At 32.1% G+C, this 72,089-nt stretch overlaps 2 protein-coding genes across 2 annotated transcripts; both read left to right on the forward strand.

Annotated features, from left to right (window-relative positions):
- Nucleotides 1-1,923: 1,923 nt before the first annotated feature.
- On the forward strand, nucleotides 1,924-35,049 carry LOC145306775 (uncharacterized). The gene is made up of 54 exons (XM_080149074.1): nucleotides 1,924-2,002; nucleotides 2,850-2,922; nucleotides 3,627-3,746; nucleotides 4,151-4,250; nucleotides 4,801-4,926; nucleotides 5,291-5,439; nucleotides 5,786-5,885; nucleotides 6,684-6,820; nucleotides 7,622-7,719; nucleotides 7,941-8,024; nucleotides 8,375-8,429; nucleotides 8,769-8,839; nucleotides 11,609-11,656; nucleotides 12,336-12,456; nucleotides 13,410-13,489; nucleotides 14,169-14,300; nucleotides 15,172-16,235; nucleotides 16,503-17,060; nucleotides 17,404-19,185; nucleotides 19,528-19,720; nucleotides 20,057-20,209; nucleotides 20,504-20,754; nucleotides 21,198-21,239; nucleotides 21,453-21,577; nucleotides 21,905-21,993; nucleotides 22,321-22,405; nucleotides 22,685-22,720; nucleotides 23,074-23,132; nucleotides 23,402-23,498; nucleotides 23,653-23,723; nucleotides 23,923-24,060; nucleotides 24,487-24,610; nucleotides 25,098-25,264; nucleotides 25,880-25,957; nucleotides 26,410-26,508; nucleotides 27,389-27,477; nucleotides 27,774-27,852; nucleotides 28,049-28,118; nucleotides 28,394-28,477; nucleotides 28,968-29,032; nucleotides 29,353-29,444; nucleotides 29,555-29,708; nucleotides 30,160-30,257; nucleotides 30,443-30,590; nucleotides 30,794-30,973; nucleotides 31,155-31,240; nucleotides 31,317-31,442; nucleotides 31,733-31,824; nucleotides 32,189-32,233; nucleotides 32,428-32,523; nucleotides 33,172-33,306; nucleotides 33,741-33,837; nucleotides 34,343-34,466; nucleotides 34,830-35,049. Exons 2-54 carry the CDS (start codon nucleotides 2,889-2,891, stop codon nucleotides 34,875-34,877), a joined length of 8,574 nt encoding a protein of 2,857 aa, XP_080005200.1. The 5' UTR covers nucleotides 1,924-2,002; nucleotides 2,850-2,888; the 3' UTR covers nucleotides 34,878-35,049.
- A 3,500-nt stretch (nucleotides 35,050-38,549) lies between these two features.
- On the forward strand, nucleotides 38,550-50,076 carry LOC145306731 (uncharacterized). The gene is made up of 13 exons (XM_080149013.1): nucleotides 38,550-39,200; nucleotides 41,096-41,167; nucleotides 41,619-41,653; nucleotides 42,235-42,263; nucleotides 42,822-42,863; nucleotides 44,935-45,023; nucleotides 46,277-46,368; nucleotides 46,970-47,001; nucleotides 47,317-47,361; nucleotides 47,596-47,673; nucleotides 47,948-48,001; nucleotides 48,714-49,328; nucleotides 50,025-50,076. The coding sequence occupies exons 1-12, from the start codon at nucleotides 39,121-39,123 to the stop codon at nucleotides 48,885-48,887; spliced, it is 822 nt and encodes a 273-aa protein (XP_080005139.1). The 5' UTR covers nucleotides 38,550-39,120; the 3' UTR covers nucleotides 48,888-49,328; nucleotides 50,025-50,076.
- Nucleotides 50,077-72,089: the final 22,013 nt, after the last annotated feature.

Genomic DNA, 72,089 nt, shown 5'->3' on the forward strand with positions numbered 1-72,089 from the left:
AGGAACTAGAGTTGGCTCGATATAATTATCTCCCTATTGGCTAGTTTTCTATATGCATATCTATTTCTCAATAAATCTATTTTCCTCACCCGGCATTACTATCTAAAAGAAAGTAAATATTTAATAATTTAAATGATTTTTAAAAGATTTTTTTAAAATTATATTTTTTCTTTACATTACCATCACCAAAGGGTTAATGATGATGATTACAATTTTAGTTTAATATTTGAACACACAAAATGTCGTCACAATCGAATTCTTTTAAAACATAGTTTTCTTAAATTTATCATATTATTAATTTAAATTTTCTTTTTTATGATTAGAAATTAAATACATCAATATAAGGTAAATAGCAACATGAAATGAAAAAAATGAATTTATTTTTAATAAAGTAAAATAATGGGTCTTATCGTTCTGGGCAATGAGAGTTTATTATGGATTATTGGAGCACTATGAGTTTTAATCATATATTCCTTGGAAAACTTGAGCTCGTTTATAGACATTTATTTCCTATATAGATCTGACATGGATCTTGAAGCAATTAAGCAGGCCGTTTTGTACATGTTAAAAATTGGAAGATTTCATTAAATAAAAGTAATAGCAAATATACTTAGTAAATAACCAGCAGTTATGAAAAAACATACTACATTATAGGATAGGACTAATAGGAAGAAAACATCAGAATTTTTATTTATTTTAATACAACTTTTTTGGTTAAAACGTTTGGACACTCAACTTAGTGAACTAACAAATTAAAAATAAATAAGTCAAAGTCTGACAGATAAACATCATTCTATCCTTATAATATAGTAACAGGGTGTCTGTTTGTATGTGTGTATGTACCGAAGGATCTCGCTAACCGCTGAACCGATCGGGTTCTCCTTAAAAGGGTATCACCAACCTCCCAAAAGAAATCACAAAATAATCGAGAAAAAAAATTTCGAATAGAGACTTAAACGCAACATAGAAATTATTTCTCAAGTTATATATTTGAAATAAAAAACAAACATTTAAACTGGAGGCCTCTAGGGGCGTAACCGCGATTCTTATATTTTACGAGAGGCTACGCCCATAGAGGCCTCTAGGAGCACTGGAGAAAAAGGGAGTTGAATTCTATTACCCATTTTTTTATTTAATAGAAAAAGTAAAAAAAACTATGTGGGGTATTTTTAGTTATAGTTTAATTTTTTTTTTTTTGGGGGGGGGTTATATTTTTTCAAGGGGTGAATTCTCTTGAAAGGATGGTGTTACCCTTCCCCCCTAAAATAGTCAGAAACCTTCCCAGGACCTTTGAGAAGCTATCTTGTAGAGGAGAATCATATCTGTTCATCGGTTAGCGATATCCTTCGGTACAGACACACAGACATCCTGTTATTATATTATAAGGATAGAATGATGTTTGTTTGTCAGACTTTGGAGACTTTCATTTAATTTTGATTTGTTAGTTCTCTAATAGTATTTTGATTAATCTAATTTATCTATGATAGTGTACTTACTGCTCGGTCAACTGAATTTGAGTTTCCGATTGTGTACATAGCACCCTCATCCTATCTCAATATTTACTACTACCTAAAAAATCTTCAAACTTCCAAAAAAAATCTAAATTTAAAGTTTGAAGCTTTTTTAGCTTGTAGTAAATAATGAGATAGGATGAGGGTGCAATGTACATAATCGGAAACTCAAATTCAGTTCACATACTGCGCAGTACAAGGGTGGATTCTTAAAAAATAGAAAATCTAAATCTCAGTTTCTGTATTTTTAAAAAAATTCTTACTCCATCATTTCCCAGTTGCCGAGTAAAAGTTATCCCCCATGTGTCAAAATCTGTCATCATCAATTTCAAAGATAGCAATGAAGAGAAATAATTGTGTTAGCTTGTTGTCTAGTTTATATTTTTAAGAACTGAACTCATCATAAGTGTACGTATAATTCTATTTTCAAGTTAAATTCAGTTGACCATCGTGTTCCATCTGAGAAGTATCCCATCTTAGAGTTTTTTAAGGTAAGGTTATAATTCCACATGGTGTGATTGTACTTTGTTAATGAGGCGAGAGTTTTGGTTTTTGTAGCCTCTTCAAAATTGAAAATCTGTCTAGTAGTCCAGCTACTCTATTAACATGTCAATATGTTCGTAGACCGTTCGTCTATTGCTGAAATTACCGTGATGGTTTTCGCATATAAATACTGATTTCCAATCTGTTTGTTTATCGGCTGTGCTCTATAATGCATCACATTTAGTATATAGGAAACAAGTCTTTTTAAAGTTTCACTTCTCAATTAAATTGTGTGAAGATTCATACGACTATTAAGCATGCTAGACTTATTATGTTTGTTTGTCTTGTCTAATGTTCTTTTCTTTTCAAATTTCTTTGCTTCGCTTTAGTTTTTTATTTCAAAATACTAGCGGCTTTGCCGTAACATCGAGGAGCACTGTTTATAAATTGATAAAATCAGAAAAAATAGCCTAGAATCATCATAAGACCTATTTAAAGCCTATCTAAAATTCAGAATTTGGGAATAGTCTTTTTCGTGGCAACGCCACTTAAGGGGAAATTCGTCGTATTTTTAAAATGGCTTTTGATAGGTTAGGTTATATTGGGATAGGTGACTGCCCCATAGGGTTAGGCAAGTGGCCCCGCTGGGTTAGAGCCCCCCGCATAGGCTAAAAACTTGAGAAAAGCTAATGTGAAATAAACGACGCATCGCCCCTTAAGGAGCGTTGTCACGAAATTGACTATACCCCAGAATTTAATCAGATTAATAGTGTTCGAAATCTTAAGTAACCGACAGAAAAGAAAATTTTTTACATAATAGGAAAGTATATTTTGAATTTATGTCTTATATTTTAGATTAATTTAATGGAATTTATGGTGTAACCTACATTAAAGATGATTTTATTTTTGGTGTGCCTTATTGGCGCCGGTAAGTTTTATTATTTAAAAAAAAATAATACTATTACAAATTCACCAAATCCCCTTCGTTGTTATATGCGTAATGAATGTCTCGTCCTTACGGTTTTAGAATTTGTATTTAGAAAACTAATTTTTTTTGTGAGCAACTAGCATATTTAGCCTTTACTTTTAGTTAACATTTTGTTGATTTTTTAAAGGGGTAGATTAACGAAATGCATTTGAACTTAATTTGGTGAACCGCATACTTTTTGCTAGTTAGTGGGTTAAACTATATTTATATTATATTTGAAAGAATTTCAATTTTCTACCTCGTAGTTTTGAAAATATCAAGACTTGAAAATCGTCTTTTTGTGATATATGCATATTAAAAAGACGATTTTCAAGTCCTTATATTTTAAAAACTACTTCGAAGAAAATATAATTTTTTTCTAATATATGCAATATAAATGTAGTTTAACCAATTAACCAGGAAAAATATGCAGTTCACTAAATTAAGTTCAAATACATTTCGTGAAACTACCCCTTTTATAATGTAATTTCTGTTGAAGGTGGACGTATATCTTTAAATTTTAAAATTTTCTTGGGGGCAAAAAATAAGCTGTTAATGAGACCATAGCGGTTCAGTGGATAGCGAGTTCCTTTGTTTTAGACTGTCAGACCGACACACAGACAAACAACCTGTTACTTTATTGTATTTGATCTGTTTTTGTTCAGGTATAAACCTAAGTGTGGGACAGGATACCCCAACCACAACGTGTAAAATTGCAACAGATGTCAAGTCTGCCCTCTATATTCTGGAAGTTGGGTTTGATCCATTTGAATTAGACGATGCCGGTAAGATTTCGTTAAATTTTGCCACGGTACTTTTGAAAGTACTCTAGCTAGATTTAATTTATTAAGTTATTTTTTAGAACTTTACTTAAAATTTTCATGTGTGTTATTATTATAAATTTGGATCTTATGATTCATAAGACGTTAAGGCACCATGCAATATTCTAGTTACATAAGAAAATACGGCGGATCCACCGCTCTCGCCGATTTTTTTTCTTTTCTCACCATATAAGAAAATTAAAAAAAAACTAGTTTGTCTCAATGATTCAAAATTTTCTAGCTTAAAAAAAAATCTGCAAGAAACTGCGGTATTCTGCGAGAGCGCCGCAGTTTCGTTACATATCAACATTTTCTTATCTAAGCTTCTGACATGCTAATTGTCAGAGCTGTAACTCCTTTCCTTTTAGTACTGCTAGCGAGTCTGAGATCTCATTTGCTGGGAATATTTACTAACTCTCAAAGTGAAATAAACGGTGCCGATGAAAGAAAATTGGTTACTTGGGCCAGGTATATTCTTAATCCTTCTTACTGCTTTAACTTCTACTAGCGGCTACGCCCCTAGAGGCTTCTAGGGGCACTTGAGGGGAGAGTATAATCCTAAATTCCAATCCTATTAAGTTTTTTTTTCTGGGGGGCGATTACTCTTGAGAGAGTGGTACTCTTCCCAAAAATAGTTATAAACCTTCCCGGAACCTATTAGAAGCTACCCTGTTTAGGAGAACCTGATCGGTTAAGTGGTTAGCTTGATCCTTACAGACATACAGAAAAAACAAACTAGCATCCTTTTAATTTATTATAAAAATAGAAAGATATCTGGACCACTGTAAAGTGTTAATGATTCTATTATTCCCAATTATTTAATAACCTAAACGGCTGCTTTATCAAACTGTTAACCTTATATTATCTGTTACTTTTCTAACTTTTTGGTCGATTTAGGGAAAATAGATTTAACAAGGATTACACATGCCAAGTTTCATAACTAAATTGTTATTATTAAGTGTCATTTGAGCCATGATTACTAGATGGTTGTTATTCTCTTATAATTAAATTTATTTAGCATGTTGGGTATGATTGATGCTGGAAAGCTGGGCTGGGCTGCGCTGCATGCAGTATCTGATAAAAATGGCGCTAAATCCGAAGCCTTCTGGACCACAGAAAATCCAAACTACATGGATGAATTGAGGTAGGATTAACTTAGTTTTATGCATCATAAGTTCATTTCCTCCAAGAAATGTACATTTTAGGGGTCCAACTTTGAGATAATAGGGAATTAGCTTTCGCAGAATTCCGTAAAGGTTTGAGTTGTAAGACTAATAGAAGAACTCTATAATTTGGCATGGCAGTTGCCGCCGTCTCTTCAGTTTAAATTGTACCTTATTAGAGCAACTGCCCTATAAAATTTTAGAGTTCTACTCCTATTTTAAAGTATTAAAACTCTCACTTTTACGGAATTCTGCGAAAGCTACCTCCCCATTTTATTAAGCTTCGGCTTCAATGTAATGATAAGAACTTAATTCTGAAAAAAATTTAACATCTTACTATTTTAGGATTGCTTTTGAAGAAGTTGCTCTGTCCGTTATGGGAGATGACAGTAAAGCTTATTTATCCACATTTTTTGCTGATTATTCTGATGAAGAAGTCTTAACTTTTGTTTGTAACAGAGGCTCCTGGTCAACTGATGGTAGGAAAGCTCCAGGTAAAATGAATGTTAAACTAGCTGCTACTTAAAATTCTTTGAAATCTATTTTTATATCTGCAGTTTACCAAGATATATAATTTTTTGCCGCTAGTTAGCTTTTTTGCGACTTCTCTTGTGAGGGTAGTTCTCCTAAAATAGCTATAAACCTTTCCAGGACCCAAGAGAATCTACCTTGTAAAGAACTACATCGGTTGAGCGGTTAGCTAGAGATCCTGTGTTACAAAAAACTTGCTACTTTATATTGTAGGATATTTCTGAACCTCTAGACGTTTATTGGTTTTTATATCTGTATATGATAACCATATTTTTTTTTCTTTAAATTTTCTTATTTTTTTAAATTTAGTGTTCGATGATGGATGCTATGACAGTGATGCTGCAAGTGACCTTGTCAAATTTTCCACAACTGTGACTGGAGGAAGATGGCAATGTATGGATCATTGCAGGTAATATTTTCCTTTCTAGCAGATTTTGTAAAATGTTAAAAAACCTTTTATTTTCATAAAAAGTATGATTTTATAAAAAATCTAACTTAAACCTTTTATATTTATACTATAGAAACCTTTAGATATTCGAGTATGTTTTGTACATATTTGTAGTAAGCTCCCAGTGGGCAAAATTTCTTTCAGATTTATTGAATGAAAAATTTAGCTGAAATAAAGGGGGGGATTTAATGCAACCATCTCGTAATCAATGTATAAATGGCACTTAGAATTCGAATTTCGATCTAAAATTTGAGTAATTTGTATGAGTAATCCTTGGTAAATCTATTTTCCCTAAATCGAACAAAAAGTTGAAAAAGTAACGGCTCAGCCGTTTAGCCGTTTTTTGGCTATTTTTAATGCAAATCTGTCAAATTACGTAGGAATCAACTTTTTAAAATATATTTTTGTTTAAATCGTGTGAAATGATACAAAAAAAACAACTATCGGCTAGAACCGTTTGAAAACGTTTTGGAGCAGCAAGGAGTATTATGTGGAGATAGGTTTCGTGATGATTTGCCTTGAAAATTACCTAAAAATGGCCAAACAGCTGAGCCGCCAGCCGTTAGCCGTTTTTTCCAACTTTTTGTTCGATTTAGGGAAAACAGAACTACCAAGGATTACTTATGCAAAATTTCAGATCGAAATTTGAATTTATACATTGATTACGAGATGGTTGCATTAAAAAATCCCCCCTTTCGTTGATTTTCAGATTTTATGTAAAGAAATTTGTTTGTCCTTTATAGATCTCTTTTATTCTAGGACCCAAAAGACTTTGTATATCATCTATAATGTTAATACTGATCTTTGTGAATGTGTGGATCGTTTAACCGCTGGTACTCCAAACACAAACACCGTAGTAACCTGTACAACTAAGTTGGTTTACAGAACTGGAAATGGTAAAGCAAATAGTTATTTTTCGCATTTATTATAAACAGCTTTCCGCGGATACAAAAATGTACAATAAAAAGATTCAAAACAGTCATTTTTTAGCCCCGAGATGTAGAAGGCACGGGCTAAAAAAATTTTAATCTTATAATTGTACATTTATTTATTCGTAGAAAATTGGATATAATCGATGCTAGATAGTTTTTTCGTATGGATGTGAAATGGATATTAATCTGTTTCGAATGAATACGAGAAACTGGATTAACGTATAAATACCGTAAAGCAAAGTACCTGGTATATTTAGAAATACACTTAAACTTCTAGAAATGCATAGATACCTTTAACAAAAGCATGTTAGAAGCTTAATTAAATCCTTAGTAAAGGAAACTGTTGAAACTGATGCACATGACATTTATATTTCTTGGTTTTATAAGTACCAGTTACTTTGATTACGGCTTATCTACATTAATCCTTCTTATTTTATTAATTACTAGCGGCAACGCCCCTAGAGGCCTCTAGGGACACTTAAGGTAATGGGTTTTGATAGTCGACCATTCAATTTGAATTTTAGTTTTTAAAGAAGTTACCCTCCCCCAAAATAGTTATAAAAACTTCCTATAAAAAGGGTTAAACAGTTTCTTGTTCTATTGTCAAGTCTTTGTTTGTATTATGGATTAAATCCCATATGTGAATAACTTAATCAGGAATTTAAAGTCTAACGAATAAGTGTATAATTAATCTTCTAATAAAATTAGGTGGTCTAAACCAAAAATATTAAATGCAACAATAAATAGTAACAAAATTTTTTTCAGGTGCTCCAATTATGAACTTTGAGGACGCTCTCAAATTTGCTCCTGAGAGTTTAGGGTTTGAACCCATTGCTGATAATGATGTTGTTGACGTTAAAAAGGTGAAATGGCAGATTTTTTTATATTCAAATGGTAAAATTACCGTTTAAAATATTTTAAATTAGTTGAACAAACCTTTAAACTCTCCTTTGCCAAGCAGTATGAAAAATGCCCATTGTGTAAAAAAATAATTTGAAAATTATCTGTAATTTCTATTTGTCATTACTAGGTAATAGCATAGTATTTCATAAGTTTACAATTATTAGCTATTTACTTTGTTAAGGTTAATGTGTTGGACGTGGATGGCAGTGGCGAATCTGCTCTTCACTTTGTGGCTCTTATGAAGTATGCCATTGCTCTCTTTAAGGTAATTTAGAAATACTTATAATAAAGTAAGAGGATTTCTGTTTGTCTATCTATTTGTACCAAAGGATCTCGCTAACTGCTTTCCTGATATGGCTAAAACTAGCTAAATGGCTGTTAGTTTTTCGTTGGTTTATACCTATTACTCTAGGTTCGTTTATAGTACGGGTAGCCCCGCAGGGTTAGGGTACCGCATGTATTGGGTCGATTAGGGTAAGTTTAGATAACTCCCCCTCCCCCCCCCCCCATTTGTTTACAAATATTGAGGGTTGGGGTTATTAAAATAATAAAACTGATTATATTTTTTTATTTTCATATCTGTAGACTATTCTATAATACAATGTTAATTTATAGGTTGTTGAAGATAGTTCCACAAAAGCTTTGTCACATTCACTTGTCGACTGGAGAAGTAAGTTATATTTGTACTAGCGGCTACACTCCTAGTGGCATCTAGAGACGCATTAATTTTTTTTTTCAATCTAATTAAAAATAAGCTATTTACCAAAAATATTTTTTTCGCCGATAGATGGTGTTAATGTTTATAGCTAATTGCAAAAATATCCGAAGTGTGCTTTTTTTATTTCATTTTTGTCTACTTCTCTTGGGAGGGTGGTGGTACGCTTCCACAAAATAGGTATAAACTTTCCCGGTGACCTATGAGAAGCTACCCTGGTAAGGAGAACCCGATCGGTTGAGTGGTTACCGAGATTGTTAGTGACTGCTGCGCTACTAATTTTCTGTTTCAAAGGATGGGATGCAGCAGCATGTGGTAATACTGCACCCTTAAATGAACATTGTATGAAACAAGTCTTTCCTGAGGTAAGGATTTTTAGTAAGTGTTAGAGGGGGGGGGGGAAGGGGTTAAAGTAGTTATAACTCTTCTCAAATCAACTGTCTATAAATCTTTTTAAACTTGTGAGACTTAATTAAGCTACATTTATAGGGCATATATTTGAAAGAATTAAATTTTTTACCACGTAGTTTTTAGAATATCATGACTTGAAATCGTTTTCTTGTTATACAGTGTTTTTTATGAGAACTTTTTTGAAAGCAATTTTACCCCACTTATAGTTATCAGAATTTAATGATTAATGGCTTATTTTCTTCGTTTTTTAAGGCAATTAATAGAACCAAAAATATTTTAGTTTTCATTTAAAAAGTACAGTAAAATCTAAATTTCTAAACTTAGGTGTCAACATATAAAAATGGTTTTAGCGCATTTTTCTTTAAAAAAAGGATTTTCTGTAGTCTACTTTGGGGGGCCAGTACTCCCTCCCTGTTTGAGATATGACCTTCAAACTTTGATATGTTCTAGTACATGTCCCTAATAGTATCTGTATACTCTATATAGCTCTATATCACAACTTTGAAGTGTTTAGCAGCCATTCTTGCAAAATGTTGATTATTTGAGCATAAGAAAAATGCGCTAAAACCATATTTGGATGTTGACACCTAAGTTTTGAATTTTAGATTTTACTGTACTTTTTAAATAAAAACTGAAATATTTTTTTGTTCTATTAATTGCCTTTAAAAAAGAAGAAAATAAGCCATTAATCATTAAATTCTGATAACTATAAGTGGGGTAATGTGGTAACCGCCTCGGTTTAATGGCCGTTACCCAAGTTCAAATGACTACGGCAGTGCGGACAGACGTGGACACGTATAATTAAAGAGAAGCTGGGCTTCTCTAGCTATCACCAAATAACAAACAGAATCTATTTCAGATGTTACTTTATTCAGAGTCTAAAGGTTACTGATTTATAATACAACAAATAATAAAAACACATATTGGAATAATTAATACTAAATCAAAGTCAATATAACTATACATACATTAATCAAAATAGACAACAATTATCCCCCATCCCTGGAAAGGGGTGGGGAACCAAACAATGCAGATTAGCCATAATGCGGCTGTCAAATCTATAATCAATTTTAAAGCATGGGGAGGGATCAGGTGGACCCATTCCCCCGTTACTCGGGGGAGGGCCCTCGGCCCTCCTCCGAACCGAGGTCAGGGTTGCCATACAGCATGGCTTAGGGTCGCCGAATACCACAGTAAAATTGCTTTCAAAAAAGTTCTCCTAAAAAAAAACACACTGTATATGAAATTTAGCTGGCTTATTTTAAAAAAAAATAGTATGACTAGGGTAAAGCGGGGCGAACTCTGTGTTTTATTCGGTTTTTTGAACCTGCAAATCGTAAAAATTATTTTTTTTAAATGGGACCAAGACCAATAGAAAGATCTCGGAAAAGTCGATCAGGTCCTAAAAGGACGTAAACCTAGGACTTTGGGAAGTTTGTCAAAATTGATCTCTAAAACGGCACCGACTTCGCCCCGCCTTGAGGCGAAGTCGGTAGGGCATTTTCAAGCTTCGAAAAATCGATGACGTATTGATTTTATTACAGCATGCCCAAAAGGTAAAAGTTGCTAAATGTAATAAAGAGTATGCTCAAAAAATTTTATTAAGATAGGTCAATTTTTTCTACCAAAAAAATAATTTTTCCGAAGTACGCGAAATTTGACTTTTTTTTCGAAATTTTTTTTGATAAAAAACATAAAAATACTACTAGAAAAAAATAACTTTTTATGACTTTAAAGGCCTGATCCTTAAAATTCAGGCAATTTTGAATAGATTTGGCCAAAAAAAAATTAGTTCTATTAGCAAAATTTCCTAAAAAAATCAAGTTGAAAAAAAGAGAAAAGTTTGGCAAAATCTGTGGTCGATTTTCCAGCTTCAAAAAACCTATGACACATTGATTTAATTACAGCATGCCCTAAAGGTTAAAGTTGCTAAATGTAATAAAGAGCATTCACAAAAAAAATTATGAAGATCGGACAATTTTTTCTACAAAAAAAAAAAAATTTTTCTAAGTACGAGAAATTTGACTTTTTTTCTCGAATATTTCACTTTTTTATATAAAATTGAAAAAGTTAGTATAAAAAGTGAAAAAACCGAATTCGCCCCGCTTCACTTTTAGTCGATTTTAGATAAAACTATACAAGCTTTTTTAAAGTTTTAAACGGAAATGGATAGCCTGTTAGATTCTTAATAAGTCCCCTGAAGACGTCTAAGCTCTAGCTCTTACCAGTTTTTGTCCAACTTACCGTTTTTCCGACCGAAGCAAAAAAATCGAGAAAAAAAATTTTTTGTCGTCCGACTTTAAGACCCAATAAGTACCCTAAAAATTCATCTCACAAAAATTTCATTTCATACTTTTTTGTAGGCAATTTAATAAGGAACAAATTTGATTTTATGTTTTTTTATGTTAGTCGATTAGAACATGGAGAAAAATGTCATTTAATGAAGGTAGTCAAAAAAATACCGACTTCACCTCAAAACCGAGATCGCCCCGCTTTACCCTACCAATTTATTTAGTCTAATTGTTTGTTATTTATTGTAAACTTGTGCTTGAAATGATTTTTCTGAAATGCACTCTCATGTAACTATCAGTTTTACATGGTGGTAAAACTTTAATCTTAGGGGTTTACGTCTTTGCTTTTTCACTTTCTGATTAAATTCCATGTTTACGTGTTTTTAGAAATATCTAGGTACAAATTTTATTTGTCAACCATCTATTTTTTAGGACTCCAGGAGGAAACTTTTTCCTGGTCTGGGAAATCTGAAGTATAAGGTAAATTCTGTTTTATATACCTTAATTTATTTATAGTAAAGATAACCTAGAGATATACTGTCTAGATTAGCCAAAAGGAGAATACTAAAGGTACATTTAAAATATTTATTTTTTGTACATATTTTTGTATGCAAGGACATATTTTTTTCCATTTTGTTTGCTTTTTAGTCTGTTTGAGTAGCTTTTCTAGGGTAAATTGTTTCCTTCCCTCGTATTATGTGAATCGAATGACAAAACCTATAATGATTTAGCTATGAATAGTTCATATTTGTAGAATAAAGTTAGCTTTCTAAAAATTATACCGTCGAAAAATTTCGTCGCAAATATTGCGTTAGTCTGTATAAATCCCTTAAGTTTGGACAAAAAATGGGTTCAGATGAATCCTCTATTTTTATGTCTATTTTAGTAAAATAAAAGCTGCTATAAATTTTCATAATTGGAGATTTTTGTCAGAATTTTTTTGAGGGAATGAACTCTTATTTTAACATCCTTATCAAATGATCATCGTTATAAATTACTTGGTCCATTAGTCTGTAATCACGTTGTCTTTCTGTTTATTTTCCCACTAAATATCTGCTAATTATCTTCGTGCATTAGCTTAATGTTTATTAGTTGTTCGTTAGTCTGTATGTTATGCTGAGCTGTGTGTATTTATGCAAGTTTTCCTCTTGGTTTTCAGGAAGCTTTGGCATTTGAGATATTTCCCATGTTTGTTGAATACAGTGCAGCTATGCAGTTGAACACCACTCTTCCTGAAGAAGAATTTATTGATTTCCAATCTGAACCCTACATTAAGACTGGTAAGAAAACTGTTTATAGTATTATGATAATTATGAAAGTGTCTTGTCATTATGTTCTCAAAAACCCATTAAGCCTTTTTCCTTAAATACTTCAAATTTGCATGTTAAAGGTTTTTTAAAAAATATATATAAAGATGGTTAAAAAAATTTTATTTTCTTTCTATATTTATTTACCTTTAGGGGCACTGTATTGGTAGAAGAAAAAGTCAACCTCATCCTATTTTAAGATTTAGTTTCAAAAGAGATCTAAAATTTTTTTGGGGGGCGAGGGAGGGGGTGAAGACACCCTCTCGAAAAATAGTTTAAAACCTTCCCAGGCTCAATAAGAAGCTTCACTGTAAAGGAGAACAATATCGGTTCAGCTGTTAGCGAGATCCTTCGGGACAGACAAAAAAAGCTTAATACTTTATATAATACTAGCGGCTACGCCCTAGAAGCCTCTAGTGGTACTTAAGGTTGGAGGGAGAAAAGTCGACATCATCCCATTTTAAATTTGAGTTTCAAAAAAATAAAAAAATAAATTTTGGGAGGGAGGGGGGTGAAAACACCCTCCCCTAAAATAGTTTAAAACCTTCCCAGGACTTGTAAGAAGCTTCACTGTAAAGGAGAATAATATCGGTACAGCGGTTAGCGAGTTTCTTCGGGACAGACAAAAAACGCTTACTACTTTATATAATAGGATGTATAGTATTAATAATTTAATAATTAAAAAAATACAGAGAGGGGGGGGGCTTCATTTAGTTGAGTTTTCAAACCTTTCAAACACTAATTTTTATCTTCACATGTTCATCTGCATTAAAAATGAAAATAAATTTATAGTCAGTTTTCTAATCCTTTGATATAAATAAAGTTGTGACCATGCAATGGGCGCATAGGGAGACAATTCGTTATATTTTGCAATTGGTTATTTATTACACAAAGGGATGGTTTAAATAAAACTAAATGTGTTTTAGGTAATCCTATGGTATACCCTGGCGGAAAATGGTTTGACCACATTCTTGTCACCCACAAAGATGTGGTAGAAGTTGATATGGTAAGCAGCTATTTGGCTTTTATGTCTTTGCTCTTTCTACAAATTTTAAATTATTAATACTAAAACAATATGTACCAGGGGCTGCTATTCAGCCAATTTCATCCAATTTGAAATTGTCGAAAATTTAATATTTTGTTGCTGTAGAGCTGGCGTAAAACTTTTTTTGTAATGTACCTGAAGGTAAGTGGTTAAGAAGGGGGGAGGAGAAATAAGGGAAGAAGGTTGTGGGGAAATTTTCACTTAGTTATTTGTCTGAATCATATTTCCTAATTCCTGGTACGTAATTATGGGACTTCTTAAAAACGGTGGTGGCGCGGCAGATCCAATGTTTAAAAAAAAAATTGGCTTTAAAAAATTGTGATTTCTTGTTGTTGTGGCTGTCCCACCCTCCAAGAAAATAGCCTAAATCCACCACAGGACCAGTAGATATATTCCATGAAGAGTAGAATACAATCTGTTCAGTGGTTGGAGATTTTAATCGACGGACGGACAGAAATCAAGCTACTTTGTATTCTAGATTGTAACCTTCCCTTATAACTAGGGGTCTTGAACCTTCTATTTTTTCAATGTATAGAAAGTAAAGAATCAAATTGATTTCACACGATTTCCGTTCGCTATGTAGGATTGGAATTTACTAAACTATTTTTGTACTTTTAAAAACAATTTATTATTTGTTTAGAGCTCGATGATCAGAATTGAAAATGGCAGATTTATTCAGCTGTACACAGCTGTGGGTTCAACTTTCTTTGGTAACTACCTCTCTGCGAAGATTAACTCTTTTCCAATTGCTTTGGATCATCGCACTGCTGGAAGGAAAGGATTAAATTTTGTCAAATTATTTTAGTTTTTTTTTGCGTCTCCCTTTTTTAAAGCTGGTTATTAAACTTAATTTTTATGGGAATTTATTAATTGAGATACCTAACTGAAACTAGGTTTTCTCAAATAGGAGTAAGCACGAACGAGAGCAACTCCATCCAGCAGTGATACTAAAGTTTTTTTTGTGTGAATATATTAGGGTTATGGTTAAAACATTCAAAAAAAGATTTACCATGGTTTTATATGAATAAAAAACCTCTAAATATTAAGCATTTTTTTATGAAATATCCTCAAATGTTTTGAGTTTAAAGATTCAATTAAAATAACAGGCTAACACATTCAAATGCTGCAAATTACGAACGTACACTAATAAACTTGTTTCTAAGGTTAGGTAAGAAAAGCCCTGCGAAAATGGGGCTTTTAGGCCTTTTTTTGGTCTATTTTGATGTATAAACTTGCCTCTTTTTCTTAAGTTTAGATCCCCCCCCCTCCCCCTTTTAGTTTTGGTAACTACATATTGTATTTGGTAAATCATGGATAATCTTTTTGTTTTCAAGTGTTTTGTGCTTTATACTTACGGTCTTTAGATATATCTACTCTTAAAAGCATTTAATATTTAATTTTATTTTTTGCAGTTTGTCTTTCATAAAAATAGTCAAATAGTTTGTTATCTTTGGTAATAATTGTCTATTTTTCATAAATTAAGGTACAACTGATTTTTTTGTGCTTTACCTCCTTCCTGTATAGAAACACCGTTAATATCACTGCTGTAAGGTGGTTAAAATTGCTTGCTATTGTTCGTATACAGTATCCTTTCTAGTTTTAATTAAGCATTACTGAATATTTGTCAAAGTTTAATCTTTTATAGGGAAACTTATTTGTTCATTGCCACCCACAGAGAAACTGTTGATTCAGTAACTCAAAAAGTAACTTTGAAGGAAAGTTCTGTAACTCTTTATTCTGCTGTTGAAAATGAAATTGAAATTACAGATTTTGCAGTGTATGGTCGTATCAGTACTGCTGCTGAGTTTAAAGTGGCTGGATTCTTTGTTACTGATGTCCTGTATGTAAAAACTGTCTGGCCTCTTTTGGTTATATTGGATAGTACTAACCAGAACTTAGATGCCAATGGAAGACCTACCAACACTCAAATTAAAGTGTATAGAATCCAATCCTTTGTTCAGCTTGTTCTTGTTGATGCTGTCATAATTGACAATTTCAAATATACAAAGGTTTCTCATGTCAAACATGATGGTAAACATAAACTAATTTTAGAGGGTAATATTAATGGAGAATATATTGCTAAATATTTAGAAATGTCTGTCAAAGGTAAACTAAGTACCCAAGTGTCTGATTTAACTCTGCCTGATGATGTCAAGACGCCAGCCACTGGTGGCATTCTGTCTTTCTTTAGTTATGGAAGACTGAAGAATAATCTGGTTGTTCCTGTCCTTAGTGATACTAATATCCATATCCTTTCTTATGATGGAACTGATCTTCAAACTACTGCTCTGACAGACAGAGATTCACAAGCCATCAAATGTTTTGAGCATAAAGAAATGGAGGTTTGTGTACTTGGAAGAAAGGAAAAATCTGATTCTGTCATTAATTTTGAATTGACAAGGATCACTCCTCACTCCAAAATGAATGTTCTTGACAACGATGTTGTTTACACCGCATTGGATGCATTAAAATCAAGAATTGAAAACATGTATAGTGTCATTACTGCTAGTTATACTGAATTCTCAAACAAGCAGAGTAATTATCTCATGCATACTGGAAGTGTTGTACCAACTGGCAGTAGTTGGAATCTTGCAACCCTAACAGCTTCTCAGCTGACTGTTCCTGCTAATAGTCTAGATGATTCTACTTCTGTCACAATGAAGATTGTAAACACTCAGGGTGTTGAAACTGTTCATACAAATATGAAGTAAGTATAAAATCTCATTTTTGTTAATTTTTTTAAAATTGTTAAGTAATTCATAAAAGAAACTCTAGCATTTTAATATATATTACTTTAAATTTCTATTTTTAGTGTAATTTGTCTTAATTCTTTATTTTACGGAATCTTAGAATAGTGCCCTTGACCCTACCCCCCCCCCCCTTCCCTTTGCATAAAAAATTCTAATTTCCATTGACATATCTATCTCTTTTATTTCTTTATTTCCTACTAATGAAATGCTTATTTACTATTTAGATCAAAGTTGAATATACTAATGGATACAGTGGAGACTCAAGCTTATTTGGTTGGTAACAAGACAACAGAGTTTCAAACTAAGTATGATAGTGATGCCTTGTCTCTCTCTGAAACCACCCTTCAAACTATCAGCAACACAAATATTGACAAGGTTACAGCACATAGGATCAGGTCTACAGAAACTTCTCTTGTTGTTGATCAACTTAAAGCATCAGATGGTACTGTGATGACATTGAAAGATCTTTCTGACAAAACCTTTATGCAAAACAATCCTCAGCCTTTGTTAGGAAACAAGACTTTTAACAAAGGTCTTAAAGTTAATAATTTGATTACTGCTACTTTGTCAGATGCTGAAGATACTGTTGCCCCCGGCACATGTTTAGTCAAGAATTTGGATGTTACAATTGATGTGGGTCAGACGTTTAATAGCGGGTTTACTGCAACTTCATTGCTTGTTGAAGGTACTGCCAGCATCATAGATAGCCAAGGAAGTACTATTGTCAAGGAGGATTTGGAGCCCCATATTGATAGAACTGTTGGCCTTCCAGGATTTTTCAGGTAAAGTTTCTTAAAGATTTAAATATTTAAACTATTACATAAATAAATTTTAATAAGAACTGTTTTTAGAATTTTGGCTAGGTAGTCTGTTAAAATAAATATTTCTGATTGTTTAAGGCTTTTAGGATTCATCTAAGCTTTAAGTAAGCAAACCTATCTAGGTAATAGCAACTCAAAATTTTCTTGGTCACTTTAAATAGTTTAATTTTAAGCTTTTTTTCATCAATTGTATGAAATTTATTATCTTATTTATTTTTAAATGGAAATATTTTGGAAAGTGAGGCAGTATGCAATTTCTCTCTTAGCATATTGCATATTACATGGCTAATGTATAATGTTTTAGCTTTGCGAATGATGTTTCTGCTGTGGGCTTGGATGCAACAGTCAATGATTTCCCACTTGATTCAGCTCAAGTACCAAATATTGCTTTGAAAGCTCAAGCTAATACCATTGCTGGAGATTTAACTGTTAATCTTGGATCTTCTGCTGCTACTGGATCAAGTCTTCTCCTCAAGAATACTGCTCTGCTTAATAATGTGGATATCCTGGATGTTAAAAATAATGCTGTTAGAACAAGTTGTGTTGGATGCACAGATTGCAGTGCTAACTGTGCCAACACAATACTTCAAGTACATAGCCCAGTAACCTTTAATGGATCTTTGTCTGCTACTTCAGCAACTGTAACTGAGCTTAATGATATTCCTTGGACTGATTATATCACAAAGTCTGAGTTCGGTAACCCGATTACTCTTGCTGGTACCAAAACTTTCACTGGTGTAAATGTCAATATTTTGCAAGCTGATACCTTTGATGGGTTGACTCCTGATCAACTTCTAACTACAAATAGTCATCAAGATATTGCTCAAAGTATGACTTTCTCAAAGGCCACAACTTATAAATCTATTGATACTCCATCTTCAAATCCTTGTGTGCCAGTTGATGGTAGAGACTTGTGTCAAGTTTTCAAGTCTGATTTGGCTGCTATCAATGCACAAGAATCTTGGATAACTTCAAATACCATTGATACTGATCTTGAATTTACTAATCTTAAGATTTTGGAGGGTTCTGATTTACGTTTTGATGGTACAGTTAATGGTATGACTGTTGGTGATATTGTTGACAAGATTGTGACTGATGAGAGCAAGAGTTTTGCCATTACTGGCACTAAGACCATTTCATCTCCAGCAAGTTTGGCAGATGTTACAAGTGGTGATGGTAGCAACAATGTCAACATAGAGTATAATAATGTTATTACTACAATTAACGATTATGTCAACACAGTAACTACAACTGAAATGTCTGGCACTAAACGATTTACAAATGCTGTTAGCATTGAGGATATATTCACTGTTGGAGATACACAAATTAATGATCTCAGTGTTGCTCATCTACTTCATTGCTTTGTTGACAAAGGAGACCATCTTAGTGAACCAATTCATATAAGGCACCCCATATCCTTTAATAAAGTTAGTTTGCCCAGAATTACACTAGAGAGAAACTCTGCTCTTAGTACTTATGGAATAGTTCCTACGGATGCTGCTAGTGGGCCTCAGGTTATTCAGTTCTGTAGCATTCCTCTTCCAAATGGCGATAACTTGGATGATCAAGATCCTAGTAATGATGCTTATTTCCTCCCTATTGTACAACAATATTTGCTACAATTTGGGGTTACTTTAACCATAGACCCAGATTATTACTTGCATGCTATGTTTACATGCGTGTTGAAAACTGACGAGCACGTAGCAACATTGACCAATGACGAAAGATTAGCAAAAATCAAAATCCTTCTGAACGAGCAATATGGTATTCCAATGACTCGCTTAAATAGCAAAACTGGAATTGAATTGTTGGCTCTAATTGCAAGAAAGCCCTTAGTTAATGAAAAGGACCCCTCAAGTGATTTGGCTCTGTTGGATGGTGATAACCAATTCTGCAAGCCTGCTACTAACTGTGTTCAAGACTTCGAGGGTGGAATTGATGCAGCGAAGATTACAACAAACAGCAACATAATGATGTTGGATGGTGATACTGTTCATGGTATTGATATTGATGTGCTTGATGAGCAGCGTGTTGAATTGGTCGGTCATAATACTATTGGTGGTGTATTAACTTTTAGCAGTCTAAGGTATGTACCTTATAAGTATTCTAACAAGGACGTCCAAGGGGGGGGGGGGTAAAGTGGGGGTTAACCCCCGCCCCTCCAAATAAAAAAGCTTGGACGCCCCTGTATTCTAAGTTTTAAGTTAATTACTGGTATTGTGTTGGAAGTAGAAAAGCTACATTGATTAGGACAGTTAGCCAAAACAAGTTTCAGCTGTTTCATTTTAACGTTATGGGGAAATTTTACCTTATCTATTTCTTTTAAGATTAAAGATAATAACTTTAAAGATTTTATATTAACAGTTATTATATTCTTTCATCTTAAACAAAAAATTATTTAGTTTAACATGAATTAAATATTTTTCAGTCTAAAACCAACTGATGGAACTTACACTGTTGGCCGCTTGGACATTGATACAGGATCCAACGGGTTTGTTAGCTCCAATGACTTTGCTGGCAAGTTTGTGAGAACTGACCTTACATCTGACCAAACTGTGACTGGTGCAGTTAACTTCCAAGGACAAATCACTGCCACTAACATTGATGCTACAACTTTCAATGTAAGAATATTAATATTGGAATCTATAATTTCTTTAACTATTCAGAGAGAGGGGGTAATGAGCTGTTTAGTACACTAGTCTCCAAAATCCTTTAATGTTTTGGCTTAACAACTTTGGGGACATTAGTGAATTTTTATTGGTTGATTCATTAAATTGAGTGTTTAAATGTTTCAACCACTAATTTTGTGTATCATTGGAGATGTTTATAAATTTACCGGTCATTGTCTTATCCCATAGATCTGTGAAACTCGTAAAATTAATTTGCTTTTTATTGCTCGTCAAATATTAATGTTTTCAGATTGATTTATTTCTTTGTTCTATCATTGTATAATTTAGATTAATGGAGTGACCTATGACGTGAGTGCCACTGATGACATCTCCCATGATCTTGACCAAGATGTTACTTTTAACAACCTTATATTCAACAGTGATATCACCCTCAAGAATAAAGTGTCTCTCACTGGAACTCTATCAGACGTCACTTTATCGGTAAATCTTTAATTTCTATATTAAAGGGGTACTTGCACGTGTAAGTGAAGTGCATTTAAATTTTAAAATATTAAACTACATATTTTTTTCTGTTCAATAGTTTTAACTACATCTATAGGACTTATATTTAAAAGAATTTAAAATGTCTACCAGATAGTTTTTAATTATCAATTAAGGGTTAAAATGGAACAATGAATATATTTCTCTTTATTTATCTATTTTTACCCCTTTCAAATATTTTTCTTTATATTTCGCCAATTTTAATTCTTACAAATGATAAAATTTCTACTTTAGGAATTCCACGATGCTATTGCTGTCGGAGCTGATATTCCTGTTACTGTTGATGGATCTGTGACTGCTACCATCAAGGGTACAGACAGAACAAATCTGGGTATCTCTGGTCTGAAGACTTTTACCAATGATTTTACTGTTGACAATGTTATTGCAACAAAAGATGATGTTGGATTGTATCCTCAGTTCACATACCTGTCCTGCAAGCGGTTGGACATGCAGACTGGTAAACTTGTTGGTTCTACACTTTCGGAGTAAGTACTACTACTCATTAGTAGCAAAGCTACTCTATAATAAATGAGTTTAGTAAAATTTCTTTTTAAAGTTTAACTGCTATAAATATTTCCAATAAGCAAAAGACAAAAGTAAATAAGTTTATCTTTCATTTTACTTTACAATTTAAAATAGTTTATGTAATAAGTTTTCGTGATTTTTTAAAAACTGTTCTATATTTTTTGTATGTATCTTTCTTACTTAAATACTTCATTTACAAATTTTTGTGCTGTAAATGTCGTCGTCCTGGTTTTATATTTTATTACTTGCGTATATTTCATGTTTAAAAAAAATATTTAAAGTCTTAATTTGGTTTAATAGAATCTATTTCCCATCTAAATATTGTTAAATTAAATACATTTGTATTTATAGCAATTAATGAGTTTAGGCCTAGCAACTAAATAACAGCCCTTTTTATTTTTAGATATTTTGGGATTACTGAAGTTCAATGTTTTGACAAATGCAGGTGAATCTTTTTTTGTTAAGATTTAATATTAAACCTTCATTTTATTTTCATATTTTACATTATTTTTCAGTATAGCTCTGAACCGAATCTAGCGGAAATTCTTCGAATTTGGAATTTTTTTATTACTAACTTCCACTAAAATTTATTTTTACCATTTCTCTCTCCTCTTCTCTTGATTATCAGCTGATCTTATTAACTTTTATTTTTTTGTAGGGATGAAATGTGCTACGGATTATCTTATCGACCAGCCAGTGACCAGCAAAGTCATTGTATCATTTATGATTCTATTAGTAGCATTGATCCCTCAAATACGGTCTACCACTCTTATTTGTATGAATGTAAGGTTTTATTTGTTTTGTTTCATATTCTTGTATTTGTATATATTCGATCCACTTATAACCCTTTACATACAATTTGTATATAAAAGTCGTCCAATAAATTATATTTATGGACTGTTAAGTAAGTACATGAGCATGCAAAAATGTTTTCTATAGGTACAAAAAAATTAAATCAATTAAAAATATTTAAATTTATCTTTAAAGTTTCTCGTGTGTTTATTATATTACATGATGTATGTTCGGGGAGCAGTGGCTAGTTATATTAGTTATATAAAGAGCAAGCTATCTTAAAGTCACTAATTTCTGTTAATTGTACTTTATTATTAGGTTGTTATCAGCTTAAAGTTACTAGCAGCAGCAGCCCTGAAATGTACCTTTCTGTAGACTCTAGTGATAATCTTGCTGTGTCCTCTACGGTAGGGTTCTCTTTAATGTTTGTAGACTGTAAAGTAAGCTATAAAAATTGGAAAGGATTTTAATGAATATAATAGATTTGAAATCTGCATAAAATTTTAAGGAAGGGGGGGGGGGAGACATTGGGCTTATTTAATGCACTAGTTTCCAAAGTTTATAATAACTTATTCTCATTCGTTGGCCACTTTAATTGAATTTTTATTAGGTAGTTAGTTCATTTAGTTAAGTGTCCAAACGTTTTAACCATTAATTGTAATATATAAAATGTCATTCAGTGTTATAATTATTCTGTAAGATTGTTATAATTATATTTGTTATTCTGCTTTTAGGACAAGGATCTGTGGTGTTTGGTTGGCCAGAATCTCGTTCACAAGAAAACGGACAAGGCTGTAATTAACTCTGGCGGCCAGCTAGGTAAATTACGAATATCATTATTTTCCTGTGTGGCGTGGAACAGATTTATAGCAATTGGAATTGTTATTTTATCCTTTTTTTCAAATTTTTCAGAAATTTGAAAATCCTAAAACAAAGCTGTAATCTATTTTTCTGTTTTCTTCTGTCAATAATACGATGCGATATTATAGATTGTCTAAGATCAAGTAATTCTTTTGCAAATTAATTTTAAATATGACTCATAGATTTAAGGAACATTAATTTTTATACAATGATTTTTTTATATAATTTTTTTTTCAGCTTTAGCTGCTATTCCCAAAACTTTGGTTGTTGGAGGTAAAACTTATTAATAACTAATCTTTTATATTCTGTATATAATCACGCAACTTCCCCGTGTTGTGTTAGAAGGGGATTAATTAGCAAGTTTGGATTGATACTCAATAGTCCCGTACATAATATCAGTACTAACCTTGTCCCAAGCTACTCTACGGAAAGCGTCATTCATTATGATTACATAATTTAGGACACCTGCTATTCGTCACTATATTAAATTTGCTTTAATTGTGTTTTAGACTAGAGTAAGACATTTTTAATGACTGGATTAATTTTTCTTCAGCAAATTAGTACCTATTTGTTTTGATAAAAATAATTTTAATTATTTTCGAGAGTTAACCATTACTGCTTTTTAGACCCCAACCCTGCTTATGAACTATTCAATTATGTCAGCGAGAATGGTATGTCATTCAAGGTAAAGAAACTTTTGTTTTTAGTTGCGCTGCTGTTTTTTTATATGGGGGTTTGTCTGCTTGTCTTTTAATAGTTGAACAATTCTTTATTTGGCTTTTTAATTACCTACCTTTATCCATTTGATTTATGTAAAAGTCTCAACTAATTCTTCGCTTCCCCTCCCTTAATTTTATCATTTATTCCAAAAGTCTGGATTTAATGGGATTCTTTTTAGTACTTAACCTACACTTTTTGTAAAAGCACCTTGTTACAAAATATTTCTCTTTCTAGATTGAGTGCTTGGGAACACCTAACACCTTCCTGAAAGCAAATGATGATGGAACTACTACATTGGATTCCACTGGTTCCTCATGGGATGCCTCTATTGGTAAGTTTTTCCTGAAATGGAATGTGCACTAATTAGCTATATACATTGATAGCACCGGCCTTACAGCTATGACCTATTCTGGTTTAAAATTTTTAATGGTTTTTCTTTAAAAGGCCTGTAGTTCTAATTATAAATTTATTGTATTTTTTTTTAGTTGGTATTGCCTTCACTGAATTGGAAAATGATGTTATTAAGCCAAGAGTACTCACTGTAAATACAGCACAGGTAAGGGGTTCTATGCCATTTTTAAAGAAATTCTACATTAATATAGTTTTTATGTGTCTTCGTCATTTTGAACTTAAGTTTTCCTGTCATGTCTGTGTAGGAAAAGCTTATGAAAATTTTGTGTCCTGTTTGCAATATAAACTTTGACAATTTACTTTTAGTTCTTTTTATGAAAGTTTATAATTTTATTAAAATTAAGGATGTCACTGGCAGTTTCATTGTGCGTGGTGACTTGGGTGTTGAAAATGTTGAGATTCATTCAGACAATCTGGCTGCTCTTACCTATGATACAGTCACTGCAACTTATTCATATGATGCAGCTTCTTCAACTCACCAGGTGCATTAAATGTTTTTTTTTCAAGTGGCTTTGTAAAAGATTAATATCTGGTGAATTAGAATCTGTTCTAAATCGTACTAAAAAATCTTTATCGTATCATATCCAGTTTTTACAAATATTAAATGTACATTGTACAATGATATTAAAGCTAGTTTTACATCCGCGGAAAGCTGTTCATAATACGATGCGATAAATAGCTATTTTCTTTTTTTATATAAATTGAGATCTCTATGAATTTACTTTTTTCTGACCAAGCTGTTACAAATATTTTTATGCTTTCTCTTAATAGACTATAGGTTTATATGGATGTTTTGATTTAATAATACTTAAATTCTTAGATCTTAGCGCGTTTCCTTATTTGTTTATCTTTGATGTTTTAGTCAATCCCACAAAATGTCCAACTAAAATGGAAATTCCTTATTTAAGATTGCAACCCCGTACACTGTAACTGGATCTGGTATCACTGTCACAAACCTCAACAGTAATTCTTACAATGATGATATTGCTGACTTTGTTCGTCTGGATAGTGCTTCTGAGGTTACACTTCAAGGTAATGAGGGCATATATTAATCCGGCATCCAAAGACAATGGCTGATAAATCATTTACATCTCGTTATGATTTTAAAAATTATCCCTTTAACTACAATTAGTGGTCGAAAAGTTTCAACACTAAACTTAATGAACCAACCAAACAAAATTCCATTACAGTCCATATACGATGAGCCAATTAGTAGGAAAACTCTAAAATTAAACTTTGGTGACTCTCTGCATATTAATCTCTATGTATTATCAATCATCTAGCAGCTAGGCTCCTTTTAGTTTAACTTTGCTAATGACTAATATTGTTAAATCATAGCCAAATTTATAAGGTTTTGATAATTTTTTCGGGGACAGATTTTGTTTCTATCCCCCCCCCCCCATAAAAAAAAGGAATTGAAAAATCCGTTAACATGTTTAATCTTATGAGCTACAATGGCGTTGATAATTTTACTTGTCTTGGTTATCAGTAACATTTAATTATGTGCTTAATAATTTAGGAAATACTCAGTTCAACGCTGATATAACTTCAACGCATTCTGATGGTATTACTGTTGGTGGTACCGTGGCTTCTTATGATCTAGCTGACTTCAACACTAATGTTGCTCGTACATACGCCACCTCTTTAACATTCACTCAGGCCAACACTTTTGCGGTTAATCCTAATGTAAGTAAAAATTTTCTTAAGCTTATTACTATAGAGATATTTTCCCTAAAGATATTTTTTTTCAATTTTGAACTGACTAAACTATTTTATACAATAAGGTTAGGTTATAGGCCAGGGTGCGATACATAACTTTGCCTTTCAGCGGAAATTCATGTATTTTTAGTTTTAAAAATCCTGCTGTATCATGTTTACGATTATTTATTAATGCATAAAATATTTTTAAAAATACAGTATTATAACCAATACACAAGCTTTGCACCAAGAGGTGATGAAAAAAATAAGGTGATTTTCGTAAAAGGACCAGGGAAATCTTCAGCAAAAAAAGGACCAAGAAATCTTCTGCAAAAAAATGGGGATTATTTTGTTTTTTGGGGGGTTGGGGGTGTCCCATCCCCAAGAAAATTATCGAAAACCACCACAGGATCAGTAGGTATATACCCTGAAGAGTAGAATTCAATCGGTTCAGTGGTTATAGAGAAGCTTCGGACGGACGGACAGATGGACAGACATCATTCTACTTTGTATTATAGATTAGCGTTCAAATCAGTAGACTGACAAGTTTAAAATTTCTGTAAAGCTTTTTTTTCTGCGATTTAGAATAATGTTTTAATTTAGGATGGACAAACTTATGATTTGACAGGAACTTCTCTAACCTCTTCTGTGGACATGTCTCTTACTAACTCTCAAATTGCTGTAAGTTATTTTTAGCAAAAAATATTATCTATTTTTGGAGTACCGCAGCTTCTTATGAGAATACTTTTATCTTATTTATCTATTTAGTACTTTTTTCTTTTATATTTTTATGAAACCTCGTAGAAGTAAGTTTGTTGTATTTAAATTTATTTTGTTGATCTTTGTTATGTACATTTAAAAGCTCAATTAAATTTTTTTTTCTCGTATTCATTCAGACCCGGTGGATAGGAACCGGTTCTCATCCATACGAAAAAAACTATTTCTAGCATCGTATTATATCCAGCTTTCTACGAATATAAAAATGTACAATTATAAGATTAAAACCATTTTTTTAGCCCGTGCCTTCGGCATCTCTGGTATAAAAAAACTGGTTTTAATCTTATAATTGTACTTTCTATATCCGCGGAAAGCCGTTTATAATACGATGAAAGAAATAACTAGTATCTATTTAGGGTGTAAATAAGATTGATCTTGTTGACCTTCGTAGCAAGACTATTCTTACAGATGAAACTTCTGCTGTTACCATCAATGGAAAAGTTATTTTCAATAAGGTATTTTTTATGTATCTTATTATATAAAGTAGTATGGTATTTTGTTTGTAGCTTGATCTATCTAACTACTGAACCGATTGGGTTTTTTTTTGAGAAGCCTCCCGCAGGTCCCGGGAACGTTTTAAAGTATTTAGTCTTTGTATTGTTTTAGGCAATTTTTCTGCTATTTTCTACCATTAAATACATAGCCCCTAGAGGTTAGGGGCGCCTCTGCTAGTTTATGTATAGTGTAATATGCTTATGCTGAGGACACGATGGACGGACCATACTTCTTAGTTTAGCTGTAGAGAAGCTTCTCTTCTATCCCAAATAAAAGAGTTTTTATAACCAATTTTATTTATATTCAAATTTAACAATATTAATAATATCTACAGAATTAGGTTGGGTTAAATATGTTAATAGATTCCTTCACTTTATATTTTTGGGGAAAGAATTAACACAGTTATAATCATGGTTTTCTTAAAATATTTACAAACATAATAAAAGGATTGTAGCTATTCTTACTATAGGTCTGTCCGCTACATATGCTCTCAGGTGGTAAAACGTGAGCAACTAACCTTCTTTAGCATTTATCAATTTTTTATGCAGGGATGTCGAGTGAAAAGACCATATAAGATAAATTGATTTATATGACTAATGATACATAAATTACCCCTTCTATTGATTACAATTGGTGGATGAAACGTTTGAACACTTAACTTAATGAACCAACTAATCAAAAATCAATAAAAGTCTAAAGTTGTTATGCCAAAGAATAAGAAAACGTTATTAAAAATCCTTGGACTAATGTAATAAGCTGCTCATTGTCTCCTTTCCCCCTGAATTTTATGTATCCGTTAAAAGCTGAAAGTTTAACAAAGATAACCTAATGCTTTTGAAGGTCGTCGTCAACGGTGGTCACTTTACCATGGGCGACTCGAGACTTAATGGTCATGATATTGGAATTGTTGATGATCTCATCTTAAGGAGGTAAGTAAAATTGATGAATTAAGCAATTTGTTGTGGATTATCAAAATAACAAACTTTGCAATAAAGATTTGCTTAATTCAAATTTTAGAAAATTAAAATTTCATGTACAAGGACGGACTCCTTATTTGAGTAGTTTTGGGATGTTATTAAATCTAATGATCTATTCCAGAAGAAACCTGTTTTATTAGCCCGGATATCCGGCTCCTTGGGGCTAACAAATCTTGTTTTATTTTAATATCTGTGGAAAGCTGTCTAAACTCTGTGATAAATAACTATTAACAAACTTATGTGTTTAGTGATTCTTCTGTGGATTTCTCCAACCATGCTATTGATAGTATGATTGTTAATCAGCCCTTAACCATCTCTGGCCAAGACGTAAGTTTTGCTTTACAATTACAGCAGATGTGTTTTAGAAATATGTTTTAGACTTTAAATCCGGTAAATTACTCCTTTTAATAATATTCTATCTTTTTTTAATTTTTTTTTCCCCCCTTTGTGTCGCTACACCGTCCTGTATTTCCTTATTTGTTTTTTATTTTAATCCCACAAGTTTTAATCTTATTATTTATAGGTATTTGGTCATAATTCTGAAAAGTTTTTGGATGTTCTGTACAAGGACGGAGATCAGACAGTTACTGAAGGTTTGTATTCTTTCTACTTCACTACAATTTTTTGTTCACACAAAGGGGTAATTGCATTTAAACTTTAATTTAGTGAACTATATATCTAAGACATTTTTGAATGCACTTCATGCAACTATCTTTTTAACCTTAAATGCTATGACTCCATTTTTTATCCCCCCCCCCCCCCCCCCAACATATTTTTCATTTTTCCCTCGCCTTAGTAGGGGATCTCTAACAGAATATACCCCCCCCCCGCCCTAAGCAATTATTTTATTTTAACTACTTTTGTCCAGATTTTACCATGAATGGAGCTGTGTCTGCCGGTCAAACTGTTACCACAACAACATTCAATGGATATGAACCTTTACAAAGCATGAGTAAGTTTAGAAATATTTAAAGAGCAGTCTTGCTTTATCTTTGAAGCAGCTTCTAGTACCTATAAAAAAAGATTTCATGCAACACTAATGCCTATTGATGTGAAAGTATACTTTTTAATTGCCCAATGGTAAAATCTATACCTGCCTTTCATTGCTCATTTGTATTGTATTATATTTTTTCTTAAGGCACTATAAGCTGCTGATCTTTTAGTGCTGAATTAAATGATACTCCTAAAAAATGCATATATTCTTTTAACGTCCCTTGACAGTCCTTTTGGTTAATATAAAATTTCACATTTATTAAATTTTGTTTTAATCAATATATTAGGTAGGTACTCTAGATTGATATTCCAGCATAATTATCCGTCTAATTATGTACACTTTCCAACCTATACTGTTGGATTTTTTCTCTATGCTGTTTATATTGGTCTTTTAAGAGACAAGAGGTCTAAAATTTCCATATAAATAATATAATGATTTTTTTGTTTAGTTCAATTGAATGCTGTAGTTAACATTGATTCAAAGTTTGACTTCAAACAAACTCTCAACCTTAATGTAAGTTATTTTTTTCTCTAACTTTGTAACTTTTATTTGAGATTTTTGAGCTTTATTAGAAAGCTGTTTCACAAGAATATTTCTTATTTGTCTTATCCATCAAAATCATCAAAGTTTACCAAAGTGCAAAAATTGTCTTACATTTAATAAAAAAAATTTACTCTTGCAAGGAGTAAAATTGTTAGTTGAAATGTATGGACATTTCTAGTTTTAACTAACCAATTATAATTTATATTTATATTAATATTATTAACATTATTTTTTTGCTTTTTCTGTTCCGATGTGGTTTGTTAGACTTTTAAAACTAATTTAAAATTTAGTCTGTGGATGTTACTGGAACCATTAATGGATTCGACTTCCTTGCCAAGTTTAGAGACAGTGTTGCTACCCTTGCTGGGGATAATACTATCACGTAAGTAAAGTTTTAAAATCTTCAAATCTAACCATTGCAGTAGATACAATAATTATCTAATGGGTATTATTATAAATTTTTTACACTATTTAAATCTTTTTTCATTTTAGTCAAAAGTGGACTATCCATCCTGCGTTTTTTGATGGAGATATTCTTGGAACTCAACCTACCAATAATATGTATATTAACGACCAGAGAGTGTCTGATCTTAACAAGGCTGCCGGCATCTTTGATCAGCTTCATGCTGTTAAAGTTTCTGCACAGGTAAATCCTTCAAACCTTAGATTTACTGATAAATGACTGTGTCACCTGTCTGATGTGACTGCACCAAGTACCATAATTAAACATCTAGGTATGCTAAGGGATTTTAGCCTCTATTTGAATTATAGTGGCAGCACCTATTGCTTATATTTTTTTTCTCATTGAGGTAAGAAGGTGGAGAAAATGACTTAAAACTATCCCAGGGCTTTAATACTAGTAAGTATAAGCCCAGCCTGTAACTCTGATCAAATTTCCTTAAAAGGGATAACTTAATCGGTTCAGTTGTTGAAATCTTAAGCTTCAGGCTAAGCTAAGAAAACTTTACTACTTTATAAAACGAAATTTTGAGGTTTTAACTTTTTTTCCTTTAGAATGTTTTAACTGTTAATGATGTAAACCTACAGTTACCAAAATAACCAGATTTGAATTCTTTTTTTTTTTCTATTTGTTTTAGGCTGAAGCAAATGTGCTTTGTGAGTTTGTATCCGACCTGCAGGAGTCTTATCTGTCCAACCAAGAGATTATACACTATGAGCTTGTTAAAACTGAAACGTAATATGCTTACATATTTTATATTTTCATTATAGTTCAAAACATAACTTCAAAATCATTATTGTCCAATTCTTACAGTTTTTAACCTGTATTTTAAGCTTTTTATTTAATCCGTTTTATGTCTATCTTTAATACCCTTAATTTGAGATTAAATCTTTTAGATATGATAACTGATTCTTGTTTAGTTTTGCTGGAGCTACATTTAGCAGCAGTAAGCTGGTAAATACTCCTGACAATAGCAAATACTTCCTGTTCGTCCTGAATGGTAGAGATCTAGAGTTGTACTATGTTCGCCCTAGTACTGGTGTCCTAGACAAGTTGTTTAATGTTCAGGCAAGACTTTCAAGTTTCATTCTTTTATCATAACGTTTTCGCATCTTTAAAGATTAGCCGGTATCCTTATGACTAGTTATCCTGTAATTATAAACTTTTCAAACTGAATATTTCTATTCTTTCGAATTCTAAGTGTAACTTTACTTTATTTAACAAACTCCTAATTTGATTTTTAATTTTTTACTTATGTTTGAAATATTTAGTTGACTATTGGACTTGCTGATGGATTCCTGCCCAGAATTGACCACGTGGTTGATGTATCCTCTTCCTCCAGCACAAATTACAGATATGTCGTCTTTGTATCTACTGGCAAGCCTAGCAGTGGTGTAGAGATGTACTATGCTGACATTAATACAGCTGTTACCTCTGTCAATATCATAAGTGTAAGTTATTTTTGTATTTTAGTTATGCAAAGTAGTAGGGTAGCAATTATTTCTAAAATTGAAGGTGTAATAAGCTCAGTTTGTATAAGTACCTTAAACCTTTATTATATCTTTTTTTTTGTAATTCAAAATTAACTGTAAAAATAATACCAAAATAATACCTTATCGTCTATGTTTTTAGGTTGGTGCCTTGTCCAACGCTTTGGCTGTGTCAGACTTCAGTTTGTCAAGCGTACTGGTATACAAACAAGATGCAGGTGTTGTTGGGTAAGTATCAAACACTTTGATAAAGTCAAAGTTTCATTATCTATATTAAATTTTTAAAATATTAATGATTTTTTAGCTTGTCAGTGATTAATATTGCTGATCTGGTGACTTGCTCCGGAACTGGTGACTGTTCTGCTGTTACTACTGCAGAGACATTGTCCGCATGCACAGCAGAAGATCCTGAAATTTGTCAAGTTGACAGGTATACTCTTCAGTTCTGCTAGCTTAAACTGACCATTACAGTTTACCGTTTTCAATTCTAAAGTTTTGAAAATCATTTAAAGTAGATTTTTTCGTTTTCTTTCGACACTTAAGCATGCGTAAATAAAAAAAAAAATTTCAAATTAGTTTGTTATTTTCTGAATACTTCTGTCTGCTATGCCTTCTTTTTTCAACCCTTTATATTTAGAGCTGTACACAATATGTATGCTGTCCCACCTATGTATGCCGTGTTAAAACTAATTTTATAATCTTTACAAAACATTATTTTAGCGTTACTGATGCTGTTCAAGTTGGCCTAAAGACTCGTCTGCTGCCAACTGGACATAGGATGGTTGCTTTCAACCAGAAAATAGCTTCACTGAGTAAGTATACTTCATATGAATTTAGACTGTTTAGTTATTGCTAGTCTGTTGTTCTAATCCGCCAAACTTAAAAAGCAGTCTAACTATTTTTGTTAATCTGTACTCTTTCTGACTAATAATGTGGGAAGATTATTCTTAAGAGTGATTTTCTTTTTACTTGTTCGAAGAGTGTATACTGAATCTTTGTCTTCTACATTTACTCATCTGACATTAGCAGGGGCTGTAGGTACTAAATTAAGATATTTATTGACCTATGAGAAGCTACACTGTAAAGGACTAAATAAAGCTTACTCCATTTATTTCTAAGGATATTTTGAAAATTTGAAATAGTTTGAGCATATTTTTTGACAACTTGTAATTTCAGACCAGGACGTTGTTAGAGTTCTTCTGTTTGAAAAGTCTGTACAAGGTAATTTTTTATATTTTTAAAATAAAATAACAATGTACATTTATTTATTTGTAAATTCTTTTTTTTTATCTTTTTAATTAAATATTTTACACACTAGATCCAAGATTTTCCTGTAACTGCACACTTATTTTGCACACTAGCATTTTTAGATATTTATCTCAAATGATTCTAATTAGAATTATTTTGTATTTTAGGCGCTTACATATTATCAAAGAACATTATTGAGTCTTCATCTACTTTGGATTTCTCCATCTCTATTCTGGATGCTAAAGTATTCCTAATCCTCTCGGGTAAGTTTAGAAGATTTAGTTTGGTTCATCAGCTAAGTTTCACACTTTTAAGTGCATAATCTTTGTCTAGTAATGAGTTATTTACTTTAAAAAATTCAACACCTTTATGCATATTTAGTATTTTTATAAATTTTTCTTGAAACAATTTTTCTTGAAAATAATACCTTTGGCTTTTAAAGAAACGAAGGGAATATTAAGTCGAAGTCTGCTTTGTAAGCGTTTTTACAAGAATAAGTAATTGACTGGTCTTACAATTGAGAAAAGCCGCCCCTAAGTCTTAGACAACGACTAGTAATAATTATAGAGTAGCTTTGCTACTAATATTAATAAGTAAATAAAACACCTTTAGGTGCAATAATCTATTAGTTCTAAGGATATATAATGTTGTAAGTAAACAGTTATAAACTAACTTGCTTTGGCTAGAGCTCTTATGTCCAAACTGATACTGTGCACGTAGCTACAATATAGATAAAACAGACCTGCAAAAATCAGGGCATCAATCAATATTTATACATGGAGACCAATGAGTGTATGCACTGCTCTAGAGCTTTCCACTCACTCACGCATTGTCTCCATGCACAACCTACCAATGATGTAATATCAATAACAAAGTTAATGAATGAATGTTTTCATCACACTATATTGTAGGATCTAAACTTGAGATGAGAGAGGTGCATGTACAGACTGGAACCCTGGAAGACAAGGACCTGAGCATGCTGGACCGAGGAACCTACACCAACATTGTCGATGGAAAAGACTTCGGCTCTGAAAATGGAATTTTAGGTTGGTAATCTTGCTAATAATAGCCTATATTTTAAAATGCTCCAATTTTTTTCTTTAAGTTTGAATTTTAAATTTGTTTCCTCCAGTTTTTGTCATGCCATTCCTTAATCCATTGCTATTAAATTCTTAATGATCTTTAAACTTTGCATTTAATACCTAATCGAAATGTGCACCTAGTTTATAACTAGCTTGATCTGCAAGTCTATCCGTAATGCTGCAGTGAACTTTCATTATCTGCAATCTTCTTTCATTTATAAAATTCGTCATTTTGTTATCTTTATTTTGTTTTCTTTTTATGACTACTGAAAAACATCATTTCAGTGTTTCTTTTATTTCTCCCCCTACTTATGGATGTTGTCATCCTTTTTTATTAATTTAAAAATTTTTCTGTAAAAAACAAAGTTTTCAAAAATTTAAATACATGTAATTTTTAGTTGTGAAGAATGGTATGAAGTTTGTTGACTTAAAATACAATGGAGTTAATGGGTTGAAAACTTACAGCACACTGGATGTACCACATAGTATTCTCAGGTATTAAGATTAGAACTTTAAAACTTTAAATCTTAGATTCCTTGCCAACCCCTTTTTTGAGAAAATCTATGATAAATTGATCCTTCATGATGAGAAACAAAATTGCCACGTCTTTATTAAATACTTTTGGGTTTAAGTTTTGAAACCAGCAATTCGGTTAATCTTCTTTAAATCATAACCTTTGGGAGATCAAAAAAAGTCTGTAATGAAACTTAGGGATAGTATAATTCAAAGCCCTTCCTCCCTGGGTTTGCATTTTATCATTGTAAGTTCATTTATTTTACAGAAGACATGCCAATTCTGTTAAACCATTTCTCAGGAATATGCAGGGAAAAGGGAATTTGATTCTGACAAACATTCTAAAATTCCAAAATCCCCTTCCCTCTTCAACCCCCTCCCTTCAGTTACATTTACAATTTTTAACTTGTGCTTGAAATTATTTTTCTGAAATGTACTTCCTGTAACTATTCCCTTGCATCTTATAACACAAATGTTGATATTTCAGTGTGTCCTGTACCGACGTGGTTGACAGCACATCTGGTCTTGTTGTGTACATGAAGGCCTTCCTCGGCAGAGACACAATCACCATTCTCAAGGCTGATCTGGCCAACCCAGTCAAATATGTACAGGTACTAGTTTTCACTATAATAGCGGCTATGCACCTAGGGGCCTCTAGGGGGACTTGATCGGGGGGGGGGGGGGGTAAGTCTGCCCCGCTCTCCTTTTCAATCTTTGTCATTAAAAAAAATTGGGAGTTTTCTTGGGATTGAGGGTGGTGATAACCATACTCAAAATAGCTATTAACCTTCCCTGTAAGCTTAAATCTAAAGGAGAACCATAACGGTTTAGCGGTTAGCGAGGTCCTTTGGCACGGACAAACGGACAGACAAGTCTATCAAAAACAAACCTGTTACTTTATTTTAAGGATTAATTTTTTCATTGTTCATCTATTTTCTTGTTAGTTAAATGCTAATCAAATTTTTTTGTTTCAGTTTGAATGTGTTCAACCTGAGGTGCCTGTTGGATTCACTTCTCCTTGATTATAAACCCTTGCAATTTCAAGAATATAAGAATTCGCATGGTCTGATAGTTTTAAACTTATTATAGCTGTGATATTTTAATTTAAATTGTATATTTATATATAATACACCTATACATATTTATTATGTAAAGAATTCCCAAAGAAAAAATAAAAGTTTTAAAAATTTTAAATTTGATTTTTTTTTATAATAAACTTGTTTTTATGAAGCTAGTAAATAATTAGGGTTTATATGTATGTCTGTAAAAATAAGAAATCATATTAAATTCGGTTGCTAGCTTGAGCTTTCGGTATTCATGATTTTTCCTCTTACTATCTGTAGAAAATTGACTTGCGACTTATCAGTATTGCTAATTTTGTTAATTTTTATTGTTTAAATGTCTCCATTATTATTTACAAGAAAGAGTAATGATATAGATATATCAATTTTAACTTTTAATATTTTCTAATTCGTGTTTATGTTTCGTTGAAATCTCTAGAATATTATTGTTTTTTGTGTTTTCTCGGGGTGGTGGTACCTTTTCCCAAAATAGTTACAAACCTTCCCGGGACCCATGAGAAGCTACCCAGTTAAGGAGAACTTATTCGGTCCAGTGGTTAGCGAGATCCTTCGGAACAGACATCCTATTACTTTTTTAAAAGTATTACTACTTTCTTGGGCACCACATTAAACAAGGATGACAACATACATAAAAGCTAATATCTGAAACCATAGGACAAACTAATATTACTTTAATAAGCATTTCAATATAGGCGCAGCTGCTTTTCTCCTATGATCTCTCTGTTCGTCTGAGTGCTTGCAACTTTCTTTTTATCATATTAAAAAGATTTAAAGCAAACATCTTTTTTTAAGAAATATCGAATATAGTAATTTGATGACATTACCTGCCAAATTACTTCATTTAAATAAATGCGGCGCTATTTTAAGATTTTATACCTATCAAACTTACGTCACAAAAGCGAAATAATTGATTGAAACCTTTTGTTTTAGTTGTGGAATATCCACATATTTTCCCAATACTGTTTGACCATTTCTTCATTTTTAGAACTATTCTAGAGATTCCTTTATTATAACTTTGTACCCTGTTGTAATAGAAATCGGTTAAAAAAATTAGATTAATAGGATAATACAAAAATTAGTTGTCAAAAACATTAAAATCTGCATGACTTTCTGGTTTGGATGGATTGGTACTAATTATAGAAAAGGGTCACTTAAGAATGGATTGTATATTTTTAAACATCTCTGTCAACTACAATTTTTCTGAAAGAAAATAAAAGCTAATTAATTAAGTCTTATAATGTATGCATAGTATTCATAATTTCTAAATTAATCCTTATTTAAAAGTAACAGGATGTTAGTTGGTCTGTCTCACTGTGTGTACCAATTAATCTCGCTAACAACTGGTCCGACCTTTACAGAGAAGCTTCTGATATGTCCAGAAAAAAAATATAACTAATTTAAGGAGGGTAACTCCACACTCTCAAGGAAAATCACCCCTGAAATAAAATATTACTTGTCTTTCACTATTATTCTTATAAATAAAAAATAATAAAATACGTAAATAAGACACTTTATAAATAAAAGGGTTTTATTATTCCATATAAAACAAGAAAGTCTAAACCCAAACAAAACCTCACTAAATTTTTTTTATATCCTTATACTAAAGTAACAGGATGTTTGTGTGTCTGTGTGTCTGTGTGTTTGTGTGTTTGTATGTTTGTACCGAAGGATCTCGGTAACCGCTGAATCGATCGGGTTCTCCTTAACAGGGTAACTTCTCATAGTTCCCGGGAAGGTTTATAACTATGTTCTTGGGGGGTGGGACACCCCCAACCCCCCAAAAAATGAAAAATCCCCCCCCCCTAAAATTTTTTTTTTTTTGAATTTTTTAACTAAAATTAAAAATGTAGGGGGGGGGGCACCCGGCACCCCCCCTCAAAAAAAATTTTTTTTCGCCCCCCCCAAAATTTTTTTTTTACTTTTTCTTTTAAAATCTAAAATAAGAAATTGAATTATTAAATTCGACTCTCTCCTCCTCAAGTGCCCCTAGAGGCCTCTAGGGGCGTAGCCGCTAGTTTTTAGATATAATATCACTGTTACTTTTTTGTACCACATTGAATTGAAATTAACAACATTAAATAACATTATTACAAAAGAATTAGTTGGATAACGTTAAAAATATAGTTAGTGGGGACTGGTTATCAGTTGAAATGATTGAAAGGAAACCCCCTAGCACTAGAGAGAGGGGGCATTTAGGGCCTATAAACATTATATAGGCCGTCTTATGACACCTAAAACGGTGTACGGGCATCACAGATACGTTTAACCGTATGACAGCTAACAGCCTTAAAAGTTCATCAATTTTGAAGATAATCGTTACCTGGAACATTTTACCGTAAACTGCACTAGACGCATTTTAACATTAGTGTGACAAAATCTAGACAACCAAGGCACAAAAATGTATTTATTAGGAGGCTTCACTTGAAATAGTTGTTTTCACATAATAGAAAAGAATAATATTGATGTTCTATCATAATGTCAACTTAATGATTATAAAGCTTGAAAACTAAAGAAGAGTTAAGACAATTATTCATGATTTATTATCACAGGGTCTGCAAAAAAATTGTAACACAAGAATAACCATTTTATTCAGCTAAAAATGCTTATTCTATGTAAAAATCTATTTTTAGTAGTTTAAGCCAGCTTATACCAATAACGAAATTAATTCGGAAAAAATCACGAAACCTATACGTTTTTTGCTTGTAGGTTATACCTTATTCCTGAGTTTAAGCTAGGTATCCTTTTATATGAAGCAGAACTTTTTTTTGTAACTTTTCCTTTTAAGGAAATATTCATTATTCACATAGGTTTAAACATGCTTTTAGGCTATTTTTATTTTAGATTTAAGCGTTAGAATATTAAAAACTCAAATTGAAAGGAGGGGGGGTGGGGGGGCGAGTAGAATCCCTCCCACCTCAACTTAAGTGCACCTAGAGGCTTTTAGGGGGCGTAGCTACTAGTAATAAAAAAAATCTGTTTACAAAAGCGAACACAGTAATAGTGTCTGACTGATTATGACATAACAAAAAAAATTAGCCAATGAGAGGCCGTTATTGACCAATGGAAAATTTATTGTGGCCTCTCATTGGCCAATTTTTTTTTGTTACGTCATAATCAGTCAGACACTATTACTGTGTTCTACAAAAGCGCATAATCTTTTTAGGCCTAATAGCTGAACCTTCATCTTTCTGTTCAACATAAAGAACCCTTTAATATGCATTGGACTTACTTAGATATTATCGAGTAAAAATTATGATAATTATTAAACCCGGCCTATTTTGACGTATATAAATGTGTAAGAATGTACAAAATTCAGTCTTCAGTTACATATTTGCTTTCCTTACACCAATACATTATTATTATTATCTATAATACAAAGTAGAACGATGTCTGTCCGTCTGACCGTCTGACCGTCTGTCTGTCTGTCTGTCCGTCCGTCCCTTAAGATCTCGGTAACCACTGAACCGATCGGATTCTACTCTTCAGGGTATCTACCTATTGGTCCTGTGGTGGGTTTAAGCTATTTTCTTGGGGGGTGGGACACCCCCAACCCCCCCAAAAACAAAAAAATCCCCCCCATTTTTTTTTTTTTTTTTTTTTTGTAAGAAATATCCTTGGTCCTTTGTAGATTTCCTTTGTAGAAGATTTCCTTTGTGGAATATTTCCTTTGTAGAAGATTTCCTTGGTCCTTCTTATTATTTTTTTTTACAAATTTCACCTTACACTTTTTTTACCATCTCTTGGGGCAAAGCCCCTAGGGGCTAGGGGCGAAGCTGCTAGTTATTAAATAAAGTACTAAAGTAGTAAAGTAGTAAGGTATTTTTGTCTGTAGCGAAGGATCTCGCTATCATCTGAACCGATATGGTTCTCCTTTACAGTGAAGCTTTTTACAAGTCCAGGGAATGTTTATAACTATTTTGGGAGAGGGTATTATTATTAACTACTATTAATCTACAAGCGAAAGGTCAATTTATCTGGGGGCAATATATATTTAGAGGGTGGTGGTATCATCCCCCTAAAATAATGATTAATCTTCCCAGAACCTATGAAAGCCACTATGTAAAGGAGAACCATATTGGTTTTGATTCACACAGACAGACATACATCCTGTTACTTTAATAGAAGAATTTTGAACAAACCTACCTAATCTAAATTAATTTATAGAACTTGCAGATGAATAAAAATGAAATATAAAGCTTTTGAGACGTCGTTTAGAGTTATCCTTATTTTGATACTTACATCTCTGTCTGCATTTTTTGTATGGTAATAGTTTACACTTTTCTATATGATATTGATCAACCAGTGGATACGCCCCCTAGATGCCCATAGGAGCACTTAGGTGTGGGGGAAAGTCGACCTTCCCCTCCTTTAATTTTCCTTGGTGGGGGGGGGGGAGGGTGGACATACTACCCTAAAAATAGTTATAAACTTTCCCTAGACCTACAAGAAGCTTCACTGTCGAGGAAAACCTTATCGGTTCAGCGGTTAGTGAAATCCTTCACTACAGACAAAAAAAAGCTCACTATTTATATGATAGGGGTGACATGTCTATAAGCAGCGAAGCATATACCCATAAAAGTTTATGAAAATATATAGAAAAGCCAAGTGCATGATAGCAGTACTGAAAATCACAATTTCTTTAAAGAAATATTTAGAATGTCTTTGATTTACCACAGTCTCACACAAATAGACAGACAGAAATCCTGTTACTTTTATATTAAAATTATAAATATTTGTAGGCAGAATACAGTGTCATATCTTGAATATAATACAGTAATAACATCATACAAATATTTGTAGGCAGAATACAGTGTTATATCTTGAATATAATACAGTAATAACATCATACAAATATTTGTAGGCAGAATACAGTGTTATATCTTGAATATAATACAGTAATAACATCATACAAATATTTGTAGGCAGAATACAGTGTTATATCTTGAATATAATACAGTAATAACATCATACAAATATTTGTAGGCAGAATACAGTGTTATATCTTGAATATAATACAGTAATAACATTATAACATCATACAAATATTTGTAGGCAGAATACAGTGTTATATCTTGAATATAATACAGTAATAACATTATAACATCATACAAATATTTGTAGGCAGAATACAGTGTCATATCTTGAATATAATACAGTAATAACATCATACAAATATTTGTAGGCAGAATACAGTGTTATATCTTGAATATAATACAGTAATAACATCATACAAATATTTGTAGGCAGAATACAGTACTATATCTTGAATATAATACAGTAATAACATCATACAAATATTTGTAGGCAGAATACAGTGCTACATCTTGAATATAATACAGTAATAACATCATACAAATATTTGCAGGCAGAATACAGTGTTATATCTTGAATTTAATACAGTAATAACATCATACAAATATTTGCAGGCAGAATACAGTGTTATATCTTGAATATAATACAGTAATAACACCATACAAATATTTGTAGGCAGAATACAGTGCTATATCTTGAATATAATACAGTAATAACATCATACAAATATTTGTAGGCAGAATACAGTACTATATCTTGAATATAATACAGTAATAACATCATACAAATATTTGTAGGCAGAATACAGTGTTATAGCTTGAATATAATACAGTAATAACATCATACAAATATTTGCAGGCAGAATACAGTGTTATATCTTGAATTTAATACAGTAATAACATCATACAAATATTTGCAGGCAGAATACAGTGTTATATCTTGAATATAATACAGTAATAACACCATACAAATATTTGTAGGCAGAATACAGTGCTATATCTTGAATATAATACAGTAATAACATCATACAAATATTTGCAGGCAGAATACAGTGTTATATCTTGAATATAATACAGTAATAACACCATACAAATATTTGTAGGCAGAATACAGTGCTATATCTTGAATATAATACAGTAATAACATCATACAAATATTTGTAGGCAGAATACAGTACTATATCTTGAATATAATACAGTAATAACATCATACAAATATTTGTAGGCAGAATACAGTGCTATATCTTGAATATAATACAGTAATAACATCATACAAATATTTGTAGGCAGAATACAGTGTTATAGCTTGAATATAATACAGTAATAACACCATACAAATATTTGTAGGCAGAATACAGTGTTATATCTTGAATATAATACAGTTATAACATCACACAAATTAGAACCAGATCTACTCAGGTATACATCTTTATAGTAACTATAAAAAATGACGTCATATTAGAACAGTTCGTTATTCTAATATGAAGTGTTTAGGGATTTTTCGGCCAAAAGTTTTTAGATTTAGTGCCTAAAAGAATACAAACCTTTACTATTACAATTTAGTAAATTAGTTCTAGGTCTTTTTAATAGGCTAAGAAATTTATTTGATTAAATTTAAAAAGAATAAACTTATTTATTCTTGCTATATTATTGTAAGCTTTGTTTTGGATCATGGAAAGAAAATGAAGTAGGGGGTTTCGACGTATTTTCGCAGTAGATTTTGATAGGTTATTTTAAGTTAGGTTAGGTAAATGTTAATGATTGCCCCGCAGGGTTAGAGCCTTCCACAAGGGCTAGAATTAGAAGATGCTACCCTGAAAATACGACAAAACCCGCAACTTCGTTCTCTTTCCATGATCCACTGTTTTAGATATCCAGATTTAACTATATGCACAAAATTTCGCGAGGAATGTGAAAAAATTGTATCATTATTAATATAAACTTTCAATTTTTTCATCCATTTTTCAAAACTGCTTTACAACTATGTTATGTTAGTATGTACATAACGATAAATTGATATACATCCTAAATGATGATAAAGAAAATTATCCATAAGGGATTTCAAACTTTATATGATGATTCTTATAACAATTAGGTTAGATTAAGGACTTGTCCATACGTCCATTTAAAATATGCTGATTTCTGTATGTTATAATTATCCTACTCATCTGATTTTTGGAATACTGATTCCTATTACAACAAGGTACAATGTTATAAGCGAAGCATCTCTATAAGTCTTAAAAATGTAAGTATGTCCTTAAACTGTATCCTGTATTTAAGCAGTTTTGTAACATATTAACTTACAATTTTGTTTAGACTGTAAAGATTGTTCAAATATTATGCTTATTCAGTTCTGACACTCTACAAGCGTTAATGTTAATTTGATCTGCCACTTCAGAGCTTCGCTTTTATGGATGTTATCATCCTTGTTTTTTAAAGATACCGCCTTTTATCAAAGCTAAATAAAAAACAATTTTTAACAATACAGACTGGAAGTATAATAGAAGCATTAGAGGTAAAGATATTCAAATTCATTTTTAACCTATAACATATGAAAGCTGGAAAGTGTCATGTGTGACGTCATAAAAATACCTATAAAAGGATGGATGAGAGGATAAGTGGAAAAGGAAACCAATAAGAAAGGAATGGATTTTGATCGTATTTTTATGACGTCACACATAACACTTTCTAGCGCTTCATGAAATGTCTGGAGAGGGTCAGCTGCAATTAATTACAAACTTTGGGCTGCGGCTGAGGCTGGCATAAACAGGCAGCTGCTTAGTGTGGCTGCGGCTGCATTATTGAGTGCGGTTGGAGCTCCAGCTTCTAATTACGCATTGTAGTTAAGGGTTGCTTTGACTGAGGTTGGATGTAGGTCTGTTTCTTTAAACCAGATTAGAAAGCGATAGGTTGCTTTTTACTAGCACCCATTCATTCATATGCTATTTTCATGGGCTATAGGAAGAGTAATATAAGACAAATCTTAAACAAATCCGTAGATTCGAATATTTAGAAATTTTACCCTAAAGCCTTTTGTATAGGCACGAAGCTGCAAGTTTAAATTTTGTTTTAGAAATATAGCTCGGAAAATGTGACAAAAGCAGAAGTTAATAAGGTAAAGTAATAAACCAAAATTTAATATTTTCCAGTATTGCTTTGAAGCTGATCAATATCCGCTGGATCAGAACCGGTTCTCAGTGATACTGAAAATATTATGTATAGCATTGTTGTTCAAAAATTTTACACGAATATTAAAATAAAAATCATAAAATCAATACCTTGTTGTTAGCCAGGCGTTTGGCCAAAACTGATTTTAATCTTAGAATTTTTCATTTTAGCATCTGCGAAAAGCTGTCTATAATACGATGCGATAAATAACTATTCTTTACATATGTAAATGGCTCTAAAGGAAAAAAAGGGAACTATCCTGGCTCAGCAACAGGGGATTAGTGCATGGTTCTATAAACTAAGTTTGAGCGATTACATTATCAGGTTTTAGAAAACATGCAAGTTTACGCAAAAACACGTTCAAAGGCATTGTAAATTTATTTTAAAAATACTTATATAAAAGTAACATGATCTTTGTCTCTCTGTTTGTACCAAAGGATATCACTAACCGATGAACCGACATGGTTCTCCTTTACATGGTAGCTTCTCATAGGTCCTTGAAAAGTTTATAGCTATTTTAGGGGAGGGTACCTCCCAAGTAAAAACTGGTCTCATTATCGACGAAAAGATATTTTTTGGTAAGTAGCTTATCATAGCATAAATTTAAAGAAATCATTTAGGTGCCTTTATAGGGACGTAGCCGCTAGTTTGAAATAACACATAATCTTCAATTTAGATTGTTCTCTCATATGTTTAGACATTGAAAGAGATAGCGTATAGTAAAGATGAGCTACTGATGCACTTCTCTCATATGTTTAGATATTGAATGAGATAGCGTATAGTAAAGATGAGCTACTGATGCACTTCTCTCATATGTTTAGATATTGGATGAGATAGCGTATAGTAAAGATGAGCTACTGATGCACTTCTCTCATATGTTTAGATATTGAATGAAATAGCGTATAGTAAAGATGAGCTACTGATGCACTTCTCTCATATGTTTAGATATTGAATGAGATAGCGTATAGTAAAGATGAGCTACTGATGCACTTCTCTCATATGTTTAGATATTGAATGAGATAGCGTATAGTAAAGATGAGCTACTGATGCACTTCTCTCATACATTTGTTTAGATATTGGATGAAATAGTGTATAGTAAAGATGAGCTACTGATGCACTTCTCTAATATGTTTAGATATTGGATGAGATAGCGTATAGTAAAGATGAGCTACTAATGCACTTCTTTCATATGTTTAGATATTGGATGAAATAGCGTATAGTAAACTGTAAAGATGAGCTACTGATGCACTTCTCTCATATGTTTAGATATTGAAAGAAATAGCGTATAGTAAAGATGAGCTACTGATGCACTTCTCTCATATGTTTAGATATTGGATGAGATAGCGTATAGTAAAGATGAGCTACTGATGCACTTCTCTCATATGTTTAGATATTAAAAGAAATAGTGTATAGTAAAGATGAGCTACTGATGCACTTCTCTCATATGTTTAGATATTGGATGAGATAGCGTATAGTAAAGATGAGCTACTGATGCACTTCTCTCATACATTTGTTTAGATATTGGATGAAATAGCGTATAGTAAAGATGAGCTACTGATGCACTTCTCTCATATGTTTAGATATTGGATGAAATAGCGTATAGTAAAGATGAGCTACTGATGCACTTCTCTCATATGTTTAGATATTGGATGAGATAGTGTATAGTAAAGATGAGCTACTGATGCACTTCTCTCATATGTTTAGATATTGGATGAAATAGCGTATAGTAAAGATAAGCTACTAATGCACTTCTCTCATATGTTTAGATATTGAATGAAATAGCGTATAGTAAAGATGAGCTACTGATGCACTTCTCTCATATGTTTAGATATTGGATGAGATAGCATATAGTAAAGATGAGCTACTGATGCACTTCTCTCATATGTTTAGATATTGAATGAGATAGTGTATAGTAAAGATGTGCTACTGATGCACTTCTCTCATACATTTGTTTAGATATTGGATGAGATAGCGTATAGTAAAGATGAGCTACTGATGCACTTCTCTCGTATGTTTAGATATTGAATGAGATAGCGTATAGTAAAGATGAGCTACTGATGCACTTCTCTCATACATTTGATACTGGAGGATATAATGATATTGCCAGGTACTAGTATCTTACTATTCTAGTTTTAAAAAGGAAAAAGAAAGATTTTTTTAAAAATTTCTCCTATGGGTTATTTCTCTTTTGGGGTGGAGATATCCTCCCCAAAAATAGTTATATATCTTCCCTAGACCTTTATGAAGCTTAGCTGTTAAGGAGAACTATATCAGTTCAGAAGTATGTCTGTACTAAAGGATCTTTATAATTAATCACTGAACAGATATGGTTCTCCTTAACAGTGAAGCCTGTTATAGGGCCTTGGAATGTTTACATCTATTTTCGTGGAGGGTACCAACACCATCCCTAAAAAATGCCTCTTCGTCCCCTCCAACCAGCTTATTAAGTTCAGACACTCTAAAAGAGTTATTATTCGTGTGTACTACCTTCGCTTTTATGGATGTTGTACTCCTTGGTTTTTTTTACATGGACGCGTTTATTAAAAGAAAATTATCAAAATTAAATAATAATTACAATTATCGGGAAAATTACATAAATGTTTATATTAATTTCTAATAATTGAAGGGAAAGCTTAATCATTTAATCAAAATATTAAATATAAATATACATAAAAACTGTAAATTGTCGAAAAATCTAAATAAAAGTTAGACCTACCTAGCCCCTATTTTGTGGATGCGACTGCTGAGGCTTATTGGTGGGTTCGGTTTAGTCAGCCGGCTTTTCTTAGATGTACTGCTTTTCTAATGACAAAAAGGACCTTTATCTTTTAGTTTGTATCAGGCAGAGACGAGACAAAAATAAAATAACAATGGTATCCAAACTTTTACAGCCTGGTTACCTTTTCAATCAGCTTAAAAACTTTGGGTACTTCTATTGAATTCTTTTTTGGCTGCTTTTCAAAACTAATAGGATACATATTTCAACCAATGTATTCAATCTACAGAATTGTTGGAGATAGATATCAATTTAGAGGCCTCTAGTGGCAACTTAAATGTTTGTTTCTTTTATTTCAAATGTGTTCAATTCTCTACGTAAAATCGAGAGTAGTAATTTTTTTTCTTCGAATTTTGTGATTTCTCTTAGGAGGGTGGTGGTAGCCTCCCTTAAAATAGTTATACACCTTCCTGTGACCTATGAGAAGCTACCCTGTCAAGGAGAACCCGTTCGGTTCAGCGGTTAGCGAGATCCTTCGGTACAGACAAAAAAAAGATAAACAAACAGACATCCTGTTACTTTATTATGCGGATTGTCTTATATATCCTTGTGAATATTCTTAAAACTAAATTTTCTCTTAACAGGAACAACTTATCCTTGTGGAGTAGTTCAGTACCCCATCCTGAACAATCTGGACTCTGCCATACCTATCAACCTTATGGTGAGAATAAACCAGGTAAACATCTCCAATGATGATACACAAATTACCCCTTCTGTAGAATAAAATTAGACGTTAAAACCCTTGGACAATCAATTAAATGGAATTAACAAATTTAAATTTAACAAAATTCCCCAAAGATTGTTAGGCCAACAAATAAGAAAACGTTATTATAAGACTTAGTGGACTGCTGTAATAACAGCCTAATGCCTTTTCCTTTCCCTGATACAATCATATATGTGATTAACTTTTATATTTTTATTTGCCTCTACAAAAAGAGGGTCATTTTTTCCCGTAAAGTTGGGTGTTGGGTTGTAGTCAAATGCTCTTATTATGTCAAAGTGTTCCTAATTATAACCAAATGTATATACATGAAATGGTCCATAATTAATAACAGTTTGACTTAATTATACGGAATTACGGAAGATGATTAAAGTCCCTCCACGAATTATCTCGTCATACGATAAAATAACCAATGAGAGGCCAGCATAAATTTTACCATTTGTCAATTACAGTGTATACTGGCCTCTCATTGGCTATTCTATCGTATGATGTCATAATCTGTATAGGGACTTCTTCGGAATTACGTGAAAAAAATAACCCTTTTTGTTTGACTTAGGTAAATGGTTTGGATACAAGATATGGATTAAGGTAATATTTCAAATCAAATGTTTTTGCCATTTTTATGGCCCTTGGGATCTACATAGCAGTTATTTCCGAAAAGTGTCTGTTCATTTGTAACCACGTTTTATTTAAGTTCGCCATTTCTTGGCCATTTTTCTCTGAAATAAAATTTTTTCGGCTATAAGCTTAAGAAAATATCTTTTTTTATCTTTTAAACGTTGTAGGTTGAATGTCTAGTATAAATTTTATGTATTATACCTATTTCCTTTGGATTTTCAATTTTTAGATTGTAATCTCTTTTTTTAAAGGAATCAGTTTTTTTGTTATAATTGAAAGTTTTAGATACCAGAAGATGCCTTTGATGCAACTAACCTTACTGAAAGAGAGGTAGAATTATAACAAATGTTTTTAAAAGCACGTTTTTTTCTCTCTAAAATTAGGGTCTTTATCGTTAATTTAAATATAATAGAATTGTCCTATTGATTTTAAACTTGGCATTTGATTACTGTCGTAGTTAGGTACGCTTTAGAAAGCTAACAAAATTAATATTAATTTTACGATTCTAATCCAGCGTAAATTAACGGTTTCAATGCCATAATGGAAATATATTTTTAATTTTAGATAGACAATAAGAAGTCAGTTTTTATGTTTAACATAGAAATGTTTTTACATAAAAGAGATAGCTTTGTTTATTATAAGGTAATTACAGTAAAACAATAGAGGGGGAAGGGGTTAAATAACTGTATGTTCTCACACCCCGTGGACCCTGTACCGACTTTGGGTCTTTGAACATCAGCCAATAAAGTCGTAAATATTAACTCAGCCAAGTCACTACAACGGGAAAGGGGATTTAGAGGGGGTAATAACCCCACCCCCTAAAAAATATTCCCCCAACTAATTTACCTTTTGGTTTGACTTTTATTCTTTATTTTGGAGGATGGATATCAAATATTTATTAAAATTGTTATTACAGGAAGACGACCTACCAAACATTGTCAAAATTGATACTTCTATTCTTAGATATCAGGTATTTAAAAAATATATAAGCATGCGTTGAACATGGCATTAAAAGTTCTTCAAAATGGATTAACCTGTATTTGTTATTTTCGCACTATATAAAGGCTGTGACTCGAGGATATTAAGAATTGAAAATACAGAATTAATTACAGTTTTCTTGGCTCCGAGCGGTCACAGGCTTGGGCCAATTGTACTTTGTCTTTTTAATTCCACATAATACGAAAGGATTTATAATTTTACGGATTCAGATTCATACTGGAAATATTAGTCTACAGATTGTTAAAATTATTTCAATTAAAATGTTCACATAATTTTTAAAGATAGATAAAGTTAAAAATATGAAATTTACATATGACATTTATACTAATATGACTTACAGTCATTCAAAGTCTTGAAGGGAGTAGCTAATAATAAAGTAAAAGAACCTCTGTCTGTGTGTACTTAAGTATCTAGCTACCCACTGAACCGATATGGTTCACCTTTTCAGAATAGCTTCTCATAGGTCCTGGAAAGATTTATAATTATTTGGGAGAGGGTACAAGGCACCCTCAGAAAAGAAATCATTACTAGAAAAAAATGCATTTTTTTAATTTTTCGTTTTAAAACTACAATTGAAAATTGGAAGGGCCCACTTCCCCTCCCAGCCCTTAAAGGCCATCTAAAGTCTTTTAATGGCTTGCCGCAAGTTAATAATAAAATAATAATATATCTTTTTTTCCTAGGCAGAGACATCAATAGTATTTTCCACAGGCCTGCATGAATTTATGAATCAAGCTGATAACCCATGTGAAAGCTCCGACCAATACAGCTTCAAAACTTGTATTGATAAAAAATTAAGTAGTTTTAGCAGCGCGAATATTAATAGAATGTCCGTACGTCTGGCCTTCCTTTTTTAATTTATCTATTGAGTTAGGTAAAGATTTAAAGATTTATTAAAAGAAAGCTGCTGAATATTTAAATGAGGGAGAAGACAATGGATGTTTAATAAATATACATCCCCAATGATGATAAACAAAATTACTCCTTTTGGAGATTAATATGATTGATGGAAAACTTTTGGGCACTTCCAACTAATCAAATTTCAATAATAGTACCCAAAGATTTTGATCAATTGGTTATTAGAGAAATTAGGGTAATTTACAATTCAATGTCTCCTCCCTCCCACTTAATAACCCTTTTTAGATTTTACATTCTGTTCTGGAATTTATTTTGCTGATGCTTGTTCTTGTTTATAGTTTCTAGGTCCACGAGACTGGCAGGATCCATGGTATTCAAATCCTAATATTGACCTACCTGAATCTGATAATAAAACTCAAATATCTGAATTCTATGAAAAGGTGAAAAAATGTTTTTGTAAAGGAAAAAAATTAATGACAAAAAATAGAAGCAGCTTTTAGTGCATAATAATATATGACGTCATACAATACAAATGCTCAATGATAAGCCAGTATATACTATAATTGACAAAAGGTGAAATGTATACTGGTCTATCATTGGTCATTTGTATTGTATGACGTCATTTTCTTTAGGCACTATAAGTTGCTTCTAAAAAATAAATATGTATGTATATAGTCGTCGTAAGGGAACATTTACAAAAAATTAAGAAGTTTCTCAGATTGTAACTAGTAAAATATTGAGAATGCGAAATATAAACAAAAAGTTGTCAAGAACTTTAAAGGCTGATAACGGCCAAACGGTGGAACGTATAGATTATGCTCTCACAAAATTTTAAGCCACAAAATAAGGCCAACAAATTTTCTGGAATAGTCATTACTCAATAATGCACAGTTATCTCTCAGTACATATAAATGTGCGAAATTAACTTAATTCACCCGTTTTTTCTTCAGTCAAGCTTTCCCTGTGTATCTTTGGATCTTAGTTATTGTAGTTTATTTGTAGGTCTTCTTATGCCGCTAAGCATGTACATTAAGCCGTTTGACAGCTAGCAGCCTTTCAAGTTCATAGATTTTTGGAGATAGTCGTTACCAGGAACATTTTACCGTGAACTGCACTAGATACGGTTTTTATTTTAGGTATTCCCGAAACCAGAACTAAAATTGAAGGATCGAATTTACATGGGCAAAGTTAGTACTTGTACAATTTTTATATTTACTATTTTTATAATTACTTAAAAATTGTATACAAGACATAAAAAGTATTTTCAGTTGCCTGTCTTAAAAAAAACATCCATTTTTAATTTCATGATTATTTACTCCGATTAGGTAACAATAAACCCTTAAAAGTTTTATCATTAGTTTTTATGATTCACATTTGTTCAGTTTTTAAAATAAATTGAAACAAGGGGGGTCCCTGGGATGGTCCCCTCGCCTAAGCCCTCCCAGGGGCCTAATCCTTTTTTGCCCTAAACCTGCAGGGATAAACATTACCCAAAATAACCTAACCTTATCTGCATTACCCCCAACCCCCCAAAAAATTGGAAAATAGGTAGGGGGGTTACAGTCAAGGTCAAAGTAAATTTATGGAGGGGGGGGGGGGGGATTATTCAATAATGTAAAAAAGTACCAACATAATAATGAAGCACTATCTCCTTTAAAGTGTAGCTTCAAATTGGTCCTGGAAAGTTTTTTTTTACTAACTTTAGGAAGAGTACCACCACCCTGGCGGCCTGCCAAATAGATTGCCCTTAAAAAAAGATTTTGATATTTAATAAAATGTTTGATTAAGTTGATTTAACTATTTTAAGGAAGATTCATAATTAATTTTGATTAAATTTTTTTTCTTAATAATTGGGAAAATTCTTTGAATAGACATTGTTTTAAAGCACACAGTGCATTGTTTGATTAAACGGCCACGGATACTATTAAATATTTTTATTTTTGTTTAGGCTGAACTGGAAAAGAAAGGATGTTATGTACCATGCAAAACTAATGTTTACAAATTGTTTTACACGTAAGTACCAATTGTAGAGTAAGCTACTCTTTAGCAGAGAAAGGGGGAAAATTGGATGTTTATTACACTAGTCCCCTAAGTTTTATAATAACGTTTTCTTATTCGTTGGCTTTACAACATTTGGGGATGTAACTTAATCATGATTGGTTGGTTCAAACGTTTCAACCACTAATTTTAATCTACAGAAGGGGTTTTTGTGTGTCATCAATGGGGATGTGCCAATTTCTTATTCCTTTAGATCTCTGACTCTTTAGCTAGAATCTTTGGGTATAGTCCTTTTCACGACATCCCTCCATAAGGACTATACCCGAATCTTTTAGTCATCCAATTTCATATTCCGACAAAACAATTATTGTGTGACAGAGTCTCGTATGGGATTAAGGGTCCGTTTTTTAATTAAGTGAAAACAAAAATTTCTGAATGAAATTCCCATACAGTTAAAATACAAAAAAATCCGATTACATTACTATATAAAAGTTCTCAAACGGTTCATAGAAAAATACATTTTTATGAGTGAAGGTGATTTGTGCATAAAATGAAAAAGCAATAAAAGGAGGAGGTTGAGGTATTTAGATTTTGGCCCTTAACCATATTAAGAATTTATGGAACTATTACAATAGATTAAGTGAAAGCATAGAGGGTGCACAATATATATGTAACTCTACCCACGACTGGGACTTTAAATATCATCCAATAGCGTCGCAAATATAAACACAACAAAGTCGCTACAAACAAACAAAACACGGAGAACAATTTGCTAGCAGGCGAAAAAGGTCATCACCACTTAGGCCAGGAAGTTGTCTGGATTATACATCTATTCTTTTAAATTTTTTAGATACATTCCAAGAGAATCAATTGATACAGGATGGAAACATGAACAATTTGACTTTGCAATTTCTATCTGGGCTAAGGTAAGCAAAAAACTTTTTGCTAGCAGACGAAAAAGGTTCATGGAAAGGGTGGGCAGGTAGTTATCTGTATATGCAGAAGAATAAATAAAATTGTTAATTGGGGATTTCAACTGTTGTTAACCTACTTTTGAAAGGTATATTAAAAATATACCCTGACAACTGTAGAATCATACTGCAAAGATAAAAATACGAATAGGCCCCGAAAAAAACTTTTTTGGGGGATTTCAAAGTTTATTTTTACCATAGATTAAAATAGTTTTTACAGTTAATTAGGTTTTTTTTATTTTTATTCTTCTCTATTCGTATTTTTAGCTCTGATTCTACAGGTCACGGTTAGTTTTTTATTAAATGAATAAGTTAGGGTACAATGTTTGGCACTTTCGATATAAGTAAATGATAATAACAAAGCCACAGAATACGATAATACCTTCAGAAAAATCGATGAAAATAGTTTTCATACTAAATTTTGGTTTTTTATATTTTTTCTAAAATGTCATGACAGAAGATGCAAAATGTCGTCTTAGTTTTTTGAAAGGATTAATCTTCTCTGAAATCTAAATTATCAAAATATTTTTTTTGGTAAATGATTATACGATATATGTCAAACATTTTATCAAAAAGAAATATTTAAAATTGTGAAGTAGAAACCTGAATAATTTTTCTTGTGGAAATAGTTTTCTGCAAATGTTGATAAACATATGTCTGCTAGCATTAAGATGTTTGTACTGCCAATACTCGTTGGGTTTTATTTAAAGAATTTCTTTAAAATGTTTTTTTTTTACATTGTATACCAATAACGCAATATTTGCTATCAGAAAACCCCCGACTAAGACTTGCCTACGACCCGATCTTTTAGGATTGCTTTGTAATTTACATTTTTGAAAGTCTTTTAACAGTATACACAACAAATTCTCTCTTTTTTAACTAACTTTCCGAATAATATACCTAAAGCATTTGAATTGACAAAGGCTATGCTAATATTTTTACCATTCAAATTTATTTAATATTCTAATAAATAGTGCAACCCTCCAAGTTTATGACTACTTTTCATGAACATATGATCTAAAGAATAAGCTCTGACGCAATGTCATATAAGGATATTATAATATTCATTAAAAAAATTGTTATTTTTGCATATATGTTACATTTTACAGTGTTTTGTGGCTCAAAAGAAAGACAATTAAAAATTATTTTATATTATATAGTTTAAAGTACATAAGATAACCTAGAAATAGTAAAAAATTCCCTTTCTTTTTTTGTCGCAAAAGAGAATTCAACAAAGATTTTCATTAAAAAACACCTTAGTGTAAAAATTAAAAAGTTTAAACATGGTCACAAAAAGATTCAATTAGTTTATTAAATGTTTCATTTTCAGCAAATGACGATTAATCTCTATTACAAAGAATAAAGTGTAAAAAGATATTCTCGTTTTAATTTTAAGCAACTTAAAATGCATTTTAATACCTTTTAATGATTTATTTTTTAAAACATCATTTTATAAAATGTTATTGATTTTTAAAGTTATATATTAGAATGTTTTTAAATTTTGTTAACATTTTGTTTTAAATGTAGAAAATTGGTAATTCTAAACATTCAAAAAATGATTTTATTAAATTTTCATCACTTAAATTGCATGTTTGATGAAATTTTCAACTGATAATTCAAGAAAAATCGTTTAAGTTTTATTATATTTTACTTTGAAATGTTAAAAAATATATCATTGTCAAAAATGTGGAAGTTATACTTTCCTCAAAAAAAGACCTAAAACATGCAAATTAACACGTGTAATGAGATTTTTTTTCTTTCAGGTTTAATTTTAAGTAATTATTGATATTTTTTGTAAAAAGGATTTTATATAAAAAGTTTTAAAACTCGAGTTATGTAGTGGTTCTAAAATAGGTTGCGAATTTATGCAATTTTCTTGCAAAAAAAATTTTCTAGGATTTTAAAAATAGCAAAGGGTGTTATTAGACGTACTTACAGATACAATTGCTAAGTCTTTTTGGCCAAACACTAAAATAAAGTTTTGACATCTGAGGGTCCAACCGTGAGGTGTTAGAGTATATTTTTGATATACCTTTCAAAAATAAGTTAAAGGTTTAGATCATAATTTACAAAACAAGATTTAATAAAAGGTAGGGTTAGGCAGCCGCCTGTAAGCCTCAGGGAAATAAGCATTTTAAAATCTAAAAATCTGCCGAAAGTCTAATCTGATCCTAATGTTTCAATCCCTCTTTTTAAAAACAAATTTCAAATGCTTAAGTTCAATAGTGTTATCTCGAATCTCATTGAATGATTTATAAAGTATATTTAATTTTAAAGAATTTTGAGACGTGGACAAGTCAAGAGTTACTGGCCTGTGATTTTTCTTGTCTACAGGGACAGGTGACTCATTTATCTAGAAAAAAACGACGTCTGTCTGTTTAAAGCTTAAGATCTCGTAACTGCTGAACCGAATAGGCTCTGCATTTCAGTGAAAACACTTACTACTCCTGTGATTAATTGAAACTACTGTATTTAGGGGGCGGAACCTTAATGAGCCCTACCCCCCCCCCCCAAAAAAAAATGAAATTGGGAGCAATGTTCATCCGTTGGGGAGAGACCCGCGAAAAAAACTTCTCCCCCACCTAGCTTTCCTCTATTTACCACGTTCTGGTATGAATTAAACGACAGGCTATTGTTTCAGCTTCGATTTGTTTAGATAGCAGATGTATTTATTAGAACCTGGATCTTACACGATATTATAATGTACTCTAATAAATTGGAACTTGTAGCGGTCTAAAACAATTATCTTCCCTATCCCCTCCCCTCCTCCTGGATAAACGAACTGACCAATATGAAAGGGGAAATAGCAACCTAAATTTACGACAATTTTGGCTTGTCATAATATCCATGTTTTTTATCTTCTACATCCTTTGGTGTCATCTAGCCTTGAAAAAACTAATCATTTTATTAATTTAGATTGGAGGAGCTATTGGATTGTTTCTTGGAGTCTCTTTCTTAGCTTTGTTTGATATTTCAATCATTTTTTGCAGAACATATCTTTATCATGCTGATAAACAATAAAAATTTCAGTAATCTTAATTTATTTGATTTAAAGCAAAAATTCCCCAAATGTTACATTTTGGGTAATTTTTCCTTGAGATCCATTATGGCTTCATCGATCAATATCCGCTGTATAATAACCGGTTCCCTACCTTTCTGAAAAATCATATGTAACATCGTATTACAGACAATTTTCTACTTATATTAAAATAAAAAAACCTAAAATTAATACCAGTTTTGTTAGCCCGGACTAAAAAACTTGGTTTTAATCTTTTAGTATTTCATTTTTATATCCGCGGAAAGCTTTCTGCAATATGATGCGATAAATAATTGAAGAAAAATAGCACATAGAAATATAAACTTGTTTTTATTTTTTTTTGTTGCATATTTCGATATGAAATTGAAAGTTTACAATTACGATTTTATGGACTACATTATTATAATTGATTTTGTGGTTTCATTTGAAGAAAAACAACAACTAAAACAAGATACATTTGATATAATAAATAAATATGACTGCTCTATGATGTATGGAGTCCTTCTAATTACATTAGTCAAGTATATAATATACATAAATAATAATAGAGATAATTTATCCTTACATTAAAGTAATAGGATGTTTGTCTGTATGTAGCTTAAGCTGACCATATAATTTTCTCCCTCAAGCGGACCATGAAATATGATGTTAAAAAAAATATGATCATATATAAGACTAAGTGGCCATGTTATCAATTTCAGACTAGCATTACAATGTATTTATAGGTTTGCAGAAGTTATGTGGTAATTCTATTACTTCTTTCTTAATAAATAACAAAGATCGACAAACAAATCACTACTTTTCAAATATTACAACTGATTAGATTAGAACCGGTTCTCAGCTATACTGCAAAATCATGTATTACAAACAATTTTTTTAAGAATTTTAAAATGAATAATCATAAAACTGTTTATTTTTATATTCATGGAAAGCTGTCTTTTATATAATGCGATAAATAACTAAACCTATTTTAGAACAGGTATGCCTTTACTTCCCGAAAAAGGAAAGGGGGGAAGAAAATCTCTTCAAAAGAGATGGGGAAAACCCCCTTTTCTCCCATCTCTTTTTTCTCCCCCCCTTCCCTTTTTTTTCTTTCCCCCTTCCCTTTTTCGGGAAAGAAAAATATGACGTAACTGGAACATGTTCCGCAAAAGTTATACAAAATTGGGATAGTTTCCATGGTGTCAACATTAATAATATTTGTCAATAAAGTGTAAAATAAAAAAAATTCGCACGTAAATTTAATTATTCAAGGACGTTTGTTTGACTTTTGAGTGGTTTGTGAAACATCTTGGGGGGAGGGGGAGAAGGTATAAACATCCCACTGACTAAAAAAATGCATCCCTCTTGATGTCTATGGTAATATCATTTTAGAATTTTTTTTTTCAATTTGCCTGCCTGGCCGTAGCGCTCGGCACCCTTGCCTGCCTAGCCGCAGCGCTCGGCTCCCTAGCCTATAACCTAACCTAACCTAAAATAGTTGTTCTCTGTCAGGGGGGGGGGGGGAAGTGCTCAAATTTTCAAAAATGAAAAAAAAATTCTTAGAGGAGAACGCCTTGTCTGTAATACATCCCCCTCTATGTTGGATTAAGGGTGGTGTACTGCTTTTGAGTAAATAATCTTTATTAAAGCGAAGCTTTTCCAACTACATTTAGAGTCGTCTGTAAGTCCATCCTTCTGAATAGGATTGGTCTTTTTGTCAATTTAAACATGATATTTGCATTGAGAGTCTACAATTGTTAATGTTTGCTAATCTAAGAGTTTTTTTGAGCTTCGCTTTAATGGATGTAGTGAAACTTTTTCTCTCTTGAATTAATATTAAATCTAATCTTATATAGGAAACAAATCTAAACATAATAACAATTTATTTGGTTTTTGTCCAATTTATGAAAAATAAAATATAATGACCATAATTTGTTATATAAAATGTAAATAAATAAGATCCATCAATCAATATATTAAACATTAAGTTGATTTTATTTTTCTTGTTTTTGTTAAAAATACGTAAATTTGTCAATACATCTTAGATGAAAAATGGCTTGTTTTTATTATAAGCATTATTAAACATAGATAACTGACAATATTCTTAAAAGCGAAGCTTAATACTAAATCAAAAACGCATTGAGTGTAAGCGCTTTCAGTACGAAACCAGGAATAAGGTGTAACCGACAAGCAAAAGTAATGAAATAATAGAGAAAATCCATTTTTCAAAAACAACTTTAATCACAAATTTTGTTCTGAATTGATTCGGTTTTTGGTTACAGCTGAAAAGAAACTTTGTTATTTGCTTTTAGTACTATTTGTTTTTACATTTTTATTTGCTCCGCTTCTAATGGTCGTAATTTTTTTTGTAAATATTTCACATGATAAACTTATTTGTAGGGCTCGGCAGTTGCGTGTGATTCACGCATAATCCAGGCTCAAAATTTGCAGAGAAGCCGTTTTGAGCACATCACGTTTTGATTTTTTTTTGTATATTTCTCCTGTTTGGATAAATAAGATTTTTAGTAGCGAAGCTACTCTATAATTCACTATGTCCGTCCGTCCGTCCGTCTGTCCGTCCGTCAGTCCGTAACGCTATGGGGGAAATGGGATTTACTCAGCTCCTATAAAAGATAGAAAGCTGAAATTTTTTGACAACATTCCCATCGTTAAGGAGCACAATTAACTATAAAACATCAATGGCGGTCGGACGGCTTTTTAACAGGTTTTAGGCTATTTTTTTATTTTCCACATTTTTCCTCATATCTTTGTTGTTTATGGTCCGATTTTCAAAATTTTTTTTAGTTAGATATATCAAAATTAAATTTTCCGTCGTTTGGAGAACCAACAATGACGGTCAGACTGCCTTTTTGCAGGTTTTTGGCTATTTTTATATTTTTTACATTTGCCCCCATATCTTTGGTGTTTATGGTCCGATTTTCAAACTTTTTTCAGTTAAAAATATCAAAATTAAATTTCCCATCGTTTGAAGAAAACAACAATGACGGTCAGACTGCCTTTTTGCAGGTTTTTGGCTATTTTTATATTTTTGACATTTTCTCCCATATCTTTGGTGTTCATGGACCGATTTTCAAATTTTTTTCAGTTAAAGATATTAAAATTAAATTTCCGGTCATTTGAAGAAATCAACAATGATGGTCAGACTGCCTTTTTGCAGGTTTTTGGCTACTTTTCATATTTTCCCCCATATCTTTGGTGTATATTAATCGATTTTCAAAATTTGTTCAGTTAAAGATATCAAAATTAAACTTCCCGTCGTTTGAAGAAAACAACAATGACCGTCAGTCCCATCCACGAAATTTTGTGCTTCGCTACTTATGGATGTTGTCATCCTTGTTTATTATCTAAATACGAAACAATTAAGAATGGTTGAAAAATATTTTTAAGCAAAAAAGTTTTTCGTTTGTTAAATATACAAGAATTTATTAGGCACAAACAACCAGGAATAAGGTATAGCCAACCAGCGAAACAAATCTAAAATAGTATTCGAAGGGGGGGGGGGGGGCAGATAAAAAAGATCGTCTTTTCTACGATGCTTTGCCCCCCAAAATCTGCTTGAATTATCAAACATTTTTTTCGAATTAATTCAGTTGTTAGTAATAGCTGACAAACTACCCAGAAAAACCAATAAAAGTAAAACATAGAGGAGCTCTTCTCCCAGTAAATCCAATCTAAGTAACTTTATCCTATCCCATTGAATGTATTTTCTTACATCCGTAGGTAAAAATATATATTTTGATAAATTATTGCACAGTCTTGGACCTAGACAAAAGACTTAAAGATTAGATGAATCGGGACAGATGAAAAAGGCATAATCGATTTGAGGTTTTGTTATTATCTCTTGAAACAACTACTGGACCTCTACAGCTTATTGAAAATTGTTCCTAGCTTCTGTGGATACCTTTAGCAATGCTTGCTTTGAATGACACTTCTGATCCTAATGTAATCTAACCCAGAATAATCATTGACCGACGGATTTAAAATGTATAAAACTAAACAAAATTGTAAGTAATTTTGTTACAACTCTGCTTAAATACAGGCTACTGTTTTAGGACTTGATTATAGAGATGTTTGGCTTATTACATTGTACCTTATTGTACTAGGAATCAGTAATCCAAAAAAACATATGAATAGGATTTAATCATATACCATATTTTTTTTTGTAAAATAGGTTAATAAGCAACATGTTTTAAATGGAAGTACGGACTTTCTGGTAATGATTATAGAGTTCCTACGAATCCTAAATTCTACCTAACTGTTATATAATCAGCATGCAAAGTTTTAAATCGATAGGACTATTTTAACGTGTCTAAATAAACAAAAAGATTTAAATGTCCTGAACCGAACCTAATCATTGAAAAGCTTCGCTTTAAATGAATGTTTTTAGTATACGACCAGTTGGAGGGAGTTAGGGGGTAAAAAAGATGAAGACATGCCATACCGAATTTCATATGCTTATGATCTAGTTTTATTTAGTCAAATATGCATTTAAGGTTAGGAATTCATGAACTTTTTTTATATTAAAAGATTAAACTTAAAATGAAAGTTATATATATGTTAAAGTTTCTTTTATGAGCCAATAATATAAGGACATTAAACCGATAACTTTTGAAAATTATGCAATAGGAAAAAAGTTATCAATTTAGTTTGTCTATTGTGAGAATAATGTTTCAATTATGATGTTATTATGCAGAATATGTAGGCTTCTGTTGGCAATAAGCCAGATAGGGTTGTCGTTTACACAATATTCTAGAGTTGTAGCATATAATGGCTTATTGAATAGAGATAATCTCTAAATCAGCCTATAGGAGTACAAGATAAAAGTAGCTTTCTAGAAATTATATTCTTGTAAAATTTCGTCACTTGTATAACTTGAATGCAAAAAAAGGTGTTTGTCTGCTTTGGAATCTTTTTTTATTTTGGCGAATTTTTGGGTCAGATGGACCAAAGTTTCTTTTTCTAATTTAACATCTAATGTAATCAAAGGTTATAAAATTTAAGATAATAAGGAATTTCTAAAGACAACTTTTCCCTTACCTTGCACCAAAAAATCCGCCAAATGAAAAAAAAAACAATAGTAGAAAGATGTCAATGTTTTTAAAGATCAAGTTAGTGGTATCATCTATTGAAATTGTACGTAAAACTTTGAATGCTGCCCATAAAAAAGGGTTGACAACAGTGTGTACCTGATTCCAGTCCCATTATTATGAGACTAGCGGCTACGCCCCCTACGGCTATATGCGATTTCTCTTGTGAGGGTGGTTGTACCCTCCACCAAAATAGTTATAAACCTTTTCGGGACCTATGAGAAGCTACCCTGTTGAGGAGAACCCGATCAGTTCAGCGGTTAGCGAGATCCTTCGGTACAGACAAATAGACAAACAAACATCCTTTTACTTTATTATAAGGAAAGGGAAGTTATGTAAAAATTGTAATGCTGCGTATGGAAAGGGTTGACAACAGTGTGTACCTGCCTCCAGTCCCATTATTATGAGATTACTAACTGTCCGTAGAATATTGAGATAGATAGGACTTTGCAGGACCCATATATACCAAACCAGTAATAAGGTATAGACAATAAGCAAAATAAATGAGAGAGAAATAAAGGGTAAAGGTAGAAAGGTAGTCATAAATACTAACGTTGTAGCCCAAAATCAACTCGAATCAATTCAGTTATTGGTTAAAGCTAGAAACGAGCACATTGAAAGATGTTAATTTTTGAAATGACTGAATATACTATCCATGCTTATATGCTAATTTTAGAAGTCTACAAATTTTAATACCCTCTAGTGTTAATATTGTAGATTTTTTGGATGGTCTTTTATTTAAAGCCGAAAGTTATATTGTCGTATTCAATCTGCAAACAACTCATTTACTGTTCTACCTGATTTTCTACCATTGGATTTGAATATTTGTTTTCAGAAGGAGAGAAGGGACTACTTGTTTTCCCCAAAAATGCTCAAACCATCCTACGGCATATACAAAGTTTTCCGGTCTAGCTGTTGGCGAGATCTTTTGATAGAGACAGCCACCCTGGCACTTTACCTTTTATTTACAATATTTTTACAACAATATAGGAAATAAAATCAAGATATATCTTTTTTTCTATACAAATATTTCTTTTATACAGCAAAAAGAACATAACAATGAAAAAAGGACATTATGATTAACCTTGTATATATATTTTGGCGGCCAATGTATTATTCCAGGTTTATCTAGATATAAAAAATATATCCCGTAAAAAATATGGTCAGTTATTTTATTGTTCAACTAACAGCTGCGCTCCTAGCATTTAGGAGCTCTGTATTAGAAAATGGAGAACTCAATCGGTCCATTGTTTATCAAAAACTTACATATAATAGGGAACCCTCGCAAAATTTTCTTTGATAGCAGCAGAGAAATCAATTTTCTCATTTAACGGACGGACAGTAAGCGGAAAATTTAATTATAAAGTAGCTTTGCTGCTACAAATGTAAAATATTATGCACGCACTGTACAACATGTACACAATATACTTGCTTAACACTCTGAATTTGATGATTAATTAATATACTAAAGTCTAATTAGACATTTTTAGAGATTCTAATCAGTTCGTTTTCTGACATTTTAACGCTTTTTGATGCTTTTATTGAAAGCAAATAATTGAATAGGCTTCTATAAAAAAAATAACGTAAATTTTTTATATTTTTTTCTGTTTTCTTATTATTTCAAAAATCTTTTCCTGGTATTTCAGGGTTTATCACTTCTATATTGCTAAGAAGGTAAAATCCTTAATTCTGCAATTGTCCCAAACTCTACCCCCCCAACCTCAAACCTCTAGATCTAGAAATTATATAGTTTACATTTATAGTCTAGCGTCTCATAGGTCCTGGGCAGGTTTATAACTATTTTTTGGGAGAGTTCCATCACCATCCCAAGAGAAATCGCCAAAAATAAAAATAAAAAAACTAGGGCCGTTTAGTGGCGTTTTAGATATTTTTTTGGTAAACAGCTTATTTCATTTTTTCCGCTAAAGGTCATCAGGGGCGTAGCCGCTAGTGTTGAATAAAAAAATTATCATTTACCTAATCATTTTTATGGATGTTCTGTTTCTTTATTTAAGGGAAGGAGGGTAATAGTTGTTTTTATATAATTTCACAAAAAAAGATTGTACTAAAAAATTTAATCTTGGCTATAAAGATGATAAATGGCGGCATAAACAGTTTTCAGGTTTATTTTCAACACCTAGAAAACATAATAAATAGGGCTATTAGATATAGATTCTAGGGTTTTTAGATTTTTCAATAGTAGGAATTTTAGATAGGGGTATTAATATAGATTCTAGTTTTATAGATTTTGAACATCTAGTAAATTTATAAATAGGACTATTAGATTTAGATTCATAGATATATATTTCTAAATTACATTTTTAATTAAAAAAAGAAAAGCAAAATCAATTTTTTCTGCTAGACATCTATGGTTTTGTCCTTAAAAAAAAATAGATAAATCCTTCTGATACCTATAGTTAGCTTAACATTAAAGATGAAATAGTGTTTTCATCAAATTGCTGCATCAGTGTCAAATTGGCCAGAATTAATGTCAGTTTGAACTTAACAAAGCATTTGACTTATATTGGCCATTATGGATGCTGTGAGTATTGGTGCAAAAAATATGACGTAACCAAAAAAATTAGCCAATGAGAGTCCACTACCATTGCCGCCATTGGTCAATAACGGCCTCTCATTGGCTAATTTTTTTTGTTACGTCATATTTTTTGCACCAATACTCACAGCATTCCATTATGAAAAAAGACGAAGTTGTGAAGTACAAAAAAATCATCATTAGACAAACAGACAATTTCAGTTCTAAAGCAGATATTAATGATTATAAGAAAAGTATGGTGAAAAGAAGGAAATAGAAGGATTATATAAGAAAAATCACACATTCTTCACTTAACACTAAATGAATATATTTTGTGGCATGACCGACAGACCACTCTTCACAAATCTTCACTAAACAATTACAGCTGTCTAAACTAAATCGCAACCGAAAAAAATCACCTTTCTTCCATATCGTTATGAACGGATGAACGTATGTCCAGACATAGTGAATTATAGAGAATCCTGCTGCTAAAAATAAAATATTTTCTCGTATTCATTTGAATCCGGTGGATAGGAACCGGTTCTCATGAATACGAAAAAACTATGTCTAGCATCGTATTATATCCAGTTTTCTACGAATATAGAAATGTACAATCATAAGATTAAAACTAGTTTTAATCTTATAATTGTACATTCTATATCCGCGGAAAGCCGTTTATAATACGATACGAGAAATAACTATTCTCTATTTTTAACATATCATTTCCTTCCACCTTTACCCTTCCACCTTTTGTAATAGCGAAGCTACTCTATAATTCACTTTGTCTATCCGTCCGTCCATCAACTTTGATAGATGCCTAGATTTTTGCATTTTCATGATTATCTCGACTCCTATTCAAGATAAACGAATGAAATTTTCACATTCCACATTCTATCAAGTGTCATATATTGAGATTGCTTATTTGTTGGGGTGCTGCTAGATCGATTCTATTCTTTTTCCCCCGGATATCCATCCATAATTTTTGATCTGCGCTACTTATAGATATTGTCATCCTTGTTCTTTTCCTGTATAACTTTTTTTTGTTTAACAATGTTCTTTTGGTTGCTGTGCAAGATTTTGTTATTTATGGTTCATTTGTTTATGTAAATATATATTTAATCTAATTATTTCATAAATAAATCTTTTTTGGTCGATTTTTTTCTATTTGTTACATGAATGAGGTAACAACTATGATTGCATTTCTGTCCTTTTTAACACTAAAAAAGTATGTAGAACTTTTTCAAAGCATGATTCTGTACTGTGATTTAAATGTTTTAAAGTTGAGAGACAGATGGCGGGAAATTCAGTATAGAACTAATACAATTAAAACCAGTTTTATTACCGGCCTACAATTCTATCAAATGCTACAAATTTCACCTAAATCATTAAGGTTACATTTTATCATTATGCTTTATGGTAAGTTAAAAAGTATTTTAGTATTTTATTTATTCCTACACCACCACTTCCCCTATGCACGCCCTTAAGCTCTTTATAGTGCCTTTAAAAAAAGACGTCATACAATACAAATAACCATTAATAGGCTAATACACTGACTAAATTGCCATAGGTAGGTCAGTATACATCTTAATTGACCAATGATAGGCCAATGATAGACGTCATTTTTTATAGGCACTGTGTAAAAGCTTCGCACGCCCCTGAATATATATTATGTACATACATTTACATTTTGTATTTTTACCACAAACTTGAGATATTTTAATCAAATTAGAGACCAAAATTAAATCTTCATTTTGCTCAGTCTTGAAGCAAAATTGTGTATATTTAAAACATACAATGAAGATGTAGTTTTTAAAAGTGAAGCTTTTCTTTAATAAACGTCATACGATAGTGTATATTTCGACAACTCTGATATTTAATTTAAGCATATTAAAATCATTCTATTAATATTCATCTTTTAGGTAGGTTCCTTAAACAATAAGGTATACACAAATGCAATTATATATCCTATTATATAAAGTAGTAAGCGTTTTTTGTCTGTCCCGAAGGGTTTTGGTAACCGCTGAACCGATATTGTTCTTCTTTACAGTGAAGCCTCTTATAGGTCCTGGGAAGGTTTTAAACTATTTTTGGGGAGGGTGTCTTCACCCCCCCCCCAAAAAAAAAAATATTTTTTTTTACTCTTGAAACTCAAATTTAAAATGGGATGAGGTCGAATTTTCCACCTACTACCGTAAGTACCCCTAGAGGATTCTAGGGGCGTAGCCGCTAGTTTATAAAATAGAACTATACAACATTTTAAGTAGATTTATAGTGATTTTCTTATTTAATTTTACAATGCGATTAAACACGATTTTTTATGGGTAGCGTCTCTATAATCAACACTTTAAATTTCATGTACGTCTATAAATAGCAGCCTGATTTCGACACTAAAGATTCTAAAAAATGCTTGTCTTAATAAAATCACTGTTGAAGTTTGTGTGTAGATTAATAATTATGCCTGCTAACTACAAACTGTGTCATCCTTGTTTTATAAACCATAAACATCTTTATTAAAACTTGCATTTTCATTTATAATTCTACTGTTTTAAACAAAAATAAAATGACTTGTGCTGCATCCAGTACTTAAACCATTTAAAACATTTTTGGACCTTGATATATGGTGTTTTAGCACCCGCCCATCTGTTGAGACGGTGTCGGGTTCGAGCCCTTAGACCTTTCTCTAAAAAACTGGAACTCGTCCACTTTAGCCGTAGTTGTTTTAAAATTATTTATTCTAGCCGCCAATTATCTCGAGAACCTAAGGGCGTCATCCTCTTGTAATGGGATACAATACTCTAAAGCCAACTTTATGGATATAAGGTTAAATAACATCCAACAGACAACCAACCCTTTGATTGCTCGACCTTTTTTGAGAAGTCCTATCTGTGCAGTGTGCATGGTAATGAGTTGTGCCTGTTTATGTTGCTATTTATGTTGCGCACCTGACATAGCAGCAGAAGGAACCATCCAATCTTAACTTCTTTAGTTTTGACACAGTGCAGTGTGCGGATGCGCTCAATGTTGAGCTACGGTCGCAGGTATCTGAGGCATTAAAATGGGTAGCATAAAATAAGCCACAAAACAATGAAAATCTGAACCAAAAAAGTTATATATGCTAAATAATAAAGGAAGAAGCATGTCTAAAAACTTAGAGTAGAAACACTTCAGGGAGGGAGGGGACATTGGGCTGTTGTTTATTACACTTGTTCCCAAAGTTTTATGATAACGTTTTCTTATTCGTTGGCATTACACCTTTGGGGACTTTCATCAAATTTAGATTGGTTGTTTCATTTAGTTGAGTGTCCAAACGTTTCAACCAGTGATTGTAATTTACAGATGAAATAATAATATACATATTCAATTTACCGGCTATTGTCTTATCCCTTTGAATTCCTGAGTACACTTACTTATGATGTTTCTTGGGGGGTTCTAACAAAATATTCATAACAAATATAACAATAGAATAGATATAAAAGTAAAATAATTGTTTGGTGTTGTTATAGTTTATATAAGCGACTTTATTCCCCACCCTACATCTTATAATCATATTTGGTTTATGTGTAATTGTATAAAAATTTCAGGCTTCATTGCAACCAAACAATCCAAACATTATGCGGACCAAGTCAACCATTATATACAGACAGACAGACAAACATACTTACCATTACAGACAAAATTTTGATGCAGAAAAGAGAAGAAGAAATTGAAGTATATACTATGTTTACATATAAATTGATAGATAGATATATTAAGAGAAAGATTTAATACATTAATCAAACAATAAATCTATAAGTATAGATGTATAACCAGACAACTACTTGGGGTCCTTTTTCGTCTGCTAGCAAATTGCTTTCTTCTCTTTTACAGCGACTTGGCGGTGCTAATATTACCAACGCTTTTGGTTGATTTCAAAGACCCAATTAAAAGTCGGCACAGGATCCTCGGGATGGGGACTTACAGTTATTTAACCCCTTCCCCCTCTATTGTTTTACTCTCATAATCATAGATGTTATTGGCAAATGAATTAATTGTAATGGAAATTGATTGACATGGAGTAAATGGATGATATATTCATAAAAAGATAGATAGATGAATAGGTAAAAATTGTTAGATAAATATAGACAGAAATATGAAAGTAAACATAAAAACCCGCGACCGTAGCGCAACACGTAGCGCGTCCGCTAGTCGTAGGGAAGGTGATAGGTTCGAATCTCGGTCCCATACCGCGTCATAACTAAAGACGTTAAAAATGGTTCCTACTGCTGCGCGACATAAATAGTTAGAGTAGGGGGAATGCCTTGGCCAAAAACAGGTGCAACTCACTACCATGCACAGTTAGGACTTCTCAGACAAAGGTCGTGCAATCAAAGGGTTGGTTGTCTGACTCTGATTATGACTAAAAAAAATTTGCCAAGTAGAGGGCAATATAAACTGTAATTGACCAATGGTAAAATTTATAGTGGCATAATCAGAGTCAGACACTTTTACTAGGTTCAAAAGCTTCACACCACATAGGGCTTAGGGCTGACAACCCTATACCATACCCATAAAAAAGCCACATTGTTACAAAAACACTGACAAATTGTCAGCGGCCTATTATGCTCCCCCTGTGGAGTGAAAGGGGCTTGTTACTTTTTTTATATAAAAGTAATGTAAGTCATTTAAATCTCATTGGCAAAGTAAAATAATAATAAAACGACGAGTTAAAGATAAATAAAATTGAAGTAAAAAACGTTGTTTTACTATATAAAGACATTTAAAACTATGCGTCTGTAACAAGAAGGGATAAAATTAAATTATAAAAAAAATTACATGTCCAAGTGTTTTAAGTGGTTGAAAAAAAAATTTGTAAAAAATATTTTTCATAAATATATAATTTTTAAAGAAAAAAACATACATAAAGCATGTTAATGTTCGTATGTCCTACTGTCTTATTTTAGATCTTCGCTTTTATTGATGTTGTCATCCTTGCAAATATTAAAAGCACTCCATAACTATCAAGAATAACTATCACCATTGCAGGGGATGTACATTTATTTATCCTCCATTCTCTTATCCCTTTATATCCCTGGTGTGTGTGTATCCCATAAATCCGTTCATGCAAATAAATGTAATTTTTCATTCGTGATGATCTAATCTTCGCGACAATTTATTTTCTTATCCTCGCCCCACAGACAGGGAATATCTATACAAAAATAAATGTATGTTGTCTTTTCAGCAGTGTTGCGGAGCCGGAGCCGGGAGCCGTGGAGCCGCCCTATTTTGCTGGAGCCGGAGCCGTAATTTTCGTTAAAAAACGGCTCCATCTCCGGACTAGATAAATAAAGAGATTTTTGATAAATTATGATTTGGTAACTCTGTTTTGTCATGTTCAAATGCCCCTATTAATTTTTTCAAGTCCATTTTTATCAAAAATTGAACTTTTAAAACCTTCAAAAGTAAAAAATAGACGTGGGAAAAAATATGTCGAGTTTTTTTCTTGATTTTAGGTCGGAGCCGGAGCCGCACCAAAACCAAACGGCTCCGCAACGCTGCTTTTTAGAAATAGATATTAAAATTAACAGGAACAGATTTGAAGACTTAAGTAGATAAATTAAACGTTTGTGTTACAGTAAAAATTTCTGGAACAATTTTCTTTTCTTGAAAATATTCGAAGATGATTTAAGTCCCTCAACAGATTATGACGTCATACGATAAAATAATCAATGAGAGGCCAGCATAAATTTTACCATAGGTCAATTACACTGTATACTGGCCTCTCATTGGCTATTCTATTGTATGACGTCATAATCTGTTGAGGGACTTTAATCATCTTCAAGTATTCGCTGGATTAGAACCTGTTCTCGGTCATACTGAAAAATCTTGTATTACATCGTATTAAAGATAATTTTCCACGAATAATAAAATAAAATAATTAAGTCATTAACAGTTTTGCTAGCCTGGGCCTTCGGCCTCTCGGTGCAAACAAAACTGGCTTTAATCTTATAATTTTTTATTTTGATATCCGCGGAAAGCTATGTATAATATGATTCGATAAATAGCTATTATCGCATAGTACTGTAGACAGCTTTCCTGCGATAGTAAAATATTTTTTTCTTCTATATTTGTTGGCCCCGAGGAGTAAAAGGTCCTTATATAAAATCTAGAAAATTTTTGGATTTTATTCTTTAATATATGAAAAGTTCTAATCCAAAATATAATAACCGGTTTTTAAGCCATACACGAAGAACTATTTTAAGTTGGATTAAGTTAGGTATACACTCGCCTTAGATAAGTTATATATTTATCTATCAAATATACTAAATATTATAACCTATGTTTATTCATTTCGATATCGGACATTAAAGTTAAAAGATCTATGAATTTGTTTATTGATAATTATATAACATTTAGCAATTTTGTTCATTTTTAAAATTTACTTGTGTTATAGTCAAAATCTGAAGCAATATTTGTATTTGTTTTTCATATCCATTATCCAAATCCTCCCTAGTCCCTCCTGGACTGTACCTACCTTGCCTGCCATGATGCTAGACTTTCAGGCTTCATTTTGTTTTTTTTTACAACAAGTGGCTTCAACTCTAGCCTACATTACTTTAGAGAAAAAGAAAAAGAAAGAACAATATTTGAATCAGTAAGTCATGTGTTCATTGCTGAAGAACCTAAAAATAAACCGTAAAAATACTATAAGACAGAGGAAAAGCTCTCTGATTTTTTGGAAGATGTCAGTGATTATGAAATTCCATGTTAACCAGGTCACTGCAACTACAGCCACTCTCAGCCGCGCGGCTTACTAAGCCATCCAAAGAGATCAGACTCAGCCGCAGCAACCAATTTTCAATTCAGTCGCAGTTGACCTTACTAAGCTTAAGCCACTCTCGCCCGCACAGCTTTTTTGAAGCTGGTGCCGCAGTCACACTAATCCATGTAGCTTTAACAAAGCTGCAGTTGCAGTCGCAACAAACCATGATGATTCGAGATGATCTTAATATCTTGGGAAAATAAGCAGTAATTCTCATGTGTAGAAATCCGCAGCTACCCTCATCCGGAGCCACATTAATTCACGCTAAGCCGCATATATCATTATTGTATTATTCCGACTGTCGAACCTTGATTTTAACCATTTGAGTAATCCTCCAATAAAAAGGAAATACAGCTATTTCTCGATCATCTGTGCTTCTTTAAGTATATTTGTAAACAGTAACACTTTTTTTTGGATTATAGTGTTCTTGTTTTAATTTGTATAAAAAAAAAGTTGCATGCATAAACTTTGTTTTACAAGGCAAACTTAAATCAGCACATACTTTATATCAAATCATATATTTTAACAGTAGTGTTGCAAAAAAACAAAGGTTGTTAAATAAAAGAAAAATTTGACTTTGACTGACTTATAGTCGGAAATTCTTTATTAAATAAGGGACAGGCACACATTTTTTGGCCTCCTAGCTTTAATAGGAGCTGTGATAACAATGTTGGCGTTCTATGCTCCCCCTACCGATTAAAGTCCGGATAAGGGTTAAGAAGGTTGGAAACAACCCACTTTGTGTTTTACCCTTCACCCCTGTACAGTTACACCCCCAAAGACAATGGTTTAAACCCCCCCCCCCCCTCCTAAATCATCAAGAAGGGTGTCACGTTAAACTTTACAACCCCTTTGAGTTTAAGAGAATTTATTACACCCCCACCTTCTATTTTGGTTTAAGGAAGAGTTCAAAATTATTGGGTGCCCCCTGGAAAAATCCTGTGCTCACCATTGATTGTAAACAACAACCCAAATGTAAATACTCTACTGTGTTTAATGCAAAACGTGTTCAGTTTATGTAAAATTATCGTTTCTTGGAAAACAAAATTATCAACATATACATATAAATCTATGAATATTCCTTATTTACGGACTTTAAAGACCTTTATTTTACAGATTAGCGTAAAACAATAGAGGGGGAATGGGTTAAAAACACCCCCCACCCTGTGCCGACTTTTAATGGGGTCTTTGAAAATCAACCAATAACGTCGGGAATATTAACTGCTAAGTCGCTGTAAAAGAGCAGAAATCAATTTGCTAGCAGAAGAAAAAGGACCCTAGGGGGATCCAAGTAGTTGTGTAGTTATATTTCTATACTTCTATATTTATAGATTTATTTTTTAAACATCAGGTAAATATACATAAAATCATTCGTGAATTGTCCCTTTCGTAGCAACGCCCCTTAAGAGGCGATTCGTCGTATTTTTAAAACGGCTTTTTTATAGGATATTTTATGTTAGGTTAGGTTATATTAGGTGATTGTCGGCCCCACAGGGGCTAGAAATAGAAGAAAAGCTACTGTGAAAAATACGAAGAATCGCCCCTTAAGGTGCGTTGCCACGAAAGGGACTTTACCCAATCATTCTGTCTATTTTTGTATTTCAGACTTTAATATAACATTTGACGACACAAGTAACTTTGCCAGGGGCTTAAATTTTTCCTGTCATAATTTTAATATTTATTGTTTCATAACTAAAATCATACAATTTCTAAAAAAATTCTATAGTATTTAGCAATAAATTTTCTTAATTTTGAGAGAGAAAAGTATCTCTAGGATATTGTATATCTATGAGAATGTGTAATATTAGTAATAATATTTGATTAATGCTGTCTACATTCTAAATATATGGATATACAGTTGGCAAAAAATGAGAGCCGAACAAGGGTGTTATTGTCCACGTACATAAGACAAATATCATCCTTATAATAAAGTAACAGGATCTATGTCTGAATGTCTGTCTGTACCGAAGGATCTTGCTATTCGCTGAACCGTTATGGTTCTCCTTTGCAATGTATCTTCTCATAGGTCTTGGGATGGTATATAACTGTTTTGGGGAAAGCAATTTTAAACCTAAAATAGAAAAAAAGAGAGGATCGAATTAACCCCCCCCCCCAAAAAAAAATAGTGCCACTAGAGGCCTATAGGAGCGTAGCCGCTATTTTTATATAAAATAGTTAGGTTTGTCTGTCTGTTAAGATCTCGCTAACAATTGCAACAATATAAATCTTCATTCTAGTTAAACTTCACAAAGGTTTTGAGATGGTTTTACATATATCAATTCTATAGGTTCTAGGGGCCGGCTCTTTCCTATAATATAATGTAGTAAGGATTTTTGTCTGAAACTTAAGATCTTAAGTGCCGTAGTCACCCCCAAAATTTTTTTCATTTTACCCCCCCCCCCCATTTAAAATTAACCCTACCATTTAGGAAGGGGTATTTACCCCCCCAAAAATAAAAAATACCCCCCCAAAAATAAAAAATCTCTAATAAAAAAAAATTTTAATACTAATTATTTAATAAAATTTCAATTACCCACCCAAAAATTTTACCCCGGGGGTAAATTTTAGGGGGGTAAACTAAATTTACCCCCCCCCCCCAACAGACTTCAGGGGGGGTAATTCCCCCCCCCCCCCCCAATCAAATTTTATCCCCGGGGTAAAAATTTTGGGGGGAGGGGGGGTAAAAAAAAATTTTACCCCCCCCAAATACGAATTACCTGCCCCCTTACAATTTTTTACCCCCCCCCAAAAAAAGCTTGGACGTCTATGCCTG

The sequence above is a fragment of the Acartia tonsa genome, chromosome 2 (assembly GCF_053477335.1).
Source record: "Acartia tonsa isolate MP-2025a chromosome 2, ASM5347733v1, whole genome shotgun sequence".
Lineage (NCBI taxonomy): Eukaryota > Metazoa > Arthropoda > Copepoda > Calanoida > Acartiidae > Acartia > Acartia tonsa.

What these genes read in the sequence shown, in the direction of transcription:
- LOC145306731 (XM_080149013.1), top strand. Translation starts at nt 39,121, where the DNA reads ATGAAATATAAAGCTTTTGAGACGTCGTTTAGAGTTATCCTTATTTTG. An exon ending in TTAGAACCAGATCTACTCAG is followed by an intron (nt 41,168 to 41,618) that starts GTATACATCTTT and finishes CCACTGTTTTAG; the next exon opens with ATATCCAGATTTAACTATAT. An exon ending in CAAAAGCAGAAGTTAATAAG is followed by an intron (nt 42,864 to 44,934) that starts GTAAAGTAATAA and finishes TCGTATGTTTAG; the next exon opens with ATATTGAATGAGATAGCGTA.
- LOC145306775 (XM_080149074.1), top strand. Translation starts at nt 2,889, where the DNA reads ATGATTTTATTTTTGGTGTGCCTTATTGGCGCCG. An exon ending in TGAACCTTTACAAAGCATGA is followed by an intron (nt 28,478 to 28,967) that starts GTAAGTTTAGAA and finishes TTTTTTGTTTAG; the next exon opens with TTCAATTGAATGCTGTAGTT. An exon ending in ACAAGTTGTTTAATGTTCAG is followed by an intron (nt 30,591 to 30,793) that starts GCAAGACTTTCA and finishes TGAAATATTTAG; the next exon opens with TTGACTATTGGACTTGCTGA.